General features: G+C 39.6%; 1 protein-coding gene across 1 annotated transcript; it reads left to right on the top strand.

Annotated features, from left to right (window-relative positions):
- Positions 1-35,559: 35,559 nt before the first annotated feature.
- LOC124555289 lies at positions 35,560-66,990 on the top strand. The gene is made up of 7 exons (XM_047129162.1): positions 35,560-36,697; positions 41,925-42,092; positions 48,974-49,357; positions 50,731-50,840; positions 50,930-51,119; positions 65,112-65,218; positions 66,956-66,990. Exons 3-6 carry the CDS (start codon positions 49,199-49,201, stop codon positions 65,190-65,192), a joined length of 540 nt encoding a protein of 179 aa, XP_046985118.1. The 5' UTR covers positions 35,560-36,697; positions 41,925-42,092; positions 48,974-49,198; the 3' UTR covers positions 65,193-65,218; positions 66,956-66,990.
- Positions 66,991-72,089: the final 5,099 nt, after the last annotated feature.

Raw genomic sequence — 72,089 nt, 5'->3', positions numbered from 1 at the left:
ATAGTTGAAAGATTCAGTTTCTTGCATGTGTTTGTGTTAGTACCTTTGTCGATTCTATTAAGCAGAAACAAAAATAATTTGTGGAGAATTATCATTCCTTTCCTTGTTTGTGGTTTGTCAGTTCTGCCCATTCTAAAGATACAATGAAGCCAATTTGTAAGCAAGCAGCTTCGCGCGCACATTGTAGTGTTGCTGAATAGTATAGAGGTAATAAATGCATCACGAGTTCAAATACTACTGTGGTCTTTTTTTTAATTATTTTTTGTTCAATTCGAATACCTGCATCATTTAAACATAAAATGCGTCAAATAAATGCTGATTAACACATATCTACTCATTCATTTTATGAAAAATGCACATCTTCTTGCTGCATGCAAAGTTCCATAGTTCACTGTGAAACAATTTCTTAATTAACAATATTTTATAGATATATGATTTTTTAAATTTAAATGATCTTTGTTAACAATATTTTATATAATACTGATAATTAATCGTTTATAATTAAAACTGCAATTTTGCACATGATATTTCATTAAAAACAAGGAGATAAGCACTTTTGATGAAAATAATGACTCGATATAAGTTAATTAGCATATATTTGATGAATTTTATGTAAAATGATGTAGGTATTCAAAATGAAAGAAAGTAAAATATCCCATTGGAAAAATCTGTAATTACTGCTGAGACGATATATATGAAAGTTTTGGGTATTAACATCATTCCAAAATACTCTTCTCATTGTGTGCTACCATTTACTAAAAACCCATTTCCATATCTTGAAAAATTTACAAAATATGAGGGATGTTATGAACAATTCAGTATAGCCATACCACTGTGTATGTGTGTGGGCACTGTGTGTGTGGGCAGAAGTGAGAGTGATACATAAAATCCGTTTTCTTAAGATTGGAGACAGATATAGACTTCCTTCCAAACTACAAACTCATAGTGATCCTTGATTTTCATTGCAAACTATTCAAATTTTGTATGGGGACATAGATAATCCCTAAATGTCCCAATAACTATGATCTTTAATGAAAATATAGGCAATTCATCTTGAAGCTGATATATGACTGTAAATAACAGAAAAATCAAAAATTTTCATCCCGTAGTTTCCGTAGTATCGTTTGATATGCATGCCCCTTCGTTCTGCTAGAGTGGAGCACTGATGTGGGCAAACAATCTAAGTGTGAAGGGGACCACTCCACACCCAAGTTGAGACTGAGGCACCTAGACGTGTGCCTCTGCTTGTGTGTGGGACAAGCACAGTACATGGCAACTAGCCACAAGGCAAAAAGTCTTGTGCACTATGCCCAGAGCAGCAGAAGCTGCAGTGGCACATATCCTCCATTGGCTGCGGCCATTTGTTATTACAGCAGCAGATGTATGTTGCCACTGGTGCTACCTCCTATATTTGGCTGCTCTCCCGGCCAACCAGAAGACAAGCTGCACTCAGTTCTGCATGGCAGGCAATCAAATTGCCAGAGACAGTGAGTTGGAAGGGAGAGAATGATAGTGTAGTCAAGGTGTAATTGGTGTTCATAGCTCAAGCAGTATCTGGTAATGGTCTGCTGTGAGACCTTTAATGTAAAAAATGTAAAATGAAGTTTTCCCCCAACAAACTAACTAATATTTTTAGAAATATAGTTTCCATTCACCTCTCCGTGAAATCAAATTTTCTCTAAAAAATGTTGGCAACCCTAGTCATAATGCATGTAAAAGCTGAGAAATATATAAGTGAAATCACTCAAACCCAGACAGAGACTGAATGAAAACAACATTGTTCATATGGCAGATGTAACTGTCAGAGACTTGTTTGTGTCAGTCAGCTGTCTCAAATTAATTAGAAACCTCTCAGACCTGGAGAGAGAGTGAAAGCCATTCATATAGATGACATGGCCGCAGAGATTCAGCTGTTCCACTCAACTGAAAAAACCGACTGAAAAAAAAAAAATTGATTGGCTAAACCAGTTGTTAAAGCAAATCGGTTTTCCCATCACTATCCCTCTCTTGGCCACCTCTCTTGTGGCTCTCTCACATTCAGACCACTCACAGCAGGTCCTCTTCATGGTGACACAGCCACCTCAGTCCCATCAAGCCCACTTGATATCGTCCCAGCCACTGCCATCACCACAGCTGCCTCTTTCACAACCTGCATCCAGTCACAGCTGTCCTTGTGGGCACTGCCAGCCCCATTATGTTCTTCCAGGCCTGGGTTGTGTTTCCATACCACTACCTTGTCCTCTGCCCATGCCATTCCTGCTGCTGCCTCCCGCGGATTGTTTCCATCTGTGTGCAGACTCCTTGTACTTCATTTGATGGGACTGTTCTCATTCTTCAGTTCCTGATTATCTCATTTCATTTCACTATGGTGGCTGCCTGGAGCCTCCTTCCCTGGCTGCCATGTTTCTCTGAGATCGTTGCACCATCTCCTTCAAGGGGGAAGGGGTGTAGTATACGAAGGGCTGAGCACCTGCATATTCGACCATCACATTCAGAGAAATGCTTTACAGGTCAGGCACGGCTACTGCATTACCTGAGACAGCCATTTATCGACACATTCACTGAAATATTTACTGCCAAGCCTCCTGTGGCTGCCACAGTGTTTGGGGTTACAGGCTGCTCCACTACGCCACGTGGAGATCACGATAAACAGTGCTGCTGTCACGGGAGACCTACTCACATCTGCACAGTCACATTTTCATGTGATACTGTGCCTGTGTTCCTCCGTCCAAGTACCTATGTCATTACCAAGCCCCTCGATGGCCAGTTTAGCTCTGGCCTCCAGATGGATCACCAGCCATACTGTAAGACTACGCTAAGGACCTTGCTGCCTGCCGCTTATGCAAGCCGGCCAACAGTGCTGCCTTGCACCTTCACCAGGCTCCCAGTCAATGCCAGGTGACCACTGCTCCAGAAGACACCAGTTCCTCAGCTCTTCACCACTTCCAACAGTCGGAGATGTCACCCCTGTGGACACCAGTTATGCATCATCACAGAAGGTCATTTCCACTGTATTCTTGTGTCATCAAGGAAGGAGATTTTCATTTTCTTCATGTGTAGACTTTGTTCTCGAATTGTACTGAACTGAGCTGATGTTCAATAAACAATGTTACTTCAAGGATGCCAACCAATCACAACCTTCATATGCCACTCAGCAGGACACTACACTGCATACCTACCAGGTTCAATAAGTTCCAGGACTACTGCAAAGTAAAATACAAAACGAGGTTGAAAAAATTACTAACGTATTAGTTTTCATCATACACCCTCCACATGTCCCATCCTTGCAGGTGCCCCAATAATTAGTGGTGAGCTGATTCTCAGACTGGTGGAAGAAAAGCATATACCACCTCAACATTAGGACTAGTCAGCAGCAACATTAATAGTAGCCAGAGTTTAAACTTTGTGCTTTGTGCTTAGTTCTGTATTTTTTAATGCCTCTGTTTGGAACCTGCCTCGATAGCTGTGCATGTTAAAGCACCACTTCTGGGATGGAGATGTGTGCCAGGTCCATGTTGAATCTGCCTGGTTGATTAATGATGAGGGTTGTTATGGCGACCAGTGTGGATGTGGTTTTTAGGTGGTTTCACACATCTGACTAGATCAGTACCAGTATGGTAGCCAAGTCCCACCTCAGTTATATGATCTCCAAACATTTGAAAACTTTTGCTCACTTTCACATGAATAGCACTACATACAGACAGTTGCAGTGCATATACCCCATCTATAGGGGTACCAGCAAAGAGGGCATGCATCCACCCCTTAAATTAACTGTGCCAAATCCGTTCATAACCACACCGACCCTGAACTGATGCAGCATAAATACACAAGAAGCAAACAGCACTTTGTAATTTCTTTGCTTGTTTTTCTTTGTTTACAAGATTTAGGGTCATGCATTGCTGACTTTGTAACATCAGTATATAGTAATATAAGTGATCCTGAAGGAATGGAGACAGCAGCATTAAAGGTGCTGCATGATCAGTAACTGTAATGACATGGGGCATGCCACAGGGCATTCTTAATCCTGATAAAACAGAGATCAGACTCCTTTATACACCAGCCTACATTGTGCCTGCCTCCACTGCAATTCTTATAATGGACATTTCTTGTATTATGAATGATGATTCTGGTCTACTGCTACATAACAGTGATTGTAGAATAAACTGCACCATGGATAATACATTAGAGATGAGGCTATTTGAATTCAATATGTGCCTCCCTATGAATACAGTGTTAGTAAAGATGGTAGAACAGCTAGCAGAAACATTCTCAATAGCTAATTGAATAGTAGCAGCTCAGTCTACTTTTACAACAACAACAGTAGGCCACATCATTAAGTGAGCAGTCCACAAGCCACTTCTGGGTTTCTGCCCATTGTGTTTGCACCCTCCAATGTGGCCAAGTTAGATAGGGACTCATATGCCTGGTGGCTTCAGTAGAACTTTCAGACATTCCTGGTATCAGATCCACTGCTTGAAAAGTCTTTCTTCTTGACAATGTCTAATCTTGAGATTTGCTGCATCTTGCACAAATGAATTCCCAAAGCAGAACCAGTGGACTTGTCATTTCAGGAAATGTGTGACGTACTCAACAACCATTTTTGTAACCATATGAATGTTATAGTGCCCTGACCAAATGCCCACCAACTTCACAAATGAGAAGGATAATCATAGCACTTGTAAACTGCCAGTTTTTGTGGCATTAGCCATAAATATGAATTCGATTGTGGGATGTGTGAAACAACTTAGAAACAGCTTATACAGACTTTCTGATCTGTGATACTGTCTTAGGCTACGCCCTTGACAAGAAAATTTGGCAGGAAACATTACAATAGCTGCCTAGAGGAAGTGCTGCACATATCTCAGACTTTTGATGTGGCATAGGCCAGGAAAGAGTTGTATCACACAAACATACCATCCTCCAGAACTGGCCCTCTCTTTCCTCTGCAGATAATTCTGAACTAACATGAGGTAAAGCAGCAGTCAGTCAGCGTTCTGTACAGTGCAAGAAGGAAAAGCCAAAATGTTGTTAAAAATCAAAATATGGAAACTCCAGGTTTGAATATCAGCAGCAAGGATGACACATTAACTTGCAGATAGCCTTCTGGTCTGATGTGCCAAAATATTGTTAGTTAGCTCTGCATTTCATACATATAGCCATGAGAAATATTATGATGTGGAAGATTTCAGTCGAACTAAAGAGTAGAGGAACAATTAAAAAATATCTAGCCATTTACATGATTATCATTGACTGTTTATTTCCACTCGAGAAGTCTTCTGTGGTACAGGAAGTGTTATAATGGAGAAACAACTTTAATCTTCAAATGGTTCAAATGGCTCTGAGCACTATGGGACTTAACATCTTTGGTCATCAGTCCCCTAGAACTTAGAACTACTTAAACCTAACTAACCTAAGGACACCACAGAACACCCAGTCATCACGAGGCAGAGAAAATCCCTGACCCCGCCGGGAATCGAACCCGGGAACCTGGGCGTGGGAAGCGAGAACGCTACCGCACGACCATGGGCTGTGGACCTTTAATCTTCACTTGGAAACATTTTTGCTCACCAACATACATATTATTTCCATGGGCAGATTATCAAAGCGTTTTGTAGCTATGTTTCAGTCATTTCTGTGCTACAGCTAGGTTTAGCAGAAGGAAGAGCAGACAGTTTTTTCTTCTGGTATTGTATTTGTCAATATCTCTATTATTTGTAAACTGTGACACCTTTTTACAGTAAATTTCACCAGTGAATAAAGGTACTGTGAGGTTGTGGTTAATAATACCAGTAGCTTAGAGATACCCTTGCAAGTTGCACATGTTTGAATACATACATAATTTCCATTGAGCAATGAATACTATTTGCCTAAGTGAGGAGTTACCTGAGAATATTATCCCAGAGGACTTAAATGAATGAAATTATGCAAAATATGTTACCTTACTGTGGGTGGAGTTGTGTGCAGTGCACAATGATATGGACAAGTAGATTGGAAGGGGGAGGTAGAACAGACTCCCAGCTATGAGAAACTCTTTCCCAACCCTGCCTTCCAATCCTTACTGCCTTTTTCCCCCTCACTCACTCAACCACACACAACCCATACACATTTTAAAAAACTCAGTTTAAATGCAATATACTCCTAGCACAAAACTGGACTGAAAACTTTTCTTTTTCCTACACATTCAGGATAACAAAATAGAACTTGATGGTGAGATAGGTGCTGTTGCTACTTTTATCAATTTGTACACTTTCCAGTAGTCAGGAGCCCCATTCTTATTGGCCACAGCACGTGGACTCATGTCTTTCAGCAGGCAAAAGATTCCAGTAAAATGTAAGTGTTCCTCGAAATTCTATTAATAAACAGTCCGCAAATGATAGGCATATAGTATTCAATTTACTGGATGTGAAAAACATCTTTGTGTTAGAGGCCTAAAGGTATTTGGTTTCTCAATACAAGATTCAGTAAATATAATGACTGATACAATTCAGTTCACTGAAATAAAGGGTCTTTGCCAAGATTTTCCACTTCTTTTTCAGCCCAGGCTGGAATGCGTGACTAAATTTCACATGCCTATTAGATTATCAATTACCACCAACAAAGGTGGCACAGTGATAGGACACTGGACTTGTTTTCAGCCAGACGATAGTTCAAATCCCCACCTGGCAATTGAAATTTACATTTTTCATGATTTCCCTGAATCAGCTATGGGAAATGCTAGAATAGTTCTTTTTGAAGTGCTTGGACAATTTCTTTCTCCATGTTTACCCAATCCAAGATTATGCTCCATCTCTAATGATCTTGTTGTAAATTGGTGTCAAACACTAGTTTTCCTTCCTTTCCTTCCAGCAACTACACAAAAAATGTGTAGGACTCACCCAGTTCCATTCACTCTCACAGAATCACTAAAACAAGAATTTGACAGATTACAAGTGACTGGAGTTATCAAATACATTTCCACTACTGACTGAGTCATATACATAGTAGCCACTGTGCTGTTATGTGACACATTTATCACCAGCTGCAATTACAACAGACTTTTTTGTTTGATTCAAAACTGGCAGATTTTGATTGAGCTCCATGAAGACGATCCTTAATTCTGAGCCTGTTGGTGTCCTTTACACCGAAACTGAGGAGGTTCGGTGGAGCAGCATGTTAGCCAGTGTTGTGTTGACATCTGAGTGGGAAGGTTGCCTAATTGAGAAGGAACACTGTTTGGCAAGTGGCAAGAATGTGAAAAAATCAAGAGTGCCATTGTACTGCAATGGAAGAGGGGGTGTGTGTCACTGCCAATCTGCTGTATTGGTACTTGCAATGTGACTTTTATCATCAGTTGTTCTGGAACTCATATATAGTGCAGTGCACTATGGATGTCTTAGACCAAGACATTGTCAATGAAAGCTTGGTGTGCTTGTTTTAGAATAAAGTAATTATGAGGAGGAAATGTGTGCAACAGAGGCAGTGCACTCAACAACTCCATGAATTAAATTGGTATGTTCTGTTTTGCTCATTACCTATGTGCTTGCTGATTGTAACACTATGGATTTGTCTGTCCTCTCTTGTCAAGTGTTTGAACTTTGTAAGAAGATTACACTACTTTGGGACTAGGCTCTAGGCAGTGATGTTTCATGACATATAACCTGGTTTGAGTTTTATGAGATGATGAGTTGTGTTTAACTCTCTTCTGCCCAAACTATGAAAAAGTGTACCAAAGGATTTAATATTTCAGGATAATTTTATCAATGCAATGAAAATAGTGCATGGTGCATTGTAATACACAGATAATGGATATATTTGTTTTAATTTATGTACAAAACACAAGTAAGACTTTGCATCCCATAAGGCTCAATTTACATTAACTAAAACAATACAAACCCAGGTCATAAACATCAAAACCCTCACAATTATTTCCTTTCATATCTGCAGGACCCAAACTTTCTTAAAATTAAATGAACAACACAGTGCATATGACAGACTGTCATTGTTTTCTATCTTCTGTGCACAGATTTATTGAACTATCACAGCCATAATTTCCTGTGCTATGGAAGAGGTACACAATTGTCCAGACAGGACACCAGTGCGTGAATTCTACTCCTTGCTGTTATGTAACTCTAGAAAGTCATGGGATTTTCAAGTCCTGTGAGGCCAGAAAGGGTTAAGGAACTCTCTGGCCATGCATTTGGATATTAGCATTTGTCTTGGCTTGTCATGGTAGTCCTGGATTTGGTTCCCAACTGACTGTATTTCCTTGTGCATGTATTTTGGTCAGAACAAAGCTTGCAAGTGGGCACCATGCCAGATTAATTATAGTTCCTCACAGATTATGACATTTTTGTTTAAGGTTATTATAGGGTAAGTTGTATATTTCATGTCCAGGAGATGTAGGATGTTGTTTTGTACCTACAATTGTGTATTAGATACTGTTGCCTTAGGATTTTTAAATTTAAATTGTGCTGGACACACTAAAGTTTTTTCTTAAATTATCATTTCGAACTTGCTGACTAGTATGCCTGTTGTAAGTTCTTACAACTGAGCACTGAGTTTTGATTTTACTGATACACAAGTAATGTAATTTTAATGTTTGTTTAGTATCTTAAATGTACCGGCAAATTATGATGTTATGTTTTTGTTAGAAATTTCATTTGTGAATTCTTCACAGGATGTTATGAACCGGTATAAGTACTGTAATTATTTCTATCTTACTCTGATGCTAATTATGGCTTTTTTCTGATAAGCAAAATTATCAATTTGTGTATACTAATTGCCAAAAGAGATACCATATTTAAGTTTGATTGTGAAGAAGCACCATCTGTAAGTCATGGGTAGTGAGCTGTGGATGAAGATAGGTATCTGTATGTATTTGTATTTATTTATTTATCCTGTGGATCACATATTGTACAAAGTACACATGATATAGGACAAGTCATTTTTCTTAACAAATATGTAGTTTGGAGAAAAAAATAGGCAATGGACTGCCATTTAAAAAATGTACACAAAATTGTTCAGTGATGAATATAGTAACTTCACATACAGAGAATACAAACAATTTACATGGGGAACTAAGAAACATATAGGCAATGTAGTGCTACTTTAAATTTACACAAATAATCACTGAGATTACAGAATAGTGAAAATGTCAACTGGAAACACAACAGAAGGACAATGTCATTTAAAAACTACATTAAACATGAAATTAACATTGAGATTTCTCAGACAATTAAGTTTTAATACCAATGGAATGTGTACTTGTACATTCAAAAGCGAGTTGAAAAATTTTGGGAAGTGAAACTGGATCATAGTTGTGTATAGTAGAAATTAGGTTATTATTTTGCCTACAGAATGTTTTACTCTAATCACAGTATTTTACAAAGGAACTTTATAATTTTTCATTTCCAGGAATTCTTGTACTGAATAGAAACAGTGCTTTGTCAGAAATGCCTTTAGTTTATTTTTAAATATTGGATCTGGAGCAGTTTTTATTTGTTCTGGAATTTTATTGTGTAATACGACACCCAGATGAGTTATATATTTTTGGTATGATGATGTCCTTGAAAAACTTTGATGGATATTAGATTGCCCTCTGGTATAATGAGCGTGTATATCATTGTTTTGGATTAATTTGCCTGTTCTTGAGAGGTATTCCCTGATGAATAGGATTGTTTCTTGAATGAATAGGGATGGGATGCTTAGAACTTTAAGTTTTATAAATTGACATTTACAGGATTCCAGCTTTTTGAGGCCACAGATTATCCTCAGTGCTCTTTTTTGTAGTTTAAATATATTTGTGCTGTGAGTTGAATTTCCCCAAAAGATGATTCCATAGCGGAGCAGTGAGTGGAACTGCGCATGGTATGCTTGCATTAATGTGGATTTACTTGTAGTAGATTTTAGTATTCTTAGTCCATAGCACAATGATGAGAGTTTCTTTGATAAGTTGTTTATATGTGTGTCCCATTTTAAATTTTGTTGGACCCATAGACCCAAAAATTTTGTTGCATTTACATTTTCAATTTTATCATTATTTAACTTTACTTGGATAGTTTTTTGACTGGATGTGGGAATTAGATGGAAGTTGATACATACAGTTTTCCCACTATTAACAATTAGGCCATTTTTGTTAAACCACTCAGAAAGTTTTTCCATAGAGTTATCAGATATTGTCTGAAGGGATTCAGGGTTAGATCCAGTCAACACTATGCTTGTATCATCAGCAAACAGGATAGTTTTTTGTGGGCTCATACGTTCAACAAGATCATCTATGTAAATGAGGAAAAGTAATGGCCCTAGAACAGAACCCTGGGGAACACCATATCTTATTGTTCTTTCCTCCGAGAGGAAAACTGTGTTATTTATTTTATTCTGTACATTAATATCGTATTGAAGTGATACCTTCTGTCTGCGGTTTTGTAGGTAAGAGCATAGCCAGTTGTGAGCCACACCTCTTATTCCTCTTCTTTCCAATTTAGCAGGCAGTATTTTATGATCTAGTACGTCAAAGGCTTTAGAGAGATCTAAGAAGATACCTGCAGCTATATTATGTTGGTCAATTGATTTCAGTATGTGGTCCAACAGTTCAAAAATTGCTATCTAGGTGGATAAAGATTTACTAAAACCATGTTGTTGAATGCTGATTGGTGCGTGGTTTTTTATGAAATTTATAAGCCTGTCATAAAAAAGTTTTTCCAGGATTTTTGAAAAGATGCTTAATATGGATAATGGTCTATAATTGGATACTAAATCAGGGGAACCTTTCTTTAGTAATGGTGAGACTTTAGCTATTTTGAGAGCATCTGGAAAAATGCCAGTTTTTAATGATTGGTTGTAGATGGTTGATAATGGCTTTACTATATGGGGAGCACACACCTTTAATATGAGGTCAGGTACTTCATCATAGCCACTAGAGATTTTATTGCGTAACAATTTTATTATGTTCATAATTTCATCAGGGTTTGTTTCATAAACAAACATTGTAGCACTAGTGCTGTTTGACGTATTGGTGGAATTGAAGAACGATACCTTGCAGTTTGCCTGAATGAGATCTTCTGCTAGTGAGGTGAAATATTCATTGAACTTGTTTACAACTGTGTATGGATCTGTGACCTTAGAGTCATTAAGTGTTAGAGAAATGTTTTCCTTTTTAGGTGTTGAACTACAAGTTTCTTTTTTAATAACGTTCCACATAGCTTTCATTTTGTTTGAAGAGTTTCTTATGAAATTGTCATTCCATAAAAGTTTTGCCTGTCTAATCACTCTAAGATAAGTTTTTTTGTAGGCTTTACAATAGTCAGAAAATTCTTCAGTGACTATGTATTTTTTGGAGCAATATTGGAGAAATCTGTTTCTCTCACTAGAAATTTTGATTCCTTTTGTTACCCACGACTTTCTATTTTGATTGCTTGAAGTTTTTATTTCAAAAGGAAATGCTGTATTAAAGTAATAAAGGAAGGTGTTATGGAAGCTTAAGAACATATTATCAACAGTTGTTTGCATGTAAACACTGTCCCAATTTTCCTTAGCTAATAGGAAGTTAAAAATCCTAATATTGCCATCTGAAAAGTTTCTTCTTTGAAATACTTTTTTGGGGCTGATTTTACTATTTTCCATGTCAACGTTCAGTAGCTGAGCATCATGGTCACTGTATCCCATGCTCAGTACTTCGCCAGTGAATTTGTAACCAGTATCAGTTATGAAGATTTGATCAATTATTGAATCAGTATGCTCTGTTGATCTTGTTGGAGAGTGTATTGTGGGGATCATATTAAAGGATTTGGTCATGTTTAACAAATCAAGTTTAGCATTACTGTTTTTTGATAAATCAATGTTAAAATCGCCACAAAGTATTATTCTCATATTTAATGAGCTGACACTATTCAGCAGAACTTCTAATTTGGTCATAAAATTTGGAATATTATTACTTGGTGCTCTGTATACATTTATAATTATGTAGTTTAGTTCAGGCAACTTAACCATAGAAAGCTCAAATTCCTTATCTTCAGATAATGCAATCTGTTCATTTAGGCCTACCTCACTGAATTTTATCTGGTCCTTTGCAAATATAGCAGTACCGCCATGTGTGGAGAAATTCCTACAATAGAAGCTTGTTAATGAGTACCTTGGAATAGAGGTTGACTGAATTTCTTCTTTAGACAGCCAGTGTTCGCTAATACATATTACATCTGGATTTATTTGAGACTGAAATAACACTTCCAGCATTTGTATCTTATTTCTGAATGACTGGACATTATGGTGTAATACAAGAAATGATGGACTTTGTGACTTTTCAGTTATGGGTTTAATTAATTTCTTTTCTAAAGGTATTTCTGACACAGCACTTACCCTAAAAAATTGGCCGAGATTTTATTTTTGTGTGTGGCTTCTTGCACGCAATTTTCAGTAGCAGAGATGGTTTTGAGTGGTTGACACAGTTCTGCTTCCATCAAAGCTTCTGTTTTTGGCCTAAACCATTTTGTAATTTGTGGTTGTTTGGCGATCTTGATACTTGGGGCTGATTTCTTCAGGATATGATTTCGGAGTTTTTCTACTATTTGGTCTAACATATTTAAATGTAGTCCATGAGCTGTATGAAATCTTCTTCCTAAATTGTATGTGTCAATCATCTCTACGTTATGAAACGTAGAACATATTTCTGATATCAGTTTGTTTGCAATGCAAATTTCTTGGTTGACACAGGACCAGGAAGGCAAATCATAACGATGAGGAATGTTAACAACGAGTACATTTGTATGTAATAGGTTGTTTATTATGAAGGAGTGAAGGCAACTATTGTCATTATCCCGAGATAACATAATTGTTAATTGTATTAATGAAAACTGCTGAAGCAGGCAGTGTAATCTGTGCATCAGTATTTTGTTGTAGCGTGAAATTGTCAGATATTAGTTTGTGAAATTTGTAATATTAAGATAATAAATGCTAACAGGTCATTCTGCACATCAATCACTTGGTGTATCACTCTCATTTCTTACTAGTGTAACATCGGAGAGAAACCTAATGGATCCTGAAGAATTTGTGATTTCCAAGATATAATTACTGCCTCATCAATATTACATACATGCTCCATTCCATGCATGGATAAACTTTTAGCTAAATTATTAGGTGACAAAGATTTTTCTAAAATTAACGTCATGGATGGATGCTTACAACTTCCCTTAGAGGAGGCATTATGGAGAACTGCTCTAATATATATGCCTTTTAAAACCTATTGTATATAGATTATCTCTTGGAATGTCAAGTGCTCTGGAAGTATTCCAAAAGTTTCTGAACAACGAAAACAACATGTATATCATCAGTTGTTCTTTGTTCTCTCAGGATATGTACAGTGGCCTTGGGGGCCAAAATCAATTGTGATATTTAAAATAAAAGTAAAACTGCAGCCTGTACTGTCATTTTATTTCTAATATACATCATTGCATGAACTGTCTCAATGGTGTTATTGTGAAAGGAAGTGACCATAAGGTCATTTGGATAATTTCATGAAGTTCTTTGCTAAACTTGATGTGATAAGCTTAGAATGTAACTTAAAGAAATGAGTTTGTTTCAATAGCAGATAGAATATCATGTTTATGTGCTTAATGTGATAGTTTTTTTTTTTTTTTTTTTTTTTTTTGCAACCTACGTCCTCAATTATTTGCTTGACGTATTCCAATCTCTGTCTTCCTCTACAGTTTTTGCCCTCTACAGCTCCCTCTAGTACCATGGAAGTCATTCCCTCATGTCTTAGTAGCTGTCCTATCACCCTGTCCCTTCTCCTTATCAGTGTTTCCCACATATTCCTTTCCTCTCCGATTCTGCGTAGAACCTCCTCATTCCTTACCTTATCAGTCCACCTAATTTTCAACATTTGTCTATAGCACCACATCTCAAATGCTTCGATTCTCTTCTGTTCTGGTTTTCCCACAGTCCATGTTACACTACCATACAACGCTGTACTCCAGACGTACATCCTCAGAAATTTCTTCCTCAAATTCTCTTCTTGTTGTGCTAGATGAGCTACTGTAATCTACATCTACATCCATACGCCTCAAGCCACCTGACAGTGAGATATACATAGAGATATACATAGGATCGAGCAATATACTGCTTTACTCCTCGGTGAAGGTATGTTCTCGAAACTTCAACAAAAGCCCGTACCAAGCTACTGAGCGTCTCTCCTGCAGAGTCTTCCACTGGAGTTTATCTATCATCTCCATAATGCTTTCGCGATTACTAAATGATCCTGTAACGAAGCGCGCTGCTCTCCATTGGATCTTCTCTATCTCTTCTATCAACCCTGTCTGGTACGGATCCCACACTGCTGAGCAGTATTCAAGCAGTGCGGGACCAAGCGTACTGTAACCTACTTCCTTTTTTTTTTTTTTTCGGATTGCATTTCCTTAGGATTCTTCTGATGAATCTGTCTGGTATCTGCTTTACCGACAACCAACTTTATATGATCATTCCATTTTAAATCACTCGTAATGTGTACTCCCACATATTCCTTTCCTCTCCGATTCTGCGTAGAACCTCCTCATTCCTTACCTTATCAGTCCACCTAATTTTCAACATTTGTCTATAGCACCACATCTCAAATGCTTCGATTCTCTTCTGTTCTGGTTTTCCCACAGTCCATGTTACACTACCATACAACGCTGTACTCCAGACGTACATCCTCAGAAATTTCTTCCTCAAATTCTCTTCTTGTTGTGCTAGATGAGCTACTGTAATCTACATCTACATCCATACTCCGCAAGCCACCTGACGGTGTGTGGTGGAGGGTACCTTGAGTACCTCTATCGGTTCTCCCTTCTATTCCAGTCTCGTATTGTTCGTGGAAAGAAGGATTGTCGGTATGCCTCTGTGTGGGCTCTAATCTCTCTGATTTTATCCTCATGGTTTCTTCGCGAGATATACATAGGATCGAGCAATATACTGCTTTACTCCTCGGTGAAGGTATGTTCTCGAAACTTCAACAAAAGCCCGTACCAAGCTACTGAGCGTCTCTCCTGCAGAGTCTTCCACTGGAGTTTATCTATCATCTCCATAATGCTTTCGCGATTACTAAATGATCCTGTAACGAAGCGCGCTGCTCTCCATTGGATCTTCTCTATCTCTTCTATCAACCCTGTCTGGTACGGATCCCACACTGCTGAGCAGTATTCAAGCAGTGCGGGACCAAGCGTACTGTAACCTACTTCCTTTTTTTTTTTTTTTTTTCGGATTGCATTTCCTTAGGATTCTTCTGATGAATCTGTCTGGTATCTGCTTTACCGACAACCAACTTTATATGATCATTCCATTTTAAATCACTCGTAATGTGTACTCCCACATATTCCTTTCCTCTCCGATTCTGCGTAGAACCTCCTCATTCCTTACCTTATCAGTCCACCTAATTTTCAACATTTGTCTATAGCACCACATCTCAAATGCTTCGATTCTCTTCTGTTCTGGTTTTCCCACAGTCCATGTTACACTACCATACAACGCTGTACTCCAGACGTACATCCTCAGAAATTTCTTCCTCAAATTCTCTTCTTGTTGTGCTAGATGAGCTACTGTAATCTACATCTACATCCATACTCCGCAAGCCACCTGACGGTGTGTGGTGGAGGGTACCTTGAGTACCTCTATCGGTTCTCCCTTCTATTCCAGTCTCGTATTGTTCGTGGAAAGAAGGATTGTCGGTATGCCTCTGTGTGGGCTCTAATCTCTCTGATTTTATCCTCATGGTTTCTTCGCGAGATATACATAGGATCGAGCAATATACTGCTTTACTCCTCGGTGAAGGTATGTTCTCGAAACTTCAACAAAAGCCCGTACCAAGCTACTGAGCATCTCTCCTGCAGAGTCTTCCACTGGAGTTTATCTATCATCTCCATAATGCTTTCGCGATTACTAAATGATCCTGTAACGAAGCGCGCTGCTCTCCATTGGATCTTCTCTATCTCTTCTATCAACCCTGTCTGGTACGGATCCCACACTGCTGAACAGTATTCAAGCAGTGCGGGACCAAGCGTACTGTAACCTACTTCCTTTTTTTTTTTTTTTTTCGGATTGCATTTCCTTAGGATTCTTCTGATGAATCTGTCTGGTATCTGCTTTACCGACAACCAACTTTATATGATCATTCCATTTTAAATCACTCGTAATGTGTACTCCCAGATAATTTATGGAATTAACTGCTTCCAGTTGCTGACCTGCTATACTGTAGCTAAATAATAAGGGATCTTTCTTTCTATGTATTCGCAGCACATTACATTTGTCTACATTGAGATTCCCAATGCTGCACAAAGTAAGCACCCATGGCTGGATCGAGAACAATTTCTTACATAAATGACTTATCATTTGATGCACCCCACCTCTCCCTTTTCCATTATATATTTTTAATTTTGTCAGTTTTTGTAACAATTTTGATACACATTGCATACAAATCTTGCGCCTGGGTGCCCCACTCAGCTTAGCACCCAAAGTGGCTGCTACTAATTGTAGTATGTACAGTTGGTTGGTTTGTGGGATTAAAGGGACCAGACTGCTATATGTATAGTACAGAAAACTTGCAGCTGTGACCCTCTGGTGCACCTGTCAGCTAGGCACCCCATTGGCGGCTTGTGTCACTTGTGCTTCAAACTTTCCCTAGATGCATCCATGAAGCTGTATTTGCCTTTCATTGGTTGGCAGACTGAGAGGCAGTATTTAGATCCCTTTAAACAAAGTTATGCTCCACACTGGCTGTCATGCCACTCACATCAGGCGAACAGTTGGTGTTGCAACAGATGCATCCCTGTACAGGATAGGCACAGTACTATAATACAGAAATGCAAACCGTAGTGAACACCCTATTGCATGCACGTTTAAACACTATTTTTACAGGTTAACTATTGAAAAAGAGACCTTAGTATCATATGTAGGGTAAAGAAGTTCCACATATTTCATTATGGCATAGAATTTTACCTCATTATTGCCTATAAAGTATTAGTCACAATTTTTTATCCACATAACAATATTGCACAACAAGCAGCAGAAAGTTTACAGTGATGAAAATTATTCCATAGGTCTTACAATTATTGTTTGCCTCTGTAGCTAAGTGGTCTGTATCTATGATTGCTATGTGAATGATCCAGGGTCATTTCCTGATACTGCTAGGGATGTTTCTTTGGTGAGAAGGCTGAAATGAGGTGCAGTCAGCCCCATGGTGCGAACTGACTAGCTGCTTGAATGAGAAGAAGTGGCTTCAATGTGTAGGAAGTTGACAACACCAGAGGTGTGCTGACCCCATATCCTACAGATGCCATTGGCAGAGGATGAGTGGCCTGTCAGGGCCCAGTACACGGAAATAGTTCTTACAATCATCATATATTTTATAGTCTAACTGTAGATGTTCTGTCAAACCTTTCAATGTGCCCAGACCTAGAATTTGTCATAAGAACTAGTATGTTACCAACTTGATAATGATCTTTGCATGATGGTGGAGGGTTTGTTATTATGGCCGAAGTTATTGCGTAATTTACAAAACAGGACCATATCTTAAAATATTAATTGCATTTGAGATGTAACTAGTAAGTAAGGAGGGCTATATAATGAGGTACTGATACTGGATTGGTACGGGCATAGGTGATAATTTTTCAATAATTGTACTATATCATACCTACAATTACATGAATACTCAATACATCATATTTTTATTATTTTTAAGTGCATTTTGTGTTCTTGTTTTTTTACTTCCATATGTAATAAAAGACCTTTTGATAGCTGCTTCTTCTCAACAACTGCAGTGTAAGCCGACAAGCCAAAACATTATGACCACTTGCTGAATAACTTGTTGATCCGTCTTTTAATGCAGTGTGTCACACATTCTGCATATCATAGATTCAATAGTTTGTTGGTTGATTTTTGGAGGTATGTTACACTGGATGTTCATGCACAAGTCATGTAATTTCCTTAAACAGTGGTCCGCTGATTTGTGTATGCAGTGATGGCACCTAATAACAACCCAAATGAGTTCAATTGGATTCACATCAAGAGAATTTCATTGCCAAGACATGAATGTGAGTACACAGTCATGCTCCTCAGACCACTGTAGCACATTTCTGGCATTGAGGCAGGGGACAATTATCCTGCTGGAAGATGACATCACTGGTGGGGAAGACATCAAGCATGAAGGGTTGCAGGTGGTTCGCATCTGTGAGCGTGTCTTTTGTAATTAATGATGTCATTGGGTCAACATATAAACATGTAGGGATCATCTGCTGCAGAGCCCCATGTTCAACTATGTATGATGAATTGTATGCTTGAAAACACTTATGCATGCACCAGCATTGTGCTCTTTAGATAGAGATGCCACAGATTTCTACCTGTCCTGCTTTACTGAGCAGGCAAGTCTCAAAATCCCATGTTCTGTGAAGCATTGTGGGCATCCAACCACTTATCGCCCAGTGGTAGTTTCACTGTCATTTTGTCACTTTCCGTAGATACTCACTACAGTAACATGTGAACATTTGAACAAGTACACCATTTACAAGATACTCGTTCACAGGCTCTGGGTAACAATGATATTACCTTTGTGAAAGTCGCTTATGTCAGTAGATATCCCCATTTGTGGCCCGCGTCATTGCTAGAATGATTCCCCATGTGTCTTTTATCCACTTATATACTTTTCTTACCATGTCTCATTGCCCCAGTGCCACCAGGTGACATCCATCCTCGCAGTGGGCATAGTGTTTTGGGTTACCAGTTTATATTTCAGAATAAAGTTCAGTTGCCAAGTGCATACTTGAAAAGTTTATTTTTCTTTACCAATTTGAACAGATTAATCTGTCATCTTCAGAAGCCTTCAAAATTTGGGATACTATAAATCATTAGAACTTGGACATACAAGTAAGTAAAGTATAGGAAGTATATTACAACTGTCACTTAATATTGGTTTATCAGATGATAGACAGTTGTTTTTCCCTCGCTGTATTTTCCTTGCTGTATTTGTGAGTGGAACAGGAAAGGAAATGACTAGTAGTGGGACAGGGTTCCCCCCCCCCCCCCCCCCCCCACATGCACCATATTGTGGCTTGTGGAATATCTATGTAGATGTAGATGTACATGTGGTAATTGTAACCACAGATTGATAATTTACAGTGAATGAATCACATTTATGAACATAATCAACTTGTGCCAGCAACCAGGAATGTATGTAAAAACTTATAAAAAGTATATCTACATCTACATGATTACTGTGCAATTCACAATTAAGTGCCTGGCAGAGGGTTCATTGAACCACCTGCAAGCTCTTTCCCTACGATTCTACTCTCAAATGTCGTGCTTGAAAAATGAGCATTTAAATCTTTCTCTGCAAACTCTGATTTCTGTTATTTTATCATGATGATTATGTCTCCATATGTAGGTGGGCACAGCAGAATATTTTTGCAATTGGAGGAGAAAGTTGGTGATTGAAATTTCTTGAGAAGATCCTGCCACCGTGAAAAATGCCTTTGTTTTAATGATTGCCACCCGAATTCATGTATCATGTCTGAGGCACTCTCTTCCCAATTTTGTGGTAATATAAAATAAGCTGCCCTTCTTTGAACTTTTTTGATGTTCTCCATCAGTCCCATCTGATGTGGATCCCTAACCACACAGCAATACTCCAGAAGAGGGTGGACAAGCATGCTTTAAGCAGTCTCTCTAGTAAGCTGCTCGGCCAATAAATCACAGTCTTTGGTTTGCTTTACCCACAACATTATCACTGTGATTGTTCCAATTTAATTTATTCATAATTTTAATCCCTAAGTATTTAGCTGAATTTACAGCCTTTAGATTTGTGTGGTTTATCCTGTAACCAAAATTTAGCATATTTCTTTTAGTATGCAGGAGTGACAAGTCAATAGTCGACAGGACACTGAAACACTCTCTTTGCGAATGAAGTTCTTTGGGGGAAAACGACAGTGTTTCATTTCTCACGTTAACATATGTTTGCATTGTGTTCGTGCGGTATAATAAAAGTGATTATTTCCAGTATAAAGTCCACGCAAGCATTTTCTTTTATGTGGTTTGATTATCCCTACGTAAGTGGTGACCCCGTAACTACAGTGGTGTGGCAGCAGACAAGTTTCTATATACATTTTTCATGCCATCTCATATCGACATGTCATCTGCACAGAACCTCTTCCATGACATCGATGGCTTCATCCAGAATATCAAGAATGAGCTCAACATGATGCAGCTAACCTCTCAGTTCACAGTGCCACGGATTCCTACATCTCATACCGAGTTTGTCCACGACGTTACATTTCCAACCACACTGCGTGTACCGGCAGTTCCCGTGCTGCCACAGAGGATATTGCCCCACACAACCAGCCCGCAGGACACACCAATATCAAACCAAATGTGCTCATGTTTTCATCACCCGTGTCGGTGCCGCTCCCACAAGCTTCAAACTTCCCGTTCACCGGCTCTTGCAGCCCACCCGTGTCGCAATTACAAATTCAGGCCCTGCCTTTCGTTCCCGAACGTTCGGAAATTTGATTCACTACTATGGAGAACATTTTTGTGCAGCAACAAACAGTTGATGATTTTGAACATTTTACGCCAGTGATATGCAACCTGGACCGACGTGCTTTGTCAGTGTTATTGGATATAATTATGCAACCCACACCACAACAAGCTTACACCACCCTCAAGACAGCGTTTACTTCACGTTGCACAAAACTTGTGGATCAATGGATAACACAGCTCCTGTACCACGAGAAACGCGGTGACAGGTCATCTTCAGACTTTTATCAGCATTTACATGCTATGGTGGACCCTTCCGTGTTCTCAGACACATTACTTGTGCACATCTGGCAACAGCAAGTCACAGTGGCCACCGCAGCAACCACCTCAGCTAACGACTCCTGCTGAGCACTGCTGGAGCAGATTGACGTTGCACCTCCAGCTTTTGCTGCTGCCACAACCACACGACATGTGCTGGACCCAACCAAAGATTTCCAATCTCTCTGCACTGCCATTCGTCAACTGACCGCCCAGCTGCAGCAGTTAGAGCCAGGCGGCATTGTGGCATCTGACACACACACACACGTCCTCGCCAGCCGACGCACCCACCGCATCACGTAAACAATGCCACCGGTTATTGCTGGTTCCACCAGTGTTTTGGCATGCAAGCTACGAAGTGTAAGGTGCCGTGCTTGCACCCAAACACGTCCCACAGCCTGCTTTAGGTGCAGCCAACTGTGACAACAAGCAACTACACCTAAACTCACAGATGCATGGAAGGAGGATACCCCCATTTCAGTGCAGGCCTACGTTGTGCGGATCGACTTCTCCTTCCAGAAAAATGCAACTGGAACTTCGTTATGGCTGATATTGACCAACCTATACTAGGTGCTGTTTTCCTGGCAAAAAATGCATTGTCCATGGATTTACACAAGACACTCCTCATCCAATCTACTAATGGATGGGTTATCCCGGGAATACAAGGGCGTCTGACCTTTCATGCATGCCCAAGAGTAGATCAACTCAGCGTGCACACCTGGGTGGACACCATAGCGACGAAGGAGCCTGCCCTGCAGATGGCCCAAATGACATCAAAACAGTTGACGGCACTAGAACAGGCTCCCACTGTTTGAACCGCAAAGGCAACAACCAAGCCAGGACATTGAACAAGAAAGAGTAGGGTGAAGCATGAGTTGGGGCACACACACAATGGATATCTTCTTCCAGGTAAGCTGACCAAGGTTTCCATTGAACGGGTGAAACCCGCTTGGACAATGAAAGCACCGACTGCAATCTCACAAACAACTTCGACACATCTCGCAACGAACCCACACCCTTCACAGAGCCAGACATCTGTGACCCTCTGAAGCTTCACACCATGGGACCTAATGCATCAGCAGAATCATCGATCAGCACCGCACTATCTGCACTTGAGCAGGCTGACAGGTGAAGTTTAAGTGCCCCACCATACCTGGTGCTCCGCACTTAAGGAGTGGGGGCTGGGTGGGAGTGACAAGTTGATAGTCGACAGGAAACTGCAACAATCTCTTTGCGAATAAGGTTCTTTGGGGAGAACGACAGTGTTTCATTTCCCACATTAACATATGTTTGCATTGTGTTCGTGTGGTATAATAAAAGTGATCATTTCCAGTATAAAATCCGTGCAAGCATTTTCTTTTATGTAGTGTAATTACCCCTACAAGTACTCATGTGGATGACTTCATACTTTTCATTATTTAGAGTGAATTGCTACTTTTCACACCATAAAGATATCTTGTCTAAAACGTTTTGCAATTAGTTTTGATCACCTGATGACTTAACAAGATAGTAATTGACTGCATCATTTGCAAACAATCGAAGTGGACTGTTCAGATTGTCTCTCATGTCATTTATGCAGATCAGTAACAGCAGAGGGCCTGTGAGACTTACTTGGGGAACGCCAGATATTACTGCTGTTTTACTCAATGACCTTCCATTAATTACTAAAAACTGTGACCTTTCTGGCAGGAAATCATGAATCCAGTCACACAAGTGAGATGATGCTCTATAGGCACACAATTTGATTTAGAAGATGCTTGTGAGGAGTGGTGTCAAAAGCCTTCTGGAAATCCACAAATATGGAATCAATTTGACATTCCCTGTTGATATTACTTGTTACTTCATGAAAATAAAGAACTCGTTGTGCTTCACAGGAATGAATCCATGCTGACTGTGTGTCAACAGATCATTTTCCTTGAGACAATTCATAATGTTCCAAAATCCTACTGAAAATCAATGTTAGTGAAATGGGTCTGTAATTCAGTGGATTACTCCTATTTCTTTTTTGGGTATTGGTGTGACTTGTGCAACTTTCCAGTCTTTAGGTATGTAACTTTCAAAGAGCAAGGGGGTGTATATATTGTTAAGTATGGAGCTATTGTATCGGCATATTCTGAAAGGAACCTTAGTGATGTAAATTCTGGTCCAGAGGCCTTGCCCTTATTAAGTAAGTTAAGCTGCTTCGCTACACCAATGATATCTACTTCTGCGTTACTCTTGTTGGCAGTTGTCCGAGATTCAAATTCTGGAATTTTTACTTCATCTTCTTTGATGAAGGAGTTTTGGAAAACTGTGTTTAGTAACTCTGCTTTAGTGACACTGTCATCAGTGACATCTCCATAGTTGTTGCTCAGTGAAGGTATTGAATCTATCTTGCTGCTGGTGTCCTTTACATATGACCAGAATCTCTTCGAATTTTCTGCCAGATTTCAAGACAGAGTTTCACTGTGGAAACTATTAAAAGCATCTTGCATTGAAGTTCATCCTAAGTAAAACTTTAACAATCTTGAGAATTTTGCAGATTTTTAAATTTGACATGCTTTCTTCGTTGCTTCTGCAACAGTGTTCTGACCCATTTTGTGTAGCATGGGAATCAGTACCATCTCTTATTAATTTATGTGGTGTATATCTCTCAATTGCCAATGGCCTTCCCACAGTGGTAACACCGGTTCATGTCAGATCATCAAAGCTAAGCGTGTTGGGCTTGGCTAGCACTTGGATAGGTCACCATCTGAGTGTGCTGAGTGCTGTTGGCCAGTTGGGTGCAGTCAGATCTTGTGAGGCCAATTCAGGAGCTGCTTGATTAAGGAGTGGTGGCACTGATCACGAAAACTGACAATGGATGGGAGAGCAGTGTGCTGAACACATGCCCCTCTGTATCCATATCCACCAGCCTTTCTCGAATTCAAACTGCAACTGGTCTACACTAACATAGTCAGATGAGAAGGGGAGGAAACTGTCACTTAGAAAGGCATCAAGTGAATTTTTATCTGCTACTTTAAATAAATGTAGTTTGTGTTTATTTTTGGTTGGTTTGAATGTTACAGTATTCAGTCTTGCTACAGTTGCCTTATGGTCACTAATCCCTGTATTCATCATGATGTTCCCTCTTTGCTCAGGATTATTTGTTGCTAAGAGGTCAAGTATGTTTTTGCAGTCATTTACACTTTGTATGGGCTCTTGAACTAATTGTTCAAAATAATTTTCTGAGAAAACATGCAGTACAATTACAATTTATGCCTATCATTTGAGCTTCAGTGCTTTCTATTATCAGTTGGATCTCTGATTGTTTCCTAATACAGCTACAACAATTTACAACTACAATACGGATTGTTGCTGGGTCTACATTCCTGTGCTTGTCTTGTCCTCTTTTAGACTGCTGCCCTTTCTGTAGCTTCCTGAGACCTTTAACCTAAAAAAAAGTATATATAAAAAGGAATTTATGTATCACATGCATGAAAAATGTGGCAAATAGTTCCACATAAGCTATTGCTACAAATAGTTCCACATAAGCTATTGCTAACATTAATACCTAAATGAAATGGACTAATGTTCATCATTTTATAAGAGATGCTAATCGTGCCGTCTTCAGCTGCATGATTATAGTTAGTACACCTGTTAAACTCTCCCTTCTCCAGCACAGACATTTCATCCCTTGAATACATAGTACACAGTAAACAACTGCATCATTCCTCTCAGGAAGCCTGGCACAGACTAAAGCTCCCTCACAAGTGTAGGAGGGGTGGAATTGTGGCAGTGGTGAGGGAGGGGGGGGGGGGGGGGGGGGAGGGAGGAAGGGTGGTGGTGTTGGGTGACGTAGTAGGAGTGAGTGGAGTTAGGTGGCCCAATTGCCCTATTTCTCACCAAATATTTGAATTTCCCGCCATTTTTTAATTTACTGCCAAAAATTTGAATTTCCCACTCAGGAATTTCTCAAAGGAGTTGTGGAGGAAGCGATACATGCCAGCTAGAGATAACCCATGACATCATCAAGGGACAGAGGTATCTAAATGATCAATTTGCATAATAAATTTGAAATCATAAGTGTGCCAGAACACACATTGTCCTAACACTGTCAATTGCTGTATGTGTAATATGGCAGGAAATTCATATTTTGGCGGGAATTTAAAAAAATTGCTTAGTTGCATTAGTGACGCCAGAGCCCAAGTTCTGAAGTAGGGGCACTATCACATTAACACCAGAGACAAAAGATGTTAGACAGGTGTCTGCTGACCTCACTCACAAGTTCTCCTCAAAATATTATTCACTGAGAGGTGTATGGGCACTCGATACTACTTCTCCTAACTCTAAGTTTGGATCTCCCCACCTGAATCTTTATTTAGCACTACAATGAGGAGGGAAACGGTCCTCCGGACACATTGCCGCCCCTGGGAGCAGTCTGCATGCACCAGCTGCCTAAGGAGCGCTAGGTCTACCAGTGAACATGCCATGTCATTGAAAGAAACCTCTGCATTGTAGGCAAAGTGCTGTGATACGACGCCACAGTCTGGGTGGTAATGTACCACAGGCTACAGGTATTAGAAGTGAAGTGTTCACACAAAGTGGACTACAGAAGCTATCCTTCGCAATGCTAGTACGATGTTATAACAGCATTGCAACCACATCCCGCAAGATATGAGTTAAAATGATGGGAAACTAGAAAACTGCAGCAAGCACATTCATACTTTATCCCAAATAACAGGGAATCGAAAGTCACGTAATTTGAAAATAAGCTGTAACTCTCACATATGTTCTTCTTGGAAACGGAAAAATCAAGAGATGCACATTCATCCTCCTGGCAGTGGACACTTGTGCAGTGGCTCAGTGGCCAAAAGTTAGATTAAGGTACTATGATTGTAGATTCACCACAAAAAATTTGTTTTGAATGGCTGGTGGCTATTTCACTGGCATTGACATAACCATCCACCACAGAGCCATCAAACATGTGAACATATACATATCAGGCATTGTGCAACAATATTTGAGAATGAAACATGCTTATAAAGAGAGAATCAAAAAGGGCTATAGAGCTTTGGAATTATATAGAAATTTATTTGAGATAACTTACGGAATGGGTAGATGTGTCATTTTGTAGTGAACAACCTTAAGTTTGGTTGGCTGGTTGGTTGATTTGGTGGAGGGGACCCATTGGGTTAGGGAAGGATGTGGTAGGAAGTCAGCCATGCCTTTCAAAGAAAGCATCCAGGTATTTGCCTGAAGTGATCTAGGGAAATCACAGAAAACTTAAATCAGGATGTGCGGATGCAGGTTTGAACTGTCGCCCTCCTGAATGTGAGTCCAGTGTGCTAACCACTATGCCACCTTGCTTGGTACTTTAAGTTTGATTCACATAGTGCATCAGTACCCCATTATGCCAGCAGGAGCGCCAGTGTAGTGCACAGTTAAAATGGCTACTTTCACTGATGTGGAGCATAGACATTCCTGAACAGCAATGAGACAACATTTCACATCAGTCGCATGGCGAACACCTACAATTGCAGAATATAGGGCAGTGAAAATCCACAAGCAATTGTGGAACACTTATGTGACAGCCTCAAAGTTAATGTGTTTTGTGGCCTTAGCAAAATGAAAGTGTATGGCCCTTTCTTCTTCATGGAGAAAACTGTCACTGGTATTGGGTATCTGGATGTGCTTGAAAACTTTTTAATTCCACAGATTTATGAGGATGACTGAGATTGGATGGTTTACTGCCAGCTAAATGGTGCAACACCTTATTCCCTCACAGAAGTTTCAGGTTTCATCAATAATCCCTTCCCAGGTTGGTGGACTGGCTGTGAAGGACCAATCGCATGGCCACCTTACTCCCCAGACTTGGCACCATTGGATTTCTTTCTCTGAGTTTGCATTAAAGATCATGTGTATGTTCCTCCCTTACCAAAACATTTAGCTGACATGAAGAATTGAATCTACACTGCCGTTGTAAAAGTTAACCTGATTTGTTGCAATGAATGTGGGAAGAAATTGATTACTGATGGGATATTTTTCGTATCGCAAATTGTAGTCACATTGAACCAAAATGTCACTTGACACTTTAATGTGAAACTTGAGGTTGTTTGTTTCAAAACTACAGATCTACTAATTCTATACGTTATCTCAATAAATTTCTATATCATTCCACTGTATATTTCAAACTTTGTTCAAAAGTTGACTTATACGAATTTCCATTGTCTCATTGAGCAAGTGCTCACAAAAGTGGGTCTTAATTGCCCCCCCCCCCCCCCCTGTCTGTCATTGCTCAATGAAGATAGAGAAAATTCAAAATTGAAAAACACACTCTTCCTCCTCCACTTTTATTTAATGTAGAAATTTTGCATATAATCAATAAGGGCTACAAAATGAACTCCTTAAAAGAGTTCAAAACAGAGAAACATTCCTATTTAAATTCCAAATATTTGTTGAATGACCAGCTTGCTTTGAAAAAAAAAGTTACATTTCACAGCTCATGCTAATAAATGTGTGTGGTGGAACTGTATCTCATTTAATAAAAGTCCAGTCAGTCTTCCAAAGCACCAGAGGCGAGGTGCTCCTCTGCTCCAATGCAAACATCCATGTGTGCAGTTGAGGAAATGTTGGTGATGAGCAGGGACGAATTTAGTAAGTGTACTACTTGGAAGCACACAGCTGAAGATTGTATCCAGAGCCTCCTACACAATGAGTGGAAAAGAAAGGTATTAGATGAGCATGGGGTGAATACTTTTAGACAAATAATGGTAATGTAGTGGGATGGGGTGAAGATGCATTTCAGAACTCATGCAGATAAATGCTTGTGCTTTAATTTAATTAATTAATTGATCAACTAATAATTCCCACCCCCTGATGACATCATGAGTTTTTTCCCATCCAGCGTGTGTCCCTTCCCCTACCACTCCATTATCCTCCTCCCTCACCCCACCCCTGGAAATGATGGGAAATTAAAATTTGGTGGGAAATTCAAAAAATGCTGGGAAATTCAAATTGAACAGTGGGAAAATCAAATCTTGTGTGTTCACCTTGAGATTTAGAGACTAACTCACCTAGCTCACAACACTATCACCAGAGGGCGCTGCTGGCCCTACTTCACTTCACTCCCCTCCCCTCCCCTCTCCTCCTTCATCTGAAAATTGGTGGGATAAGGACGCAGTCTCTGCTGGATAGAATGGATGTAAGTCTTTATTTTGTATGCAATGTGGTACTTGTTGATCTAAAAATGAATAGCTGCTGCTGGGAGGAAGATAAGGATGAATAATAACTATATTACAACAGCGACCCACTGTCCCCCAGATGGGGGGAGGGGGGGGCGGTCTAGCAGCAATGTAATATGCTGCTCTACAGCCTACAGAAAAGTTAAAGAACATAATGAGAATAGAAACAAACAAGAAAAAAACAGACAATAAAACGATGACATTGTAAAAAAACTGTAAAATGACGTTAAGTTGTGGAATTTAAAATATAAAAGTAGACAGGCACAATTAAAAAACACATGCCGACAGTCTGGTTTCTGTTCGCACAAGATAAAAAACATAACTAGCGACAGTATGGCGGCTGTTCGTAACACTAACAGGTGACGCACAAAACTGAACACTCACTTACAACACCACTATACAGAACCACGGTGGCAGATGGGGGGAGGGGGGAGGATCCGGACCTACGATGGGGAGAAGGGGGGCAGTCGATGGAGGGAGAGGACATAGAAAAAGGGGGGGGGGGCTGGGTGGACGTGAGAAGGAGTGGGAAAAGCAGTGGAGGGGAGAGCAGAAAGGACTCAGGGGAGAGAAGGGTGGCAGAGAGAGGGTAGGCGGGGGAAAAACAGGATGGAAAGGGGGGGGGGGGAAGAGGGAGTCCAGGGAAAGGACAGAGGAAAGGAGGGGGAGGTGAGGATCAGAGTTGTTAGGAGGGATAAATGGAGGGAGAGAGGGCATCATCCTGGAGCAGCACTGTGCTTGTAACATCTTGCCCCTGTATACAGGACTCCTGTAGCAACCCCTTTTCCCCCGTCATAGGTCCGGATCTCTCCCTCGCCCCCCCCCAGCCCCCCCCCCCCCCCCAATTGACTCCCTGTCACCTGTATAGTTCTGTTATAAGTGAGTGTTCAGTGTTGTGCGTCCCCTGTTAGTGTTACGAACAGCCGCCATACTTATACGTATTTGCAAGTTGAAAAGTCACATCCAATCCAACAGAAACACGGGAAATATATTATATAATATTTTTTACGAGTGTAGTGCTCATTATCTTACCTGAACACTGTGTCTCAAGACGAAAAAGGAAACTGACCAGCCACCTCAAGTGTAGTACAGCGCCATGCACCGAGTGTATTGTGTACCTGAAGAGCCATCCAGGTGAGAAACCACTGGATGCTGGCGGCCAGCACCACCAACTGCAGTATAATGCAAGTGAAGCACGAGCAGCTGGGACGCATGTAACAGTTCCATCACTGATATAGACTCCTCAGTTTAAAAAATCCGAAACGGTAATATTGTTTTGTCAATACACCTCGAATTTCTCGCGAGGAATGTAGCTCCCTCCCTTCTACACAAATTATTTTCAGATATAGAAAAAATTGGACCGTACGTTTTCACATCACGCAAGTAACGTTACTTGTTGTGAAAATTCTGTACAAAACCATGGCACAGCTATATTTCCTCTAAGTATTCTCTCATCTGTTATCTGACATGTCCTGCATCACAGGATTAGAATATTAAACTCGTTTTTGGAGTGATAAGAGCATGGTCTACCTCTGTCACAGGATGTCTCCTCACTTTTGAACTCTCATAAAGCAAACAAATGTCTCGTTACATACGAAGTCTGTCAAAGTAACAGCACATAAAAGTTGCAAATACCAGGTTTATGCTATGTATCACTTTGTAAATTCGATAACATAGCTGATTTTATTACGATGATAATCTCTCCGTGTGTAGATGAGAGATTGAAATTCGTTAAGATCTCACAGCAGCGAAAAAAATCTTATTACCACTCGAATTCTTGAATAATCTACATGGTATTCCCACCCTCGTTTCCATCCACCCGGTGGCACATCATTGTTATCGAGTTGATATGTTAATTAATTAAATTGATCACGAAAGCCCCCTGGTGTGATAAGTAATTTTTTTCTTGCAGTTTGATTTCACTCGCCTGGTAACCGTTATAGACGCTTCTGTGACGTCTGTAGGCTTCCCAAAGGCCAGGTCGTCACTTCCTTTGATATCCAATAGGTGATAATCGGCCGGCGGGTGGTGGCCGAGCGGTTCTAGGCGTTTCAGTCTGGAACCTCGCGATCGCTACGGTCGCAGGTTCGAATCCTGCCTCGGTCATGGATGTGTGTGATGTCCTTAGGTTAATTAGGTTTACGTAGTTCTAAGTTCTAGGGGACTGATGACCTGAGATGTTAAGTCCCATAGTGCTCAGAGCCATTTGAACCATTTGGTGATAATCGTCGTGAAATGGCTAAAGATATCAAATGCTGCGTTCTATCTCTTGGTGGTCTTATTGTGCTGGTAGAAGTAAGTTACTTAGAATTCTGGTACACTGCTCCCAAACTAATCCTGCTGAGAGCTGTCAGTCTATGAGGGTTATAGGATGTCTCACATGCTTCTCCACCCCCACTGCTCGATTCTATGACAACAGCTGCCACGAGGTTGGAAACCTCCGCCTGTGTATCAGGGCTGTACCACTCCGAGCCGACAACCCGCTGCTCGCTGTGCTGGACGTCTGTTGATGATTCCATATTCGCAAAAGTTGTCCTATCCTTCTCAAAAGGACTGGGCGTTTAATGCCGTTGGGTAAACACCAGGGTGTTGAACAATATGTTTCCCCACATCCCTCCTGCAAACTGAAACATTCTGAGATGTGTTTTCGAAATATCCTGGAAAGGCTGACGCAGTGAGCAAATACAAGAATACCTGTCTACTCACTGCCACATCCCAAACGAGTATGAGTCTGCGGAACTAGTTTTCCCTGAGAATACATCCGTATTGAAGCGTTCCTAATGGCTCCTGCAAAATTAGTGAGCAGATCCTTCGAGAACTAAAATGGGAATCCCTGGAGGGAAGATGTTCTTTTTGAGGAAGACTATTGAGAACCGACATTTGAAGCTGACTGCAGAAGAACTCTACAGCTGCCAACATACATTTCGCATAATAACCACAAAGATAAGATAATGCTCATAGGGGACATATAGGTAGTCTTTTACCTTCCCTCTATTTGTGAGTGGAATAGGAAATGGAATGACTAATAGTGGTACAATGTACCCTCCACCTCATACCATACGATAGCTTGAAATCTAAACATATAAATGTAAATGTAAATTTAGTCTACCTTTTAAGATGCCACTCCATCCATTTATAGGTTCACAAAACTTGTGGAAGAATGTTGTCTCTTACTTATCGAGAAAATAAGAGACGTAACTCTTGCTGCTAATTGTCTATCTGTAGAAACCTTCGTATTAGCTCCTAATTTTCTCACTGCAGTCACCTTGCGAGACATATGTGAGAGGCTGTAATATGCTTGCCCACAATACTTGCAAGGGAACCTCCCCGTCGCACCCCCCTCAGATTTAGTTATAATTTGGCACAGTGAATAGGCCTTGAAAAACTGAACACAGTTCAATCGAGAAAACAGGAAGAAGTTGTGTGGAACTATGAAAAAATAAGCAAAATATACAAACTGAGTAGTCCATGGGAACATAGGCAACCTCAAGGATATGTGGGCACAGGAGCGCCGTGGTCCCGTGGTTAGCGTGAGCAGCTGCAGAACAAGAGGTCCTTGATTCAAGTGTTCCTTCCAGTAAAAAGTTTAAATTTTAATTTTCAGACAATTATCAGAGTTCAGGCACTCACACATAATCAATTTAGCTCTCCAAAATTCCAGGACATGTTCAGATTTGCTTGGACATATGCAGGATTTGACGGTCTACACACGGAAAAATTTGAAAACGTTAAAAACATATGTTTTGACAGAGCACAGAGAAAACTGTGCGACTGTGAAACTGTTGCATTCATTTGTTGCAGTTTATGTGACAAACTCTAATGTTTTCATAACTTTTTTGGGAGTGATTATCACATCCACAAGAAAACCTAAATCGGGCAAGGTAGAAGAATCTTTTTACCCATTCGCCAAGTGTGCAAGTTAGGTGGGTCGACAACATATTCCTGTCATGTAACGCACATGCCGTCACCAGTGTCGTATAGAATATATCAGACATGTTTTCCAGGATCAAATGTTTTCGGTTCCCATTGGAGAGGCACGTCCTTTCGTCTACTAATCGCACGGTTTTGCGGTGCGGTCGCAAAACACAGACACTAAACTTATTACAGTGAACAGAGACGTCAATGAACGAACGGACAGATCATAACTTTGCAAAAATAAAGTAAGTAAACTTTTCGCTCGAGGGTAGAACCAAGGACCTCTCGCTCCGCAGATGTTCACGCTAACCACAGGACCACGGCGCTCCTGTGCCAATATCGTCCTTGATGTTGCCCATGAACTTCTCAGTTTGTATATTTTGCGTATTTTTCGTAGTTTCACACAACTTCTTCCTGTTTTCTCGACTGATTGGTGTTCAGTTTTTCAAGGCCTATCCACTGTGCCAAATTATAACTAAATCTGAGGGAGGTGCGAAGGGGAGGTTCCCTTGTTAGAAGAAAACGGCATACAGCTCATCTCTTAACGCCCCTTTCGTCAGAATATCGCTTACCTGTTGTAATCTCATTAATCTTACAGACTTCGGTATACAACATTTGAATCTAGCTGATTTTGATAAGTAAAAGATGTCCCCCACTAAGTTGCAGACCCATGCTGATTCTCTCGAAATCCCATTACATTCCGCAGCACTGTTCCGTTATAGAAGGCTGACAGGTAGAGAGCTGTCACGACGAGAAAAATAGCACACTAATGTACAGGAGGAAGTTCGCAACCATGGAGAGTATATGTGGATTGCATACAGAAGTCCAAAAGCATAACAGCTACAATTCATCAATAGCGAATGACGGTCTATAAATCAATCCGTTCATGTCCTAATCTCCTTTATCATGTTTCTATGATTACCACTCCAGAAATACGGCAGTGTGATGGTGACCAAGTCTTTGTCGACAGCATAGTATCTCTCTCTCCATCGTTATTTTTGTAATATCCAATGGAGTAAAACTATGAAGTGTAAAAGCTTTGCCAAGGTTACCTGGTAGAGAACTCATTAAGATTTTACCGTATTTCTCTTTCATCCGATATAGTGGGGAAACAAATACCATCTGCATGTTGACATAGACTCATAGACCATATGTGATGATACCATTAAATATACATTTTGTCAGTCCACTAGTGCAGGCGACCAGTGATCAAACTTGCTTTCATGAACCTGTGTAAAGTTTGGTCGCCTGTACTGGAGAAAGACTGTATCGATTATATCACAAAGAGAGAGTTCGTGTGTTGTTGTTTCATAAGCAGTTTGATACATTCTTTTCCTGCTGTAACACAACCAAGCAGTGTGTGACAACATCTTTGTACTCCGCCAAACATTTTCCAACACGACTTTGTGTCAGATGCTAAACCAACAATAACACGCTTCATCCATTGGCTCTCACAGAAAGCTGGACATCACATGGTGTAAACTATACTGCTTTCACTGCACACAGAATGATTTAAATAAGAGACACGGGCTGTGTTTCTTACTGAAAAAAATGTGGAAGACATTGCAACATATGGAAACTGGAAGAGTTTGCACCATTGTGGAGCGTTTCCAAACAGCTGTCTGAAGGTGATGACCCCTACAGTTAATCAAATTTTCCACAGTGATAGCATAGCAGATGTCTCAATGTTCCGTTTCAAAGAGACCAAGACCATTGATTCCTTATATTGCAGTCATGTACACGATCACTGTTTCGATGGAACGTGTTGCTAACACCAAGACTCTCTCCATCTCAAGTATGTGATATCAGTGAATCATTATGTTGTAATCAACAGTGCACTACTGGACGGATAGGATGGAAAAGACACCGTCAATGTACTGTATTAAGCACCACAGTTGATGGTTCGATCAATTTTAGCAAAATTACCAGCTCTTCTGTAATTTCAGTGCCAGCCAGTGGTGGTGGATGGAACTGGAAGCATTTTACATAAATCAACTGTGCTATCAGCTATGTAGTATTGTTCTCATGTCTGGGATCAGTACCAAGAAGGTATTAGCAAGAGAGAAATGATCGTAAAACGTAACACACACACACACACTCGTAATGATGGACGGCTCTGCACTTAAACATGTTATAACTATGTGATGTGCAACGCCCTTAATACTCTAATGCAGGACATGTATGTCCAACATCTGACATACATCCACGCTGCAAATTTTCTATCCCACTCACCATGGTGACAAACTTTAAGATGATAAAACTACTTCCTTCTGCAGCAAAGAAAACCATAGACTCTGTGTTATGCATGCACAATATACTTTTCGTTGGTGTATAATACCCAGTGCTCAAATCCGATTACCCTTCAGAAATTATGCTATGCTCACATCATTCCTATGAAATGATCGCCAGCAAAGGAAAATTCATCTTATGAGGAAACAGACAAATGCATAGCACTGGTGTTTGACATGTGAAATTGCACTCCGTGCTGGAATAACTCTTTATACAGGACAACTGTCAAGAAAATGTACACGCACATTCATACACACACACAGGGTTTGCAGTAACTCACAAACCCCAGTCTGCGATTTAGAAAAAAAGCTAAAACATTTTACATACATCACTTGTGCTAACAAATCTGAATTATTGTTCAGATATTTGGTGTCTACGCCAAGGAGATATCGGAAAGAGAGAAATGATTGTTGAACATAAATGCATTCCAAGGGCTACATGATTCTCCCCTTAAACATACCATAATGCTAGAGCTGTCCAGTTTCCAACCAATCATTAGTCATGTAGAATGCAACGTTGTTAATATTCCAATGTAAGAAATATATTTCCAGCGCAAGACATACATTCTACACGCAAGTTTTTCTACGATAAAGTACGGTGACAAACTGTAAGGTGATAAAACATCTACCTTGAATACCAAAGAAAACACCGGATTCTTTGTTACACAAACACTACATAGGTTTCTGAAGTTGTATGATGCCTACTGTTTAGGGAGTTCAAGCTCAGTTATGGTTCGGAAATTATGATATGTTCACAACCACCCTATAAAATGACTGTTGATAGCCGAAAATGCATACAAAGAAACAGTGAGATCTTACGAGGAAATAAATATCATGCAGTTTACCACCGTTCCTGCTAGCCTCCCTCTTGCACATAGAAGTCATGGTCCGATGTGAGGCTGTATTGCTCATGTGTGAGACAATATTGTTGTCTCTAGAATTCCTTCTCTTTCCACTATTAAGGTATTTAGGCCTATATGCAGCATCAGTTCACTCTCCTCCTCCAAAACATGTAATATTATCGATTTCACTCAATATTACTGGTAATTTTTTTCTAATTTGAAGTATGCCCACTCAACTTCCGTAATTTTACGAGGTTTTCACTATTTTACATACTTCATCGTATTTCCCTCAATGTTCATGTATTTACTTCAGTTTTACGTGATAATACCACGCGTTCCCTCAATTTTACCAATTTTTTGTCATTTTTCATATTTTCTTGACACCTTGCCATTTGTATACGCTCTTATTGCTAACATACCCACGTGTTCATTGATTTTCTGTGAAAATATTTGAGCGTCTTATATGCCAACCTACTAAACAGTCCTAAGATTTCCCCTCTCCTTGAAGATGCAGATGCATGCATTTTGGACAGGATGATCATGAAAAGTATAATAACAGTCACTTCATACCTATAAGAGATTCAATGAGTGGTGCAGATGGTGGATGTATTAGAAAATCAAAGTCTGGAAACAATTGTGTGTACTGCTATGACCCATCAGAGAGCCTGTCTGCAGACTCATATAGTGCTGCACTTGACAGAGTCTTAAGTCTGGACACAGTTCTACATGTTCATTTGACTACCACCCTATCATGTAGGGGTCTCCAACAAGGATTTGGCATGTGTACAGAGTTGATTTCAATTGCTGCTCGGATTTTTTTTCCGTAAGTATTTGCTCTTAGTGCTTACTAGATGTGCTTCGATATTTCTGTTTGTACTGCAGCGGCAACACCGCTTAGGATAGGGAAAGTTAGTTTTGTGCGATATTTGGACCACGAGTTACAGGCAGGTGCTAGCCAGATTGCAGTAAGTTACGCATACCAGCAGTTGCGAAGGCAAATAGAGGCCACAGGGGCCTAGAACTGCCAGAGAGGGCGCACACAGCAATTTCCATGGCGCAAGTCACAAGCAGAAGAGGGCCACTGGCCAACCTAAGTGTTATGCATACGTGATGCAAAGCGGCCCTCTTGGTAAAGCATTGGCGCACAGCCAAGTATAAATAAGTGCCATTTTCTAACGAGATTCATTCAAGTGTGGCAGCTCTCCTGGACGGCGGGGCGTATCACACCACCGGGCTACATACAGCAACAGATGGGGCGCCAGCGTCCCAGTCCACGCCGGGTCGTTGGTTCGACTCTCTGAGACCGACGCGGGGTCCGCAGCAAGCCAGGCGGACCACCCTTCAGCTCACTACTGCGGGCAGTCGTCTCGGCTCCCGACACACGCTGGACACTTCCCGAGGCAAGGGCAGCAGATTCGGACGCCAGATCGCGGGTGGTCATTGCCGCCGCGTTCTCAGCTACGCCAGCGAGGAAGAAGCAGCAGCAGCGGGGCCGGCCTACAGCTCCCGGCGGAGCAGCGCTGAATGAATGGGGAAGAAGACTGCTCAGCCGGCTGTCGGCACCTCCTGGCAATCAGCCATTACATTTAGTGTCATAATAGCGGACGTCGTCTGTCCAGTATGACGTTCGAGCCCACCACCTGCATTATGGTCACAAGATGTGGTGAGTGCTGCCAAAATTGTTCTGTTTGAGATAGGACGTTTTTTTTCTTTTTTGTTTTTTCGCGTATGGTTCCTGGCAAGCCACATTGTACATGTTTTCGTGGGCATAGTATTTTTTGTTGTCACAGTAAGTGTTAGTGTATTTGAGGCAGTAAGATTTTTGTTTGGTGGCATTTGATTACTTTTGTATATGTTTATGAATGATGATACTGAGTATGACGATATCGAGCTGTAGGAAGTCAGATTATTCTTGTACTTAATCGATTTGTTTCGGGACTAACTGGGAACGAAAGCAACATAGTGGCAGAGTCAAGGAGGCAAGGTGTGTCGGAACCACAAGCGGCGCGGATTTTGTTGGAAAAAGTAGCACAGTTGACAGCAGACAATACACAGTTGAGAAATGAATTAACATCTAGAAGTGAGCGGGAAACCGCATCTGATCAGTCGTTTATGCCTAGGGCGAAGGAGATTGATGCAGCCGCGGCAAGTTTGATTATTCTGTTTTCTGGCAAGGCATCTGAGGATGTGCGTTCGTTTGTGGAGGACTTGGAGACTTCAGTGGTGATGAATGGTTGGTCTGACGAGCAGTTGTTACATATAGCCAAGATTAGACTAACAGGTGAAGCGAAAACATATGTAAGGTGTTCTGAGACCTTAAGGAAGGTAGGACAGTTTAAACAGTTCAAGAAAGGGCTTTTACAAAAATACAAGAAACAAAATAGCGCTCGGTACTTTAGGGAGAGGGTAAGTACAATTACTAAGAGACAGGGGGAGACAGTGGAGAAATTTGCGGACAGGATAAGGGAAATTAATGAGTATACTTACGAGTTGGGTCAGAGCGATGAAGTGAATAGCGTTCTGTTGCAGGAGGCTGAGCAAAGAGCACTTGATGTATTTTTGAGAGGGTTACCGGCGCATATGTCACGGAAAGTGCGTGAAGGGACTCCGAAAGATTTGTATTCGGCCATTCAGCTGGCAATTCAATCTGAGGAAATAGACGTGGCAACAGGGGCACGCGAGAGGCAAACAGTGTTTACGGCAGGTGTGAAATGTTTTAAGTGTGGTCGTACGGGACATGTGCAGAGGCAACGTACCCAGTCGCCAAGGAATAGAGGAAGAGGTGGAAATCAGCAGCGTGCAGGATGGAGAAGTGGAGATAGGAGAGGTGGACAATCGTTAAACGACAGAGGGGGCCCAAGACCCACGTAAAGGGGCTCCCGTTTAATTTCAATGCTACGAATACGTATGCGGCGGTGGAATGTTCAGTGGTTGGATCCATAGGAACTAAAACGTTTAAGATTTTGTTGGACACAGGGGCGCTAGTGTCAGTGACTACTAAAAATATAAGGGGACGAAGGAAGCTAGACCCACCACGTTATAGGTTGCGTGGAGTGGGGGATGAGGAGGTCACCCCTCTGGGGTCAGTGACAGTTGACTTTCGAATAGGGAAAGTCCGATTTAATGCTTGCATGGAGGTAGTACCATGAGTAAGTGAGGGCTACGACATGATCCTAGGAGTAGATTTCTTGCATCAACATCATGGCAAAATTGACCTTGGACAATGAACTGTGGAACTTGGTGGAATGTTATTTCCGCTAGGGGAAACTGTTGTCAATGCAGAGCTGTCGCGAGGGGCGTTCAACGTAATGAACAAACCAATTGAACCTCGTACATTAGCATTCAGGCTTAATTCGCATGAGTGTGTGTCTAGTGGCACTGGGAAATCGCTTTGGGTAAGTGTGGAGTCGAATCTACCTGCGGCTACAGTATGTGTTACTGAACCATTGAAGGTTAATGAAGATTTGGGTTCACTGGGTTGTTTTGTGAAAGGTAGTGTTGTACGCATACAGGAGGGGAACGACGGGCGAGTAGTTCCCGTGAACGTCGATAATTTTAGCGCTGTAGACGCGAATTTGAGGAAATGAGTTTTAGTAGCAAAGTTAGACGTGCCAGATGACGAATACTGGTGTTCGGGAGGTAGGCGAAGCGATCAACCACTAACTGGCGATAGAACTGCATTGCGTGTCAAAATTATCTGAAAGGACGAGAAAGAGAGCATATGGAAGAATTATTGTGGGAATTTAAGGATTTGTTTTTCCACAAGGGCCGTTACCAGCAACTCCATTAGTACAACATAGGATACCAACAGCGAATGAAGCACCTGTTTACTGTAAATCATAGAGAATACCAAGGTATTTGCAGCCGTTTGTGGAGGATTTCATTGATCAGCAGCTCCGAGCTTCGCAGGAGAGCTTCTGTAAAGTTTGGAAGGTAGGAGGCGAGGTACTGGCAGAAGTAAAGCTGTGAGTACCGGGTGTGAGTCGTGCTTCAGTAGCTCAGTTGGTAGAGCACTTGCCCGCGAAAGGCAAAGGTCCCGAGTTCGAGTCTCGGTCGGGCACACACTTTTAATCTGCCAGGAAGTTTCATATCAGCGCACATTCCGCTGCAGAGTGAAAATCTCATTCTGGAAACATATTAAGCTATCTGTGTAACCAGTCGATTATCCGTGGAATATTTCCTGAATGGCTGAAATATGCTGAAGTTAAGCCACTGTTTAAGAAGGGAGATAAAGAAATAGCATCAAATTTCCGTCCAATTTCACTGTTGCCAGCATTCTCAAAAATTTTCGAAAAAGTAATGTACAGTCGTCTTTATAACTGTCTTATCTCAAATAACATACTGTCAAAGTCACAGTTTGGATTTCTAAAAGGTTCTGATATTGAGAAGGCTATCTACACTTACAGTGAAAATGTGCTTAATTCATTAGACAAAAAATTGCAGGCGACTGGTATATTTTGTGATCTGTCAAAGGCATTTGACTGTGTAAATCACAATATACTTTTAAGTAAACTAGAATATTATAGTGTAACAGGAAATGCTGCAAAATGGTTCAAATCTCATATCTCTGGCAGGAAATAAAGGGTGTTATTAGGAAAGAGACATGTATCAAGCTATCAGGCATCATCCAACTGGGAACTAATTACATGTGGGGTCCCACAAGGTTCCATTTTGGGGCCCTTACGTTTTCTTGTGTATATCAATGACCTTTCATCAGTAACATTACCAGATGCCAAGTTTGTTTTGTTTGCCGATGATACAAACATTGCAATAAATAGCAAATCAAGTGTAGTCTTAGAAAGATCAGCCAATAAAATATTTGTGGACATTAATCACTGGTTCCTAGCCAATTCTTTGTCACTAAACTTTGAAAAAACACACTACATGCAATTCAGAACTTGTAAGGGGTGTCCCAAGAGTATATGTCTAACATACGATGACAAGCATACACAGACATCCTCATTTGGGTCCTAAATGTATACATGAAGTGCTCCACCTCAGAGTTAGAAGCCAGGTGAAGTGGGGATATAGTCAGATGCTGGATACCATTGTGGATGCAAAAGTCCTCAAACTTCCTTGACACAAATGGCCTCCCATTATTGGACAAGAGGGTCCCAGGGGATTCCTCGGTGGCAAAAAAAAAAAAAAATAAAACACATGAACAGCTGCAGTAGACGATGTAGAGGACAGCTTAGCTTCATATGTGAAATTGGACAATGCGTTAACCACCAACCACCACAAGCTGCACAAAAATGGACCACTGAAACTGATGTGCACCCTATCTCAATGGTGCTCTGGGACTCACCAAAGAGAGACCTGGTGCAGCAGTGTAGCCTAGTTCTGTGTACAGGCCCCACAAGCAAAACCCAGATGTTCAGTGTCAAGCTTGATCACCAGCCAGCACACACAACTTAGCACCAATGCATTCATACAAGTAATACCCAAGTGCAATGCATCCATGCAGCCAGTGGAATAGATGAGCATGCAATGCCAGGGGGACAACTGCTAGACAGCATAGCTCATTTGTGGAAAGCATGAGCACCTAATGGAGAATGCTGAGCCAGTCATACATGAGAAAAATGTACATCATGCTTGATCCACACCCAAAGAGATGCTCCAGTGACGTTTTGGTGGCAACAATGGCTAAAGGTCAATGCCCTAGTCTGAACATTAGGATCAGGAGCTAACCGGACAATCGTGTCCCAAATTAGTGAGTCTGCATAAGAGATAGCATACATTTGGACACTCAAAACATCATTTGCATAAGAGGTGCTGCAGACCAGCCATCCAGGCCACACACAACTGCTCAAGGCACTTGTTGTGTTGGTTAAACTGCAACCACACCGCCGCCGCCGCCACCACCACCACCACCACATGGGTTTGATGACCAAAATTCTGCATAAGTAACTGACAAAGCTCGTTAAGAGATTTTCTCAGGCTTGGAGCAGAGCTTAAAATTCTGGACAACTTCATAGAAACCCACATTGCTGGACAAGAAGGCTGCCTTATCAATAGCCTTATCAACTAGATAAATGATACCCCTTATGTGTAAGTGCAGCAAGAAGTGGGGGAAGGTAATTCTCCCACCTTTTCATAGTCTCACTGAAACCAGAAAAAATAATCGGGGCAGTGAAGAAAAATGCCCAGTGTGTGCCTGGTCCCCTCCAGCTAGGCAAGGATGTGAACCAAGTCTGTGTTCTGGTTATCAGTGTCAGCTGCAGCTGAAAAGCTGAGCCCACATTGTGGCCCAGTGTTACACTATGAAAAGGGGGTGTAAATTACAACACGAAATTTTTAAGAATGTCCTTCATCGCCACTTTGGTATCGGCACAGGCATGATAACGTTGCTCCTCTACACTGACTGTGTAGTTGCTTCATGGGACTATGGTGGCTTGATAATAGCTGGGCAGCACAGCCCCCTTGAGAGAACATGAACTTATGATGAGAGTCCATACGTGGGAAGCCAAACATCCAAACCCACATAGTGATGTGCACAGCAATAAAATCGGCAAGCGGATATTGTGGGCAGCTTAAAACTAAGCATAGGTCATGAGAACACGCACACACACTCTCACACTGTAACTAAACTTCCTACCTTTGAAGTTCTTAAAAACTGATACTGAGAGGCAAAATTGAGTTGGCACATAGGGTTACCCTCCCACTACTAACCCTTAATGATTTGATGCAAAGCATGCTGGGTTTCAGGCCACTGTGTGCTGCTAGTATATACTATGCATGTCCATTGATCATTATTGACAATGTGGCCATCATTAGAAAATGGATAATATGTAGACTTTTTGATAAAATAGTTGTGGAAAAGTTTTAAATTCTTAGTTTTTATATGTGACTGTTAACACAGTTCTTATGATTTCAACTGTTTGTTTTTGTAGTTTCGTTTCCTGCATAAAACTCTGAGTTCAAGTGAACAACAGCATACTCAGCCTCCTCGGCCTGCAACAACAAGAATTCAACAAGAAATTGATGAGGCAGTTCAGAGGGAGAGAGAACTGAAAGAAGCAAATGGAATTCAGACATCTGATGAAAATATTGTACATAAGGTAAGTCATTGTTGTCCTAAATGTAATGTTTAATTGAATGTAATGGGGTATGCTTTTGGAACATACGGACAAATGGCTCTCTGATGGAGGTGCATGGTGGTGGTGCATATGATGCAGACAGCTAGTCTATTGCCAGAACTCTCTATTAATGATCATACATGAACACAGAGCAGTGCATCTGTGACAGAGAGACAGACAGTAGGCATGGGCGAGGCTCCTGGGATCTGAGCACGCTGGGAGTGTGAGATGGGATGGTGAAGCAAAGTGAGGCAGCCAGTAGCCAGGGCTAAACTAGTGGCCCCGACAGAACTACCCAGATATGTATCTGATGAACACAGAACTGCAAGCTGTAGAGCAGCAGTGGGTGGCAGTGGTTCTCCCTGAGTGTGGAACTGGCTGGAACTTGCTGCATGGTTTGGACCATGAGGTGGCACCAGGTTTCTGACTGCTGGAGCTCAGGCAGTCAGACGGTGGTTGTTGGTTCGTGGCCCAGAGAAACTGGGAGTGGCTGCGTCATGTTAGATGACATCTGGCACCAGCTGCGCATCATGCTACAGCCCAACTGTACCAATGGTGACAGGCTGTACCAGGGGTTTTAAATACTGATGCCCCAGCTGAGTTTACAGAAGAGCAGTGTTTCTGTGTTGGAAATCTCTGGGGCAGAGGCTGATGACCAGGGTTCATCTGTTGTGTGTCAATGTGTCAAACTGCAGAAGCTTCTTGAAGACTGTTCCACTTCTAGGTAGTTGGCACATGGGAGTGATGGTACAGAAGTAGAGGCTTATGCTGAATTGCTGCATTGGTAGGGGCACTGTTTGGCCTGCTATCTGTGACTGTGGTCTGATTACAGTCCTGGGCTGCTTTCCATGCCACTAAAATTCTATACTGCTACATTTCTTCCTGTCATAGATTAATCTGGATACTGGATTACTGCTTAAGAGTTGGGCAGCAACACCCTGCACTTTACATTCTACTGCTACTGCATGAATTCAGAGCAAACACTTCTTGCTTAATTTTCCCCTTTGTGTGGCCTCTTTCCATTTTAATATCATATGGTATACATGATCTGACTCTTGCAACTCTCAAACATGGTGTGTCAGGGCCCCTTGTTTTGTTTTCACTCCTTTACTCACTCAATGAGACCTAGTCACTGATTCTGACATGACTGCTATGGGCCTGCAGGTTAAAGAAAGATAAAGGTGGGATTTTGGCAACTCTACATCTCAGGTGACATACACAATATTTATGAGAGTTATGCTAATTCCTGTGTAGTGTTAAGTTAGTGGTGGTGTTCGGTGCAATAAATTTTCATGTCATCAAGCAGGTGGTCCATCATTAAGTGACTATTTTGTGCTGATATCATCTGATTCAGGGAAGCAAGAAGGGTCAGGTATAGCATGCCATTGAAGTAGGTTAGGTTTTTCATGGGCGTAGTCTTGAAAGATGGGTTTTGCAGTTACATAATGAGGAGTTTGTGTTAAGTGTTGTTGTTCCAGTGATGGTGGCAGGTAACTGGAAAAATGTCCTAAGAAATTGCATCACATAGCATTTATCAACAATCCCTGCTCATGCAGTTATATTTGCTGTAAACAGCTGAAATAGCCTTGTTTGTAGCAGATGCAAACTACAACTACTGGTTAGGGTGTACTCACATGACTTGAGGACTGTGTGTGTTCATTTTGTGGGGGACAAACAGTGAGTAGCCCAACTTGGCATTGTAGTTATTCCATGGTGGAGAGTAGTACTTTCTCAAATTCCTTGTTTTCTTCACTGACTAAAGCGACCTAGGAAACATCCCTTATGAAGTATCTTTAAAGTTAAAGGCCAAAGGTGTGTAACATGAACACACCATCACTCATTTACTGCCAACCTGTTGCCTTTAAAAGTCTGCATGACTGCCTCTACACAAACCATGTATTTAACAAACAACAAACTTTCTGCACCATGTAACATCATTGATTCCCTTCTAAACTAAATTGGACACCCTAAGGTTCCACTAACACTCCACAGAAAATTTCACCTAAAATTTCCCATAACCTATTAACTAAACAAGAATGTCTCCTTCGAGCCTGTCTCATGAAAGAAATAGACACATTACCAGAATATACACTCACAATTATCCCTAATAACTAATTAGCAAACACAAAAAATTAGCTCACAAGGCCGCCTCATGGTTTTACGGCATTAGGAGTGTCAGGATGACTATTAGTACATCCTGCGTCACATGCTTAATTTTACCTTTCCCCCCTTGTATTTTCTCCAATCGCTTCCCTTCCCCATTCAGAAGGAGCTGCTGTTAAATACGGCAGTGCTTCCAGTACAACATGAAATAAATGAGTTCTTACTACGTGGACACTTGGGCTTTGGGTTGGGCATTGCAGTTTGACATTAACTGGGGACATAATCTCAATTATCTGGTAAGGTGCCTGGTATTGCAAAATTAGCTTTTTAGTTTTTTCTTTCAGCATGTAGGTGTTAGATAACATTACTCACTGCCCAGTGTGGTACATAACCAATTTAGCTTTTTGTTGTGGGGTGCCTTCATGCCATTCTTAAGACTTCATATTCATCTTTCTAATCTGTTGCCACATACTTCTTAATTTTGTAGCAAAATTTTGTGTGAAGTATACATCTTCACCTAGGGTAGGTGGCATAATTTGAAAGGGAATGGGGTCTTTTGGCTAAAAACCACCTCATAGGGGATAAAGCCCATGTTTTTGTACACTTTCCAAGTTACAAGCTGTCACTACAAATTATGGTAAAGTGTTCAAATCATTGTGACTACTATTCATGAAATTACTTAACAGTTTTCCCCTACTGTCCTGTGAACTCTCTGTTCAGCCATTCACTTGCAGGTGTAGTGCACTAATTTGTAACATCTTATAGTGTAAATAATAAGTGTAATTCAGAATGAGATTTTCACTCTGCAGCAGAGTGTGTGCTGATATGAAACTTCCTGGAAGATTAAAACTGTGTGCCAGACTGAGACTCAATCTCGGGACCTTTGCCTTTCGCGGGCAAGTGCTCTACCATCTGAGCTACCCAAGCACGACTTGTGCCCCATCCTCACACCTTTACCCTGCCAGTACCTCATCTCCTACCTTCCAAACTTCACAGAAGCTCTCACCTGAACCTTGCAGAACTAGCACTCTTGGGAGAAATAATAATAAGTGTAATAATGAATGTAATTGCTTCAATAACTTGGACATACTTGGCAATTAGTGCTGTGGTCATTTATTATTGTCTCTGGCATTAGATTTTTAATAAGCAATGGTTAACAATAGTCTGTGCCACCATTTCTGCCTGTTGATTTGATATGGTGATCATGGCCAAGACACATGATTTTTAAATACAGGGTGGGCAAGAGTCCCCGTACCCCTGTAACTTCTGTATAGTATGAGATGTTATTAGGCAGGTTGGTAACTTTATTACTACTTGTTGCAATTCGTGTTTACATGTTTCCACAATAGTGTTTTAATCTGTAGCCATGTCAGACGTGAGTGGTCGTAATTGCACTACTGAGGAGCATTTAGTGACAAGTGTGTGGGTGCCTGAATGACACACAGGGCAGACAATGAGACAGAATACTACAGTAGTGTTCTAGGAAAGGTGTGATGAGGCTCCACCATGAAAGGTGACACTTCTGGATTGAGAAATAAATGCTTTTGCTTTTGGCAGTGTTAAAGATAAGCCACTGAGTAGAAGGAAGAAGACATGAGAAGAAACGTGCCTGAGTCTCTACTTTGATTGAACAGTCTCCTGTAAAGCCAACACACAATATGCTTTAAATTTGGTATACCAAGGACAAAAATGTGAGATCATATCAAAAGACATTATAGTCAGACCTTTATGACTGAAGTTCGTAAGAGTTATCGGACACAGACTGGAATGAGTGTGTTTCAGCGTGCCAAGTTTTGTTAACTCAATTTCAAAATGCAGTGAACTATGCCATGGTTATGTTTTCAAGTGAATGTGCCATTTATCACAGCTCACACAATAGAAATATTGTCGTTTGAGCCAAAGAGAATCTTCATTACATGGTCAAGTTACAAAGAAAGCTGCCTCACATAATGATATGGGCAGCGATGACTTCACAACTTATGCTTGGACCACACATTTTTCCAGGAACTGTGAATGAATGGCACAGATTATTTACACGTGGTCCAAATGTTGTTCATACCTCAGCTTGAGGAAAGGGGCCTCACAGATTGCATATGGTTGCAGTAAGGCTGAGTGCCTCCTCACTATGCTCCTGCAGTGCACAATTTCCTAAGTGAGCTTTTTTTACGACGGTTGATAAGTTGTGGTGCATCAACACCACCAGGTTCCTTGAAATGTCCACCAAAACGTCCTGACATCACCACACCTTACAACTCATTATGGTGAGTCATTAAGGTGCATGTATCTGCATGTTGCTATGCTACCAATGAACTGCACAATGCTGTTGAAGAGGCATTTCACACTGTAACCCCAGACATGTGTAAAAATATGTCAAGAAATGTGTTAACAACATGGTGGGGAACCTACTGATATAATGGGCACTTAATACTAAAGTACATAGTTGCGCTAAAACAAATCAAATCAATTAGCGTTTGATACTAGGGGTACAGGGCTTCTCACCCACCCTGAGCTTTGTGCTGTTCTTCTGTGTTGACTCAATACATTCTACAGCACAGCATCTAAGTCTGTCAGTGTACCAGTGATACTTCCTTGAACATTGCACAACCTCAAAACCAAATTCACTTAGCCGTGAGTTGGAGGTCTGTCTCGAAATTCATTTCAGTGCAATACCTCAAGATCTGCTTCAGTGTGGAGCCTCGTGAACCTATTACCTCTTCTTTAACAAAGGCATAACTTCTGCAAATTTTGGGATGTATTCTCTATAAAATTGCAATCCTGAGATATTACTGTAATTTCTTCATTTGTGCTATACACTGGGAAATCATTTACAGCTTGTATCAGCTGTGAGTTAGTCGTGTACCGTCTTGGCTGATGATATGGCCTGAATAGCAGACTTCCTGTAATACAAAGTGGCGTGTTTCTAAGATAAGGGTCTGTCGTGCCACACACAAGCACTCAGACCTCTTGTAGATGCACCTTATACTCCTGGATGTGTTGGACAATACAGTGTCATCTCGGTAGACTAAGCATTGTTTTGGTTTCAGATTCTGTAGTACTCCATCTAACAAGTGTTGGAAAGTTGCATTTTTCAAACCAAATGGCATCTGATGATACTGGTAGTGATCAAATGGAACTGAAAACGCTGTTTCAGGTCAATCCTCCAGTGCTACCTCTAATTGGTGGTACACCCCCCCCCCTCCCCCCCACCAAATCCATGGTGATAAAATAATGGCATTGCACCAGATTGTCTAAGGTCTCTGTAATGTTTGGCATGGGCTATTCATTAGTTATTGCTTGTTGTTTAGATATTTACAGTCACCTGATAAGCCTTCTTACCACCTGTTATGAGAAGCACTGACTAAACACTGGTGCTTTCTTTAATAATTACATCCTAGTGCTGTTTCTTGTACACAAGCAGCACATTTGTTGTGGAATTCCATGCTGCAATAGTCATGTAGCAGGCATTGTCCATGCAGGTTAAATAATTCTGCAAATTTCTCCAATAATCTCTTCATTTCCACTTTATCACATCCATTTAGATAAGACACCTTTCCCCTTAGTGCAGTTAAATCAACAGACTGCCCTGGGTAAAACTGGCCACAGCACACTGCATGGCCCAGACCATAAGGCAGTAGCACACTGCCTGAGCTCAGGCAGTCAGATGGCAGTAAGATGGCTAGTGTAGTTGCATCGGCTGTGCTTCATGGTAAGGCCCAGATGTACTGATGGTGATGGCCTCTCTCTCTCTCTCTCTCTCTCTCTCTCTCTCTCTCTCTCTCTCTCCCTCTCTCTCTATTAATAGTTACATATTTTTTCAGTCTCTCTTTTTTTTTTTACTAAAGACATTAAGACAGTGGCTATCCTGCCTAGCCTAAACTTAAAAATACGTTCATGTCAGAGAAAACTGAGGGAAAATATATCTCCAACAACAGTGACATGGATTTTCTGTGGTTTCTCTAAATCACTCAAGTATAGAACACTGATGATTCCTTCATCAAATCATTTTTCTTCTCCCATTATTGTACACGTGTAAATTTTTTTTTTAATTTTTTATGTCAATAAGATGTGAAACACTAACCACCCATTTCATTTTTTTTTAATTTTCTCTAGATGCTACATATTTTCATAAAAACATTTAATATCTTCATGATTATTAACAACTGCTGTGGTGTAGTTTTCTCCCTTTCATCTTCAGAGTAACCTAACTGCATAATGTTGTTTACCTGTGCCTGCTTGTGTGGGTGTCCCTCACAGATACTTAGTTCAGAGCAATTTGTTGGAGGGAAGTTCAGTAACTGCATGTATTTTGAAAGGGTAAGAAATGAAATTTAGCCAAGTCAATAGTTAAGTCTCTGAGAGGAGATCAAAGCAATGGCCAAATTCAAAAATTTATACACTCTGAAATAATTTTCTCAGTGAAATCTGTCATCAAATCAATGTTTAATTCTTCCATAACCTTTCCCTAAAAGAATAAAGTGGATGGCGGAAACTTGAAGCCATTAAAGATAATAGAGTGGCCAGTTTCAGTCCAGTGTTATGCTACATCTGTTACCAGTTTTAAGAACTAGATGTTCCATCAGGATATGGTTACAAAGGTACTCGGCAGAAGTTCTTGCTAACACAGTGTTCTCAGTTTTCTCTAAAAATGTCCAGCTTTTTGCTTTCTAATTTAGTGCATTATCATTGAAGTTAAGGTTTGAAATAACTTCCTGATCTGAACAGAATAGTTGCAGAATAAGATATCTAATTTTTTATTTCAGAGATCTCAAACACCTGATGCTGTCAACAGTTCCACAGAAGAGAGAGAGAGTGATCCAAATAGTTTCTCCTCTTCGAACAATCTTTCAGATTCACTAAATGATGGAGAACCCTCAGCACAAGCTGTTCCAACAAAGAGATCTCAGTCATCAAGTCCATCACTTAATAATTCTCCATTTGCAAGCCCAACACACAGGTTCTCATCTGGTGGTGGACAGAAAGGATTGATGCAGAGGTTTTATGCATCACATGGAAGGATGAGAATTTATGCTGCTCCAAGGAATACTGTACCTGTTGTTGTTTCTCCTCCTTCTGTTTCACCTGTACATAACCAGCCTCCAATTGAAAGGAAGATCATTGACATCAATAGTGGGAATGATTCACAGGTATGTAGTGTGTTACTGAATTAATTAGTAATATTTGTAGAACTTATCAATCAAATGAGCTTTTTTCCTTTGTATTCTACACACACCATAAATTTCTGAAAAAAATATAGTGCATTTGTAAATATACTTGCAAATGTGCCCATTTGCCACTCAGTGCCATCTCCAAGGCGAAGAGCAATGTAATGCTTATTGTTTTTATTATGGATTTTCCATTGTTTGCTAATTGCAAATCAGTTGTACAGGAAATAGTGTCCTAGTTTTATTGCCACACAACTGAAGTGTGTGTTTCATTATGTTTACTTGATACTATGCAACATGGTACCTGAGCCATTGGTTTTTAGACTCCGTACATATTTGCTGAGAAATGTAACATTGTTGTTGAAACAATGACCTTACATTCCAGGCAAAGGGAACTCAAATCTCTATCTTGCCATCCATGTGTAGGTTTTTCACGGTTCCTCTAAACTAATGCAAATGCCAAGATGGGCCCTTTCAAAATAGGAAAGCCAATTTCATTACCAGTTACCATGTCTAATCGGAGCATCATTTGAAATACTAAACCATAATATTCACTTGTTTCTTTGCTATGTAGATCATTGGACTTCCAGCTGTACATGTCATGACATTTAAGGGGTGATCAAAAAGTTTCTATTTGAAAAACCACACTGTTCAGAATAGGTATGCCAATCACGCAAACTCACAATGAGCATTGAGGCAATTGTCTCAACAATGCATCAGGTTAAAAATACCTGTTTGGTATAACATCGTGTCCTGCTGCATGAAGTAGTTCTTAACTGGCTGTTCTACATCCTCATCTGACAGAAATTTTCAATGGATTAAGGACTTTTTAAGGGACCAAAGGCATGATAATCACGTGAGCAAGAGATCAGGACTATAGGGCAGGTTCTAGTGTCTCCCACATGAGTTTGTGTAATTTCTGCATTACATTTCCTATATGGGGACATCCGTTATTACGAACTTGGTGCACCATTCCACAATGGTAGTTTTTTTTATAGACATGCTGCGCCATACACATTCTTCATTCTCCAGTGGATGTTTTCCAGTTTTTGTCCTTCAGCAACCAAGGAAAGAATAACAGCATGTTGTTCCTGTTAACATGAATTTGGTAATATGGCCATAGTTCACATTTCCACATTTACTGCACACAGACACATTGGAAAGACAGGAATGCCACACTAATACTTTCACATGTGGGTGCTTATATACCCACATCAGAGTCATGTTACATTGTGTACATGCTGCAGCAAAATACTCAAATGGAAAGTTTTGATCGTCCCTCATAGTAGCAAATTATAGAGGGGAGAGAGTAATTTTTATACTGACACATTTCATATAAGGAGCATTTTGTACAGGATTCAGATGAAGACCTGGTAAAGACTCCAGTGAGAAAGGGCTACCAATCAGCTGAAGAGAAGATACAAGCAGAGTTACAAGAGATGCAAAAACGTGAAGAAGAATTGAGGTAGGTCTTATAAATTTACAATCATTTGTAATGCAGTTATCTGATTTTTGGTAAATTGTTTCCTAACATGTATTATTTCATCTCGGAAGGTTGCTGAGAGCAAAACTATTTGCTCAGTCACAGCCAAATCTTTTGAGCATTGGTAGTATTGAGGAAGAAGAAATTAATCATATCAATGGTGATGGAGGGAAACAGACTTTGCAGAGTGCACAGTCTATTCCAAATCTCTTAGATTCTGATGATTCATTGGATGTTTCACAGGATCCGGCTTCACAAAAGGTGAGAACTGGCATTCAGTTATGAATTAAGAGGAATATCTACGCAACATTAGCTTAATAATTCCAATTGCAGGTTTTCAAATTTTAGTTGGAGTAGACATTAGTCTACTATAACATTCATGTTTCTGCTAAATAGACATTCCATTGTGAAATGAAATACTTTCCAAGGATCATAAAGATGGCTAAGAGGTTAATTTTTTTAACTTATAGACAGAGAAATGTAAAACACTCACAGAAGCATAAACACACTTGCAAAATTATAAGTATTTTCCAGTTAAGCATGTGAGCTTTTTATACAGATACTGGCTGTACGCCCGTGCTTAACAGTGGATAAAGAAGGGCGTTTGCATACTGTCACTTTTTAGGGTTCCGTACCTCACTTAGTAAAAACAGAACTGTTACAGGATCACTTTGTAAAGAAATGTTTTCCTAGTGAAGAAGTCAAATATAAATGAAACGTAATGAAACAAGCAAAGCATTTTTTAAAGTCTTTAACACACAAAGTGAAATCAGTAAATCTGTATAGCCTAGCCAAGTAAATTCACTGTTATGAAACTTCCTGGCAGATTAAAACTGTGTGCCCGACCGAGACTCAAACTCGGGACCTTTGCCTTTCGCGGGCAAGTGCTCTACCATCTGAGCTACCGAAGCACGACTCAGGCCTGGTCCTCACAGCTTTACTTCTGCCAGTATCTCATCTCCTATCTTCCGAACTTTACAGAAACTCTCCTGCAGAGTTTGGAAGGTAGGAGACGAGATACTGGCAGAAGTAAGGCTGTGAGGACGGGGCGTGAGTCGTGCTTTGGTAGCTCAGATGGCAGAGCACTTCCCCACGAAAGGCAAAGGTCCCGAGTTTGAGTCTCGGTCGGGCACACAGTTTTAATCTGCCAGGAAGTTTCATATCAGCGCACACTCTGCTGCACAGTGAAAATCTCATTCTGGAAATTCACTGTTAGTTTGTATTCAGAAAGATAAGATTGTTGTATTTAATTCTGTCACTGATGTAAACTTCTAAAAATACTCCTGTCACTGAGGTAAAAAAACTGATAGCATCATCTATTGGTTCTTTGGATACAACACCATCTCTAAGGCAAATATCTGAGCTACTAACCTGAGAAGACTCCTAAAATTCAAATTACACTATTTTTATCTGCGGTCCAGTTTCGAAATAAATCCTATAGGTTGCCTCCAGCTAGACTAGTTGCCTGTGCAAACCACATGAATATTCACCAAGCAGTTTTGGAGATCAGTGTGTAAACAGAGACAGACAACATGATGATTTTACAGTTTTATTATTAGTGTAGATATAAATATTTGATAAGTAGCTGAGATAGCTATTGAATAATAAAACATCTATATATCTTTTAAACAGGAATAGTAGCATGTTGACACATGCTAAACCAGTGTACCAATAACATCTGATATGATGTAGTTGCTTATAAAACAATAAATTATTAGCTCTACAGACTAAACTCGAAGTATATCAAATAACGTACAACACAGAAGACTGTAAGAAAATTGCCAGTAGAAGCTATAAAATATTTTTTAAAAAACTGGTACTGTGGGAGACATCAGAACCATAATACTTCCGTATTATACAAACCACACAACAATAAAGATTCTAAGGAGAAAATACACAGCAGAGTGCAGAAATTGTTAGACTATACTAAGAGGGTCGTTCAATAAGTAATGCCCCACATTTTATTCTCGGAACATATTTATTGTTGAGAGTCAGAATATGGTGACATGGTAAACAGGTCTTGTCCATGTCCTATTTTTCTACATTGTCTCCATCACGTCCTATGGCCATATGTCAATGTTGTGGAAGAGCATGTATTACCCACCGGTAAAAGCTCTTGTCCTGTAGGCATAGCCATGTTTTCACTGCATAGATGACCCTTTCATCATCTTCAAAGTGTTTTCCCCCATAGAGAATCTTTAAGCGGCCCAAAGAGGTGGAAGTCTGAGGGTATCAGGTCTGGACTGTAGGGTGGATGTCTGGAGCAGTGGCTGTGACAGGACGTCCTGAACCTGGTTGATCATGGAGCTCTGTTTCTGCATTTCCTGAGGTTTTAACTTCCTTTATCCATTGCCCAACTGTACTACTATCAACTGCAGCACCACCATACACTGCACACAAACATTTATGGATGTTCACCATGGTTTCTTTTTCTGAACACAAGAATCCAATAACAGCATGCTGATTGTAATGTGAGTTGCATGTAGATGCCAAATTGACACTGTACTATGGCTCTGACGTCTGCAAGAATGGTTTGAAACTTCACCAGCACACAGAACAAACATCAAATGTGAAGCACCAACAAGGACATTTGTCTATGTATTTATTTGTTGAATGTATTTAAAGTGCCTTACAAAATTTTAATAACAGATAAAATGTCATACAGAGAGCGAAGGATTCAAATTGTTGGTAACACATTTATTGTCTTGACCCAACAAATTTGAATACCCAGTAGAATAAATGGACTTGGATGGCTGATAGTGGCAGAACCTGTAAAGTGCTGCAGTTTTCCAAGAAAGTGCCACCCTGAAGTTCCTCAAATGTATGCTTCAACAATAGTTCTTGCTGCAGATGAGATAAATATGACCACATGGCCATAAACTCATGTCTTATCTTCACTTCAGTTGTGTATAGTTGCCATTGTACCTAACTCTAGATTTACTTTACTACATTGTCACATCATCTTGGTTTCTCTCTCAGTAACTCTTCAGTCTGTTGGCATGTTGTTCACTTGTCCATCTTGTGTTACCATTGTGAACATCCAGCCAAGGACAGCAGACATTTGTTTCTGTTGATTCTACCAGTCAGATTCTGCCACCTCATGACTACAGCATCATTTAAACACACATTTTAACCATACTGTCAAGATTCTCTCTCTTGTTGAATGTTTAAGGTGGACACATTACTGACAAAATTCAGATTTACCTGGATATTTAAAATTAAATCAGTAGAAAACTAGATTATTCCTGAGCTATTATAATAAAATTTTGTAACTAAGCAAGTAAGGAAAAGTAATGCAAATAATGAAAATCAGCAAGAGAATTAAAACTGAACAGATATTGTGAATTTTTTTATTTTTATCTTTCTTCAAACATCAGTAATTGTACATTACATTAAGATACGACAGAATAACTCATTGGTCCCATACAGTGGATTCACATAAGGCCTCTCCACCATCAAGGCTTCAGAGTATGTAGTACAAAAATACATAGTTAGATGGTTGTTGTTTCATGTGTGGTGGTGATATGTGGAATAAAGTGAATGTACTGATACCACAAAATGCAACCACTTTATTAAATGTGATTGATCATAAGACAAGAGTCATGGGTGTTGATATGCACACTCCAAAATGAAATAGACAAAGGCCAAGAATAAAAAGATGGGGCTGAGTGACACACCTGGTCAGTATAAATTGATGATGGGCAACTGAAACAAGGAATCCACAGATGAACAAAGACCAAAGCAGTAGATTTATCTATCATATCCTTTAAAGGTACAGCTTCCACGCAACGCAATGTCCTGTCAGTTGCGGAGAAAATATATCGGAACAAATTTGACTCAAGTAGTGGACCAACCAGGTCCAAATGGACACATTGAAGTCAGTCTTAGCATGTCATATTTCCCCTATTGCAGAAAACTGTGGTGTCCTAGCCGTTGCATTGGCAAACAAGAGGTGTGCATAAACTGTCTGCAGTCCACTTAAACACCTGACCACACAAAGCCCTCAGTCACTAATTTTGTGGTGGGATGAATACCAGGATTTGATAAGTTATGCAGACCATCAAAGATTGCCCTGCAGAATTTGGCAGGGACAGAGAATGTGATTTGCCTTTAAAGGTGTCACACCACAGGAGTAAGTTGGTATGGGGGATTTGGACAAGTTTGGGCAGAAATTGTGGCAGTTCAGACAAAAAGTGCTGAACTCTATGAACATTGATGGAAATATGCCCATGCGGCACCATGTAATTCAATTTGGATGTGTTGTCAAATTTGGCACCATTGGTAGGCAATGACTTCGAAAATAAGCTGGAAATATTAGTGTGTGAGCTTGTCAGCCAGGTTCCACAAGGTGAAAGAATCTGGTTTGTCACCTCTATAACCAGTGCTGAAACACAATTTGAATCATGAGGGGAGTGGTCACAATGATGTATTTGTGCATAAAAATTTGATGCATGCCCAGGAACATCTGTTTGTATCAGTGTCCTTTCTTCATCTTCCATAAAGAAGTCAATAAGATCCAAGGATAGTAACAGAACTGTGATGCACGATCCACATGTCCTTGTACACATTTGGGAGGAGAATGTTTTAATCAACCTCACTTGTAGTTTCATACTTTCATTGTTCCATATTGTTCAACATATCCCACAACCCACAAGAAACCAAACGAAACCAAACCAGTATAGCTGAAAGGTCTCAATAACTTTTGTTGTGTGTCAGTGTTCATTGTTTGGTGTAAGGTAACACTGTGCATTTCCTGAGTCCACAGAAATTGATTGTTGTCATAGGTCACCAGTGTGGGCTTTTCCATTGTGGTGAGTGTATGTAACAAGATACATGTACTGATATCATAAAATGTAACCTCTTTAACCTGATGACATTGCTATTTTGAGTGAAAGTGAAGAAGAATTACATGATCTGCTGAATGGGATGAACAGTGTAAAGAGAATGGATTGAGAGTAAATTGAAGATGAAGGTAATGAGAAGTAGTAGAAATGAGAACAGCAAGAAAGTTAACATCAGGATTGATGGTCACAAAGCAGATAAAGTTAAGGAATTCTGCTACCTAGGCAGTAAAATAACCAATGCTGGACAGAGCAAGGAGGAAATCAAAAGCAGACTAGCAATGGCAAAAAGGTCATACCTGGCCAAGAGACGTCTACTAATATCAAATATCAGCCTTAATTTGAGAAAGTAAGTTCTGAGAATGTATGTCTCGAGTACAGCATTGTATGGTAGTGAAACATGGACTGTGGGGAGAACTGGAACAGAAGAAAATTGTAGCATTTGAGATGTGGTGCTCCATACTGATGTTGAAAATTAGGTGGACTGATAAGGTCAGGAATGAGGTGGTTATGCACAGAATCGGAGAGGAAAGGGACATGTGGAAAACACTGAGAAGAAGGGACAGGATGATCAGACATCTGTTAAGACATGAGGGGATGACTTCCATAGTACTCAAGGGAGCTGTAGAGGTCAAAAACTGTAGAGGAAGACAGAGACTGGAATACATCCAGCAAATAATTGAGGACATGCATTGCAAGTGCTACTCAAAGATGAAAAGGTTAGCACAGGAGAGGAATTCGTGGTGGGCTGCATCAAACCAGTCAGAAGACAGAGGACAAAAAACCTCTTCATTAAAAAAAGAACGATCACAAGATATGAGACACATGTGTTAACACAGACAATACAAAGTGAACTAGACATAGGTAGAGACTTCAAGAAGGCATTATGTGTGTGTGTAATGTTCTTGGGACTCGATTTTGCTTGCTCATGTCACCTTCTGCAGGTCGATATCATCACATGACCATAGTGAACCAACAGAAAGCTTTTTATGCAGTATTTCACACCATAACACTTGAAAAGTTCCAAGATTATGAGCTATGTGAGAATCCTCTTGAAGGAAAATTTAACTTTTTAAGCTTATTTACCATTGTTGGTGTGAACCAATTTTGTTACATACTTAACTAAGGGGAAGAGGTATTACACAAAGATGAGCTTGGAGGCAAGATACTGAGAGACTTGATTTGATTGATTCGATTTAACCAGAGAGGTAAAACAGCTGAACATAACCCCATTTATCAGCAATGTCATTTGTGTGTGACCCTGTTGGCTAGGTTCCACAAGTTGACACAAATGTGGTTCCTAGCCTCCAGATGTCCACACTGAAACTGAGATTATTGTACAATCTCTCCCCCTGTCATACTAGGAAAGCTAACTAATAGCCTTAAGTAGTAGGATGATTCCCTTTACTTTCTCTGTTAGCTGCAATTTCTTCAGGAATTAGACATGTCCAAAAAAACAGATACCATACACACAATTGTAGTATCTAAGCCTTGATGGTACTTCATGATATCTTCAGAGTGGATGCACCCTAGGTCCAATCTCTTGCAGGAATCATGTAAGATGCCATGAGCAAAGAGGGTAATGGGCAGGGAGCACTACAGAATGAGTGTGCAACAATTTGGGAATTTGTGTTGGACATGAAGCATGCTCAAATAGCCAGAGTGGTTAAGGCAAGTGCTGGCATAAAGCAGAAAATCCAGGTTTGGGTCCTGTTGTAGCACAGATTTTCACTTGTCACAGAATTATTTCAATGCCCTAATGCAGCTGAAATTGGTACTTCTTTTTCAACATGCAAACATTCTGTATCTTTTGCTCTTCAGTACTTCACATTGAAAGATTAAATGTCACTTCTTTCTCTATATCTACATCCGTACTCTACAAACCACTGTAAGGTGTACCACTGCTAGTCATTTCCTTTCCTGTTCCACTTGCAAATACAGTGTGAGAAAAACAAATGTCTATATACTTCCATACAAGCCCCAATCTCTTGAATCCTATCTTCCCAGGGGCACTCCTGACAATACCCTTGTCTCTGATAAACTCTCACTGTTGGGAACAAAATACCAGATTCTGCTCATTGAGAAGCCTTAGAGCCATTCACATTCCCGGGAACCTATTCCATATACTTGTACATTCAGTAAAAGTTGGCAGTGTGGCATCATATAATATGCTTTACAGAAATCTAGGAGTATGGAATTTGCCTGTTACCATTCATCCGTGCTTCACAGAATTTCCTAAGAGAAAAGAGTGAGCCGAGTTTCACACAAGCGATGCTTTCTAAAACCATGCTGATTTATGGACAGAAACTCTGCCCTCTCGAGAAAATGTATTGTATTTGAACTAAGAATATGTTCAAAGATTCTGCAGCAAAATGATGTTAGGGATATTGGTCTGTAATATTGTGGGTCCGTTCTTCTGCCCTTGTTATACACAGGGGACACCTTTGCTTTTCTTCCAGTAGCTTGCTACCTTGCACTGGGCAAGAGATTCATGAAAAATGCAAGCTAAGTAAGGGGCCGATTCTGTAAAGTACTCTTTGAAAGACCAAAATGGGATTTCATCAAGACCTGACAACTTATTTGCTTGAAATTCTGTTTCTCTACACCAGGGATTTTTCTCTATGTCCTCCACACGGGAGCCTGTGCGATGGTCAAATGATAGTCTGTTTGTACAATTCTCCTATGTGAATGATTTCTTAAATGTGAAATTTAAAAGTTTGGCTTTACTTTTGCTATCTTCTATTACCATACCAGACTGGTCAATATGTGACTGGATAGAAGTCTCAGACCCACTTAGTGATACCCTTTGTGTGCAGGTGTTTCTTGAGGTTCCTATGCCCACTCATTAGATCTAAAAGTTAAATCTGCCTCTTGTTAACCCCACAATTACAGAAATTTTCTTAGAACATAGTTCTGGCATCATTGGCTTGCCACAATTTTGTTTTTGGATTGTAGTCAAATATTTTGCATGCTGTCTTGTGATTCAATTACATAGTATTAAATTTTACCACTGAAGTAGTGATGGGTAGGACAGGTTCTGGTCCAACAAATGGTCATTTCTCCTGTGGCGGCAAGCCTATTAGCTTGCACATTACTACTAACTCCTGAGTGATAAGAGACTGACAGCAGGTTTTCACTCTGCAAAATATATTTGATCTCATTGCAGGGGTTGATAGGGATTTCAGAGCAACTTGGCTGTATGAATGAATGCAGATGCTATGATCCTCGTAACACCTACATAGATACTTCTCTGCACATACTCTAATTGTGAATATTTCCCCTGGAATACTGTTGCTAGCTTCCATGGATAGATTGTGCTTTCTATTTGAGGCTGCACCCTGTGTACACTGCCTCCAGCAACCTCGTCTGTTTTTCACCAGTCAGTAAACCAGACTGTCATCTGAACAGTACTGTGGTTATTTCTTACACTGCTCCTACTTCCTATGGTTAGAAAGATTTACTGAAGCCACTGGAAGTTGTTACATAGTGAGCATGCATTTTCTCTGTCATTCTTATGTTTACCACATTCATTATATAAGTGTGGAATTCTGGAAATCCTACAGATTTCCAGTTTCTTAACGTACACGCTCCTGCTGCTGCCTCCATTGTAAGCCAAAGGTGTAATGGGGGTGTGTCCAGCATGGGAGTGCTGTTAATTCAACCCAATAAATCTATGCAGTCCAGCCGTGCACCTTCTCGTGCTCCTTAGCAGCTGTCTTCTGGCACGGATCGTGTCACAGCTTAGGTTGGGCAAGTGCTTTAGTTCTGTACCATTTGTGCCATCTAGTTCATTTTATTACATAAACCAGATGACTAGAGAAGGAGTACTTATTCCCCTTATTCAGAAAGGATCTACTATTGTATGATTTGATTTATTTCGTGTTCCATAGGTCAACTGTGTTGAATACACAAGGACGTGGAACGAGTCAGTTTTTTACAAATACAGTCTGATAATCTTATAGCATATAGAGAAATTTGAGTACATAATTATATAAAAACTTATACAGTAAATTCTTTGGGCAGCAATATAGAAAAAGAAAATACATATTTTCTAAGAATTATTAAAACACAACAGAAAACAGATACGGAGCACACACAGATACAGATCTCAGGTTAAATAAAATTCGTAGTGGCATTATGTCAACTTGTATTATATAATATTAAAATATTACAATTTATTTAGTTAAAAATTCATCTAGACTGTAAAAAGCTTTTTCTAGCAGAAATATTTTTAGTGCTTTCTTAAACTCGCTATTGTTATGAATCTTTGTCTTTATTTCGGGAGGAAGAGCATTGAAGAGTTTTGCTCCAGTGTAATGGACACCCTTTTGTGCCAAGCTCAAATTTCTGAGTTCACTGTGTATGTCATTCTTCCTCCGTGTGTTATGCTCATGATAAATACTATTTGGTTGAGATATATCTATATTTTTACAAACAAAACACATGAGAGAAAAAATATATTGGCATGTAGTTGTGTATATTTTAAGATTACGAAAACTATTTCTACAAGAGTCTCTTGGGCGCAATCTACATATAATTCTTAAAGCTCGCTTCTGTGCAATGAACACTTTCCTTGCTAATGGCTGGTTGCCCCAAAAAATAATTCCGTACTCAATGAGACAATGAAAATAGCCATAATAGGCCACTTTTGCAGTGTTAGGTTCAACACATGTAGTGACAACCCGTAAAGCATAGGTAGCAGAGCTAAGCCTCTTACAGAGATCAATAATATGTGAAGACCAGTTCATTTTCTTGTCAATGTGCACTCCAAGAAATTTTGTTGTTTCCATTCTGACTATTGGTTGATTACCACATGTCACACTTATCTCTCTCTCTCTTTTTCTGTTTTTGTACAGAATTGAATAAAGCTGGTCTTACTGGAATTTAATGAGAGACCATTCACCTTGAACCAGTTAACCATATCTGAGAGTATGTGATTACTGAGTTCCTCAAGATTGTTGACTGTTCTACTGCTCATAAAAATTGTGGTATCATCAGCAAATAATGTAAATTTACACGGCGGGCTTGTACATGATGGTAGATCATTTATAAAAATCAGGAATAATAGTGGCCCAAGAATTGAGCCCTGGGGCACTCCACATGTAATGGAACTCCATTCAGAATCTGAGGAAGTGTCACATACTCCACCCGAGCTATTCAACACAACTTTTTGTTTTCTGTCTTGGAGGTACGACTGTAGCCAATTGCCTGCAACACCACTTATTCCTACTAATTTTGCTTTTTGCAAGAGAATCTGGTGATCAACACAGTCAAACGCTTTGGATAAATCGCAGAAGACACCAAGTGCTAGCATTTTTTCATTAAGGGTTTCTAGAACTTCATTTGCAAGTGCGTAGACTGCGTCTTCTGTTGAACGGCCCTTTTGAAAGCCAAACTGGCTTTTGCTGAGAACTCCATTCTTCATGAGATGATCAGTAATTCTTACATGTATTAGCTTTTCTAGAATTTTGGAGAAAGCTGTCAGCAAAGAGATAGGTCGATAGTTAGTTAGTTCAGCTTTATCCTCCTTTTTGTACAGGGGCTTCACAATGGCATACTTAAGTCTACTGGGAACAACACCTTTCTGAAGGGAAGCATTGAAAATATGACAGAGAATGTCCCTTATCCACACACAAGAATATTTCAATAAATTACTAGATATATTATCAACCCCTGCAGAATTCGTACTTTTTAGAGACATGATGATTTTTTGAATTTCTTCTACAGTGACAGGATTAAGGTGCATTTCTGAAATTGTGTTAGAATATACAGCTTGACAAAGAGTTACAGCTTCATCAATATCGGGCTTGCAACCAATCTGTTGAGATACTGATAGGAAGTGTTTATTAAAAATCTCAGCCACCCTTTTGGGGTTATCTATTAGGATACCTTCATATCTGATATTATTTATATCTTCTTTACTTGTTGCATCTCTTCCTGTTTCTTTTTTTACAATGCTCCAAATTGCTTTTATTTTATTATTAGAATTATCTATTTTCTTCTCATGATAAAGGGCTTTTGATTTCTGTATTAGTTTCTTCAAAATTTTACAGTATATTCTATAGTGTTCCCATTTTTCTACATCTTTACAGAATCTTATTGCAGCGTAAGTTTCCCTTTTGGTTTTACATGACTGTTTTATACCTTTTGTAATCCAAGGCTTGCTTACAGAATTGGAAGCACTGTTTCTGACCCATTTCTTGGGAAATATTTCTTCAAAAAGAGCACAGAATTCATTTATAAAACAGTTAAATTTAGTATCAACATCATCATGGCTATATACTAAAGACCAATCCATTTGCTGCAACCTGTGGTTGAAAGTTCCTTTCGCCTTTTCATTAATTATTCTTATGACTTTCCATCGAGGAAATTCTTTTTTGAACAGATGAACGTCATAAATAGTGAGAATTTGTCCATCATGATCTGAAAGCCCACTTATAACCTGCCTGACAATATAATTCTGATGTCTATTTACATCTAAAAAACCGTTGTCTATCATAGTTTGGCACTCGGATGTAATTCTTGTTGGGAAATTTATTACTGAACTCAGATTGAGTAAGTTCATCACAATCTCAAAGTCTATTTTATTCTTATTTTCTGTCAAAAAGTTTATATTAAAATCACCTAATACTACAATATCCTTCGCTTTTGAAAGTAACCATGACAGAAGGAGTTCCATTGAATGCAGAAAAGTTTTTATGTCACCTGAAGGAGCCCTGTAGACAGCCAACACTATTATTGGATAGAATTTAGTTGTTATTTCTGTGGCACATGCCTCAAATTGTTGTTCCACACAATATTTCTTAATATCTATAGCTTTGTATGCTACACTATCCTTAACATAAATTGCTACTCCACCTTTATCTTTATTTTCCCTACAGTAGTATGTTACTAAAGTATAACTTGCTATAGATGGCAAGGCACATTTATCAGTAACATGGTGCTCAGTTAAGCACAAAATCTGGGCATTATTTATACTGTCCTTTTCACTAATGTTAATAAGGAGTTGATCTATTTTGTTTAAGAGGCCCCTTATATTTTGATGAAAGAAAGAGATGCCTTCCTCTTGCTTTTTCATTCTATTAGTGCTGTTACCTGACTGAGAATCCATTGGAGTCTGCCTTGAGACAGGAGAGAGGAGACACCTGACACTACCTACTGTTGTCCCTTCTTTTTCTTCGGGCCCACACATAAAAAATCGTTGAGATGAGAAGGAGGCTCAGCATTTCTTCTCTCCAACAGCCTTCTATTTGTTGTTGTTGACGGTGGTGCTGTTTCTGACACTTCAAATGTTGGTTCTAACCACTACTGCTGTGTTTCCTTGTGAACTTGGAGTCTTCTCGTTTTTGTTATTTTCGCCTAAAATAATACTTGGCTGATGAGGAACAGTAGTTCTTTTGTTGTTGAAATCGATGTCCACTGTTCTTTCTGTTAAAATTTGGTCTTTTTTTTACATGTTTTGCTGCTGCTGATGAAGTTTCTAATGAATTTTTTTGAAGTGTTTTCGAAATGGAGTCAGTCGATGGCAATGCAATTATCGTTTTGGTTTTGAATATGTTTTGGTGGTTTTTATTACCCTGGTTATCAGGCTTGTCAGATAATCATTCCCCAAGCCATTCAGGTGAAGTCCGTGTTGCGTGTGGAATCTACGTCCAATACTGCTTATATCAACGCATTTCACGTTTTTAAAATGTTTGCAGATTTTTGCAAACTGACTGTTGGCACTTTGTATTTCCCTGTTAACACATGACCATCTTACAAGATCATAGCGATGCGGAATATTGACAAGTATTACGTTAGTGTGAGTGAGGTTCCTCAGACACTGTTTAAGATCGCGCGTTGCACTCAATGTTTCATTTTTGTAGACATCGTTTGCGCCTCCCATAAGTACAACGAAGTCTTTATCATGCAGATTTTTTGCCTCTGCGGATTCGGTCATTTTTTTAATTTCGCTAAGTGGGGCTCCCGGTTTCACTATACCACACGAAAATGTTTCAGTTGTTTCTTTTAGTTTACTAGGAAGTCCACGACCATGGCTGTCTGAAAACACAAACAGTTTCCTGTTATTGGAGTTCACAATTTGCGAATCGTTTTGTATTGTTTTACCACACACTTCGACACAATTTTTGGTCGGCACATTTATATTGACCTCCTTCACAGTTGTTTGCGTCAGTAAATTTTCTTCTCTTACCTTATTCCCCAAAGTGCCATTTTGCTTTTCCCAACGTTCATGCGAACTGTAAGTTGCATTTTCACTATCGGCGATCGAAAGTACTTGAAATGTGTTTTCGTGCACAAAGCTTGCGTAACTTTCGCAGGTTTTCCGAATTTGCACTTTGGACTTGCTGTTTTTGCACTTTACATTTGACCACTTTTCCGTAACGGACGAACTATCTCGCACAAGTTTAACGTGTTCAGTTCACTATTTTCTTGTTGTATTTTCGAAATGTCCGTTTTCAAACTGCCGATTATGAACTGTAAGCTCGTTATGCGTTCATTCAGTTTCTTGATTTCGTCTTTACAATTTTCACACGATTTCTTTTTTACGGCAAAATTTAAGTTTTTCTGGACAAGGCTGTGGAGTAGGTGACTGTAATAATTCAAAGGAGCCAAGTCGCAACAGTTGTTAATATCTCTGAATTGTCAGCCTAATAGGTCATGGTTCAAAAATACTGATGCTAATTATTTACAGAAGAATGGACAAACTGGTAGAGGCCAACCTTAGGGAAGAGAAGTTTGGGTTCTGAAGAAATGAACATGCAATACAATACAGACTGCACTATGTATCTTAAATGAGACACTGTAGAAAGACAAACCTACATTTCTAGCACTTGGAGATTTAGAGAAAGCTTCTTACTGTGTTGGTTGGAATACACTCTTCAAAATTCTGAAGGTAGTAGGAATAAAATACGGGGAGCAGAAGGTTAACAGAAACTTGTAGGAAAATGAGGATAATTTCAAGAGTTGGGAGTTCAGAGGGACATAGTAGATCAAATAACTCGTACATACTAGTTGACTTCCAATGTTTTCTTTTATTTAGCTTTATAATCAGTCAGTGAGTCAAGGCATACTTCCTGAAAGACTACAATATGCTGTAATAATATGGATTTATAAAAGTGGAGATAAGCAATTAATTTCCAAGTCAACCCTCTTTCTTGTATTTTTTTGAGAACAAATTGGGTGGGTAGCTTGTCAGAACACTGAACCACTTTCCTGATAACCTTGGAATTACTGTCCCTTTTGGCTTTTGCAAAGGGTTTCCTGCAGAGAAACAAACACATGATCTCATAAGTTCAGGTCTGGTAGTAGTAAAAATAAAAATTACCCTTTTGGCATGTTCTGTGATTGTGCCAAGAAGTTAGATTATGTGAATCATTTGTCTGTAATTTGTAAAAGTCTATTTGTTTTAAAGTTTCAGAAAAATTCCCCAAGAAAAAGAAGTGCACTGATTGCTGAGTGGGAGAGCAGGATCCAAAAAAATTCAGAGCATTGATCGTGACCTCTGAACCACCACCAATGGTATGATATATCAGGAACACTATTCCATAAGTTTTATTGCTATAAAATTTGCTTTGACACTTCCATACTGTAAAACTGATGTGCTGAATTTTCTACACATCATTGAAATAATATATATAACTAAAAATTTCAGAGATACGAAATTGACAAGAAAATGTAAGCTTTCTTAGGGAATTTCAGTGATGAAATCCTCTCACATTATTAGCCAAGTAACAACTGTTTTCAGAGCTATTAGTTAGCTGATAAGGCAAGAAAATTTCATAGATATAAAATCATCTTTGTTGTAACAGTAAGGTGGTTGCTGTATGAAGTAGACAAGGTCTTTTTCTGGAGTTCAAATTTTGTGTGTTGTTCCTAGATGTAGGTTGAATGGGACTGCTACTATTTCATATTGATCATACACTAATTAAAAATGAAAATGTATGACTTCATATACTTACTTTGGAAACACACTATTTGTATAAAGCAGTGGTAGATGACAGTAAAGGCACTGATTCAGAGCACTGTATTGTAAACAGTAGGTGAACTATTGACATAGCTTGAGGACGCTTGAAGAGCAAATGATAAAGTTGTTCAAAAAATGTCTCCATAGGTGTATCACAATGTAATTATGGTTAAAGAGATTCACATAGGACTATTGCTGCATAATGTTAATTTCTTTCACTTTCCTCTAATGTAAAAGTTGTAATCACTCTGATTACAATTCCACCCGTCCCCTTTCTTTTCCTGGTGTCACTATCTTGATGGATTTTTGTCATTACACACTATCTCACTTGCACAGTTGTGACAAATTTTCTACATTCTAAACTCTTAATTTGAAAAAAAGAGAAAAAGAAAAGGCTCTTGAGATTTGAGTTGTAGGTTTCTTCTTACCTAGTTATGTATACATTTGGGTAGTGTATCACTGTAAAAGTTGAGAATAGTTTCCATCAGAATGTGTAGAAGTAAAAATAGCAGTTCCTTTGCAATGGAAAAAGAAAGTCATGTGCACAGGAAAATTATTCACGCTGATCAGTTTTTTGGCATATAAAATAACTAGTTTGAATTGTTACTTTCTAGTAATAATACACAATAATCCACACGTCTTAACTCCAGTGATTTACCATCTAAGATAAACAATGGCCTCCCATTTTTTATCTTTTTTATTATTTGCTAATGTGGCCACTCATTCACTTAGGATCCATTATTGTTATCTTATCCCATCATGTATGATGTATTACACCATACGTAAGTTGTTTCAAATGTTCCACTGTATTTTCTGCCCACGTCCAACCTCCTCCTCCTCCTCCTCCTCCTCCTCCTCCTCCTCCTCCTCCTCCTCCTCACCACATATTTCACTGTACTTGGTCTACAATGGAGGCAGTTTGTTTTATTTCAGCCCTTCTAATAAAATGATGAAAAATACTTAGACATGTTTATCAAGCTGAATAAATCACTTTTACAAAAACAAAGGTTAGCTGTGATATCATGATTTCATATATTACATCTTGCAGAAGGTAAGCACACACAAAAAAATTAATTTACTCATTTACATCATGTAAAACAACTGAGTTTGGAAAAAATGATACCTTCTGGTTGTAGTGTGTGCTCAATGATTTAGGATACTGTATTAATTCTTATTTTGATTATGTAATATTAACATTACCATTATTATTATTATTATTATTTTTATTAAATAATTTTATCAGAAGTTTGTGTAGAGACATTTCAATGTTGAAATTTATTATTTATTTGCAGAAAATGTCACATTCCAGAATGTGTGTGGATACAACCAAGAAACAATACTGCCTTTGCAATTTTACTAGACTGCTGTGTTCCCAGTATTGTGAAGAAATTTGTTTTTCTTATGTAGAGTTTCTTAATATTATTGTGCAATTATTGTTGAAGATTTCTGACAGGACCAGAAATAATAAGTATTATTAGGGAGGTAATACACAATACATTCCAGCGACATAGGAAACAATGTCTAAGATATTTTCTTAATGGGTTTCTTTGTAATTGTATAAGAACTGTCATTTTACTCTGTGTGATGAATTGGTTTGAAGCTGAATATTCTGTTAAAATCCTTAAACTTAATTTCAATGCACAAATACTTATACCATTTGTTCTAATTTGGCTACTGGGATTTCATAATGGCTTCCAGTCACTTTTGGTTACCATTGGCATGATGCAGAAGTTGAAGTAAAAATTTCAATGGTATGAGCAGTGTTGTATCATTCTGTGTTGAAAGCAATCAAAACAATTTGATTTTCCTTGTATTGTGTCTTGCCTATATGCTAAATTTGATGATTGCATTTGATGGAAATTCAAATGAAAATCTAAAGTGATGAGTGTTAATAAATGTTCCATTTAGTGTGTTCTTTTCTTGAACTTCAGTGTAACACACTCCTGAAGAAATATTTTCCCTTTATTGTTCTACACACAAGGAGCTTTTGTCCTTCCTTCTCATTAATTTGAATGTGCTTAAAAATTAGAATATTGCTGTGTGTCATATGTTATTGCAATAGATTAAGGGTATACTCCTTCATAGTATTCCATGACTAGAAATGTTTTGTTGATTAAATTGATGGCTAATGATTTAACAAAATGTATTTGCCATCCTTTTGTTGTGCTGGTTGGAAGCATCACTCGATGGCGAATTTAGCCTGCTAATTTCTTAAAGAAATACATGAAAATGAAAAAAACTGTAGATAAACAGTTATACAACAGTAATAACGCAAGAATTACAGTAAAATTAAGAGAAACTAATATATAGTATTTTGAGACACTTATAATATGGTTATTCAAACATGACCAAAATGTAATATTGCTGGGAGTGTAACTGTACTATCTGGATGATGCTTATGCAAGATTCAGTGTAAAGATTGAACGTAGTTAGAACTCTGCAACTGTTAATCAAAGTAATGTCTGTAGAAAAGCATGTTTGTGAAAAAGGAAACTAAGCTTCAGCAGTTTCAGAAGAGAATTGGCGTAAGTATCACTAGTCTGGGTGTATGTAGAGAGTAGACTAAGAAAACAGTTGTTTGAATTCATTTTCCTGTTTCTTCTTTCAAGTTATGAAGTAATTTTGGAATACATAACAAAAAATTGATATACGAGAAGCTGTTAAATATAAGTATTTAAACTATTGAACAAATAGGCATTATAGTTAACAACATTTTATTGTGTAAGAGTTGTTTGTATGTGTAATATGACTGTTCTGTTACATCATGATGAAATTTTCACATCACTCGTTATTTTCATTGTTGAAATTGCAGGTAATATCTGTTATATATAAGTGTGTGTGTGTGTGTGTGGTGTGTGTGTGTGTGTGTGTGTGTGTGTGTGTGTGTGTCATCAAAGTAAAAATGTGGTGCGAAAATGACTTAATGTACTGGTATTTATTTGAATACTATTTATACTGTTGCATTGTTGTGGCATTAAACTCCCTCTCAGACTTTGTTCAAAATATTGAATTTGAAGGTGCTTCTTGAATTTTTTTGTGCTACCACCCATGGTTAGATCTATTACTAACCAACATGTACATATCAAATATTCATGTGGCATGAGGTGCATTTCTGAGAAATGTAAGTAATAAATTGCTTGTAAAGGATCCATGATATTTAATAAATGGATACTAATTCAGTCAAATTTTGTCATGAAACACAATAAAAATGATTACTTCTGTATACATGTCCCAATTAAACCATTTCAGAAGTAATGCTTATATACATGTATGAGTTACCACCTCACTTAAACAGTAAGTATTTCCAAAACTGCACCTAAAAAAATCACTAACGTACTATAGTGCAAAACAAAAGCTTAGTGAGCCATACTTATGACACCGAATTAGTCACAGTTTCTGTAAAAATAAATGAATAAGTAAATACTTTCTCCTTACACATTTTGTTACTGCAATGTTATAAGGCATTTCAAATTTCTTCTGAGACAGATACACACTTGCACTTCCATTATTCTGAGATGCTAATGTTCTCATATTGCTTACATCTGGAACAGAAAAAAAAAATTCTCCACATAGGCAGTTGTGACAGTAAAAGACTTACTTTTCATCTCACTCAAGTGTGGCAATAAAAATAACCAAATTATCAGACATGTAGACTTTATTAGAACCTTATCCTTTTTCAATATAGAAAGGATTAGATGATACATTAAAAACACTACTATGGTCTCAGATATGCATCAATTTGTGTGCTTCATATGAGAAGCAACTTGGTGACACTTCAATTTCTTTAGAAGAAAAAGAAAAATTCATACAGTTAGGTTTAGTAATGATAATCTGTGCAGAACCTTCCGGGTGTCTGTGATTTAAAGACCATTATGAAAAGAATCTATGCAGAAAATAGTTCACTATGCACCCATATTACCAGAGCATTTTAAAGTTACTTTCATACCACTAAATGTATAATTTAGGTAGCTAATCTCAAACCCTAATGAATCCATCTCCATCCTTACCCCAGTGACACTCCAAGACACACATCTTCCACATGTTCCCCAAAATCTACAAATCCAATGATCCTGGATACCCCATTGTAGCTGATTATTGTGCTCCCACTGAAAGAAGAATTTCTCTCTTGTTGACAAACACCTCCAACCAATTGCACATCAAAGATACTAACCACTTCCTTCATCAGCTCTTCAGTAACCACACACCTTTACCTCCTGGACCCATACTCATCACTGTAGATGCCATCTTCGTATACACAAACAACCATGATGCCCAAGCACTCATCACCATTGTACACTATCTCACCCAATGTCCTTCAGACTTCAAACCCACTACCTCATTCCTCGAACACCTTACCAACTATATACTACTACTACTACTACTACTACTACTACTACTGCTATTATTACTATTACTTTAAGGGGAAAGTATATAAACAAATTTGTGGCACAGGGGCCACACTCATGACACCCTCCTATGCTAAAATACCTTCCTAGCCTTTCAAAACGCCAGACACCTTATCTGATGGAGGTCCATTAATCATTTAATCCGGACTCAGGTCCAAGACATCCTATCCTCAGTCCTCCACAACCTTCTCTCCCACCTGCTTCATCTGGTCCTGCTTATTCTAATATTCCACCTTCCTGCACATTGACCTCCACCTCTCTGGTGACACCATCCAGAACTCTGTCCATACTACAGCCATTAACCACCAATAGTACCTGCATTTTGATAGCTGTCATCCTTTCCACACAAAAAAATAACTCCCACACAGCCTGGCCACCCATGGGCATCATATCTACAGTGATAATACTCTTGCCCAGTATGCTGAAGGTTTCATGGGGGTGTTCACACACAGGCATACCCTCCCCCCCCCCCCCCCCCCCAAAAAAATCAAATACTTAAGCATATTTCCCATGCCATACCTTCAGACAACCCTAACTGTCCCACCACCCCCAAGAATCAGTTACAAAGGAATGCCCACCTCATCACACAGTATCACCCTGAACCATATAATTCACCAGCATTCTGATTATCTATCACATCTGGAAATGAGACATCTTACCCAAGATCATTTCCACCCTTTTTAAAGTGGTATTCATCTCTCCCCCCCCCCCCCCCCCCCCCCACCCTCCCACCCACCAACCTGCACATCATCCTGGTCCATACTCCATACCTACGCCACTCACACAAGGAACTCCTTGTAACAGGAATCATATCCCCATGGATGACCCAGGTGCAAGACCTGCCCAGTTCACCAACTCGACAATTGCCACTCCAGTTGTGATGCAGGCTTACCCCCCACTGTTAGGTGCAGGACCACATGTGAAAGCAGTTGTGCCATGTACTTACTCAGCTGTTGTCACTATACCGTTTTTCTGTTGATATGACAACCAACCAACTGTCCATCAGAATGAAGCCACTAGCAAACTGTGGCCAACAACAAAGTTGACCACCCAGTGGCACAACATGCAGCTGAGCCCAAGATGTTAAATTTCTATGGCTGCTTCACAACCTGGGCCATCCGAATCTTTCCCTCCACCAGCTTTTCTGAACCACACATATGGAAGTTAACATGTGTGTGCCTGTGTGTATTTTCGCTCCCTACCACGAAGAATTTATTCCAAAAGTTAGCAAGTTCTCTCTATCTTTTGTGTGTGCCTGTTGTTGACTCAACATTTCTGCTGTTTGGTGAGGGGGTATCCTTTACTCCTAGATTATTTACATTCTACCAGAACGTCACTACATATCAATACAAAACTTACACCTAGAGTATGCATTAGGGGTAGGAATTTCTTATTGAAGAGTCTTAAAAAAATAGCCAAATTCTTGTAAATCTCTTTGTCTTGAGAAGAGTTAGATCGTGCTGCCCTCTCTTCATAATACATGCTAATTAACATACTGTTGTTGTAAGAAGTATTTGCTAGGGGTGCAGCTATTGTGTAAGCCAAATGACAACTAGCCACAGTTGTCACAATTGCAAGCACAGTTGTTAAAAGTAAAAAATGAACAGTTTGGATGGTGTTAAGAGCAGTGAACACATTTTATTTTTTCCTTCGAATAAATTGTATTTGCTCTTCCACTGAATTAGTCTAAACTTTTACTTTGTTCTAAACATCACATTCAAAATATTAAGGTGCTTATTCACAATCCATGAAGATGAACAAGACACTTTTTGCAGTATATAGCCTGCAAATAATTCTTCTTCAGTGCCTTAAGAGATGTTTTGACTGGAGTTTCTCCACTTCATCCTGTTCTGAACATATTCCTTCATCCATTTTTAATGTTGTCCTTCACTCAGTTGCTCTTTCTACCTCCTCATTCCTTCCACTTTCCCTCTAAAATTGTTTGTTGCTAACAATTCCTACACAGTAAGTGTCTCCAGCAAGCTTCTTTTCTGTTTATGATTATTTCTAATAATCTTCT

This window comes from Schistocerca americana, chromosome X (assembly GCF_021461395.2).
Source record: "Schistocerca americana isolate TAMUIC-IGC-003095 chromosome X, iqSchAmer2.1, whole genome shotgun sequence".
Lineage (NCBI taxonomy): Eukaryota > Metazoa > Arthropoda > Insecta > Orthoptera > Acrididae > Schistocerca > Schistocerca americana.
The sequence above is the reverse complement of the archived record's forward strand: the minus strand, read 5'-3'. Positions and strand labels throughout refer to the sequence as shown.

Bases quoted from the DNA above. Each gene is read 5' to 3' on its own strand.
- LOC124555289 (XM_047129162.1), top strand. From the start codon at position 49,199: ATGCAGAGGTTTTATGCATCACATGGAAGGATGAGAATTTATGCTGCT. The intron at 50,841-50,929 runs GTAGGTCTTATA...TCATCTCGGAAG, and splicing joins AAACGTGAAGAAGAATTGAG to GTTGCTGAGAGCAAAACTAT. The intron at 51,120-65,111 runs GTGAGAACTGGC...TTTGTTTTAAAG, and splicing joins AGGATCCGGCTTCACAAAAG to TTTCAGAAAAATTCCCCAAG.